Raw genomic sequence first — 60,986 nt, 5'->3', positions numbered from 1 at the left:
GCTCACATTGTAGTTCAGGCCCATATGACTAGCAAGCGATTGCAGGGTTCCCAGTAGAACTTTGCCCAGTTTAAATGTGTCGTGCCACGTAGAAAAGATAAAATTGGCAGAGAATTGCAATGTGAGGCAATTTCTACAGCTGGAGTGGCGAGATCGCATTCGCCACACAGCAGATTCACTGGTTTTGTTTTTAAGAATTGCATTGCTTTGTCATTAAAATGGTGGCTGTGCATGCATTCTTGGGTGTAGTTGCTTTTACATACATGGTTTAGTTTTAATATGCGCATGTTGTGTAGTGGTACAGTAAGTGGGCCCTAAGAAAGGAGCATGCTGCTGAAGTCCAGCTGCAAAAAATCTGGATTTTGTTTGGAGGTTTGTGAATCATCATTTGGTTTAATACTGGATTTCTCTTGAAGTTTGTCTTGCTGTGGTCATAAGATTGAACAGTTTGTGAATGAGCATTTAACATGGCTCCACCCTCTTACTGTTGAGGCCACTTGTTTCTCAAGCATTCTTGTGTATCATATATGTGGGGGGATTGTGTGTGTGGGGGAGAAGAACTGCTTTCTGGTTTTGTCTGGCAGCTATCAAGCACAGTACTGGCAGCTCAATTCCTGTGGGGTGGGTGGATTCAAGTCTGATGTCCACATGGTTGCTCTTTTCAGCAGAAGTGGGTGGCTCCCCCCCTTCTAACCTGGGGAAGTGCAGGATCCTTGCTGCCTTTTGCCATATAGCATTTAAGCATTCCTTACAAGGTCTCAGGATACTGAATTGAGAACTGATTCTCTAGATAGGAAAACTATCCATGTTACACTCATTGATTATTTTGCTGGGCCTAAACATGTGCCGTTTCTTGCAATCTGACCTTCGTGTAACCACTTGTGGTTCTTTATTTTGCATGTTATCTAACGGTTGCTTCATTCAAGGCACTGGTTCCAAAGAATGGAATGTTCAGAAACTTGGGATTCAAGGGCTACTAAAGCGTGTGTAATGAGTTATAGACAAATGTCGGCAGTTTGAGGGATGTACAAAAACTAGCATACATAGTTTAGATGCTGTTTTAAGAGGTACAGTAGAAGTTTTGCTTTGCACTACAAATTGTGATCAACTCTCTCCCTCTGCACTTCCCCACTTCTGGTGTTTTGAGAACTTTTTTTACTTTAAAAGTTACAGTTGCTTTTTTTTGTGACTGTTGTAGATCTTGAATGCATTTATTGGGTTCAACTTTCTTTTGCAGAGGTGCAAAGCTCCTTCCTGCCGGGGGGGTGGTGAGGCGGAGAAGTAAATAAAAAGAACAATTGGCATAGCCATAACTGTTTACAACGGTTGGCCTCTGATCCTCCTCTTGAACTGCAGAATGAAATGTTTCCTTGCTGTGTTCTTAGCTGGTATGTGATGAACTTGCTATCTAACTTTTTTTCTTTCTCTGTTCTCCTACAGCATTGTCCAAGATATAACAGTTGGTACAAAGGTAGGCTTCATTTCTATAAGTTTCATAACTGACCATATTACGTTGCTTCATTTCCAATTGCTCTCAGACTGTACTAACTGGGGTTCACTTCTGTAGATGTACTCTTGCTTCAGTTTTATATCTTACGGGTTTGGTTTTTTAAAAAGGTTCAGTAGGTACACAAGGTTTTAAAAGTGGGAGTGTTGGATTTTTTTTCCTCCACCTCATTGCTGAGTCCAAGTTGAAAGTGAGTAGCTGACATAGCAATCAGCTTCCTGACTTGATCCCTGGTCTAGACTAAATTGTCTGAGTCAGCCAGGCATGAAGTGCGGGCGCTCCAACTCGGCTCATTGTCCAGAGGGAGGAGAAAATTAGCTTTTCATAAAATCAATTTTCACTCCTGATCACACTCATGTTCCCTGGTGGAAGAATGTGTGAGGGCGAGGTAGGGATTGAGTGTGATATCCCTGCACACAACCTGATCCAAGGCCACCTTCTGGGCTAGTAAGCACTTGTGACTGAATCAACATCCAGAGCGTATGAGGAAAAAAATATTTAAGCTTTGGATGGTGTTGGTCATTCTGGTAACTGCTGACACTTCACTTTGTGGCTCTAGGTGAACAGTGACCTGACCAAGTTACAGGTAATGCTTTGGAGGGAGGTAACCACAGCGGTTTGTAGTTTCTTGAATGCTGGGTTCTGAACTAACCAACTAGTTCATCTCGTATGCGTGTTCCACGTGAAACCATTATATTTCAGCTGAAGTGGCTTCACATGCCAACAGATAAGGACCTCTGCTGTTGGTTTTGCAGGCAGTGGAGGGCTGTGTAGATGCTATTCCATTACCATTGGAGTATTAAATATTCATGTCTAGCTACTTCCCTGGGGGCTAGGTGGGTCTTGGCCAATTTGAATTTGGTTCATTTTAAAGGGTTAAAGTTGGGCCAGGTTTACATGTCAATCTGGTAATCTTTTCATAAAGTATAGCCTAGAATATGGCTTTGCAACTCTGACGCAGGTGTAAACTGGTGACTTGATTATAAGAAACCTGTTTGATGAGGCAGCTTCCAAGTTCTAAACCGGTCAGTAACTGTTAAAGCACATTCCTCAGTCTGCTGTTCTATAACTGGTGTAACCTGATCTGTTGATTCTTCCTTTGTTGTGTGAGGCAGGTTGGCACTGCTTTGCAAAGCTGAAATTCTATTGGAGTAAGTACCTGGGCCGAAGACCTATTTGCTGCCCTTCCAAAGTTCACCTTAATACCGATTTTTGTATTGCAGAAATGCTTCTGCAATGCACGGAGTCTGCCATTGCAGCAAGAAGCAGCTTGCTGTAAGGGGTGGCGTGTGGGTTGTTTGTCAGCTTCACTTCTGACTCCTTTGAGCGGTTCAAATTGCTCCCACTCCCTTTTGTCCTAGACTTTGGACTTATTTGGGGTTTGTAATAAACTTGCAACAGACACCTGGGTTAGTCAAAAGAATTCAGATCTTGATTTTGAGACAGGAAAATATACAATACAATAAAACTTATACTCTAAAAGGGTGGGGAACACTCGGAATAAGCGAGGGAGAATTACAATAGACAAAATCTCTTACCCTCCCAACCCCACTACACTAGCTGGGCTGGAATCCAGAGGACCAGGAAATGCTCAACAAAACAACTTTCTTGACAGACTGTAGAGGTTCGCGATTTCGGGGTTCTCTTTAGTTGTGGCGGTTGGGGCCTGCCGTACATCGGACATGGTAGAAGACTGCGTCTTCGTTTGGGTTGGTCCGCTGTTGGATATATCGGGTAAGTACCCAATTTTCTTTGGTTAGGGCTAGTTTTAGGGTCTTTTGTGTCCAAATCTTACCATGGGGTAAGTCAGACTAGCCTGTAGAGTGGAAACAAGTCTTTGGTTTGAGAGCAAAATACTGCAGATGTTGGAAATCCCGAAACCAGTTAAAGGCCAATTAAGTTTAGATGAGCAATCCCCTAAAGTCAAGTTTAGATGGGCCATCCCCGAAGCTTGTTAAAATTTTGAAACACATTAAAAATAACGAGCCCGCCAAATTTAACAAAGAAACCCGAGATTTGGCGGTCAGATAAGCCAGGCCCCAAATTAGTATAATTGAGGCCTGCCTTTTCAGTTCAAGAGACAGTTCAGCTCATCACCAAAGACAGAAGTTCAAGTTCAGCCAACCAGCTCAAGAGAGATCATCATCGGAGGCTGGAAGAAAGATCGCGGCAACCAAAGGCCTACAGAAACCAACAACCGCCAATATTACCACCAACCAGGTAATATTGGGCCACCGCGACCAACAAGAAACTAACCGCTGAAAAACTCTCAAACCAAAGAAATAACAACAGAAAATGATGGAAAAACTCAGCAAGTCAGGCAACATCCGTGGAGAGAAATTTGAGTTGACGTTTCGGGTTTGACCCTTCTTCAAGTTTCTTGTTGGTCGCGGTGGCCCAATATTACCTGGTTGGTGGTAATATTGGCGGTTGTTGGTTTCTGTAGGCCTTTGGTTGCCGCGATCTTTCTTCCAGCCTCCGATGATGATCTCTCTTGAGCTGGTTGGCTGAACTTGAACTTCTGTCTTTGGTGATGAGCTGAACTGTCTCTTGAACTGAAAAGGCAGGCCTCAATTATACTAATTTGGGGCCTGGCTTATCTGACCGCCAAATCTCGGGTTTCTTTGTTAAATTTGGCGGGCTCGTTATTTTTAATGTGTTTCAAAATTTTAACAAGCTTCGGGGATGGCCCATCTAAACTTGACTTTAGGGGATTGCTCATCTAAACTTAATTGGCCTTTAACTGGTTTCGGGATTGCCTTGAAACCAGTTTTAAAAAAATGCAAAATGTTTGTCAATCTCTTTAATTGGTTTTGGACTGTGGTTTGTTTGCTGAATCCTGTAGGGCTAATGTTCCTTCCTTTTGTGTTGCTGGGGACATATCCTGTTTATTCCAGTACCTGGCTCTGCGAATTCTCGGCGGGAAACAGGTTTCATTGTCCTTATGTAAAACTGGGGTGGCCCAGGGCATTCCTAGACAGTCCAATATCCAAACTCCGGGGCCCACCCCACCTCCCCTTTGTCCCAGCCTTTTACAAGCCTGAACATGTCCTTTTAAACCAGCCAAATCTTCCTGGGATTTTTATTTTGAATCTCTGGCCCAATATTCCTTAACAGTCCAAAATCTCTTCCTTAATTTAACTCTTGAAACCCTTCTGCTAGGCCCAACCATACAATTTATCCCTTTTGCAGATTTCTTCTGTAATGTTCCAAAATCCTTTAAAAAAATAATGCTTTCCTTCTGTTCTGGGGTTGTGCAGAAATTTTCGAACCTTACATTTACAAGCACGATTGCCGTTGCTGAAAGTACTGCAGTTATCTTGTGCATGTCTGTACAGGCTGGGAATGCAGGAACAGCAAGGCAAGTTACATAGTTTGTTTACCTTCAGCATGCACTACCTCCGGTAGCTGTTTGCCTCGAGGTGTGACTGGAGTCTACTAGCATTATTATAATGTATAAATGCAGTGCAAGTGTTGGGACTCCCAAGATCTTGGCATTTCCAGTATAGTTCCCGTTTAAAATTCCTTTTGTGGACCAGGTGTGGCTCAAGACTGTCTGCCAAGTGCTAGTTTGAGTTAGAGATCAGGTTCGGTGCTTGCTTGGAGAAGGGCCCAATCTCTGGTGTGAGCAGGCATTTTGTAGAACTGCAGAGAACTCTTGCTATTAGCAGAAATAATTTTCTTGTTTTGCTGTGGTTTCATATCCTTTTAAGATCCTGTGCTTATTACCCATTAATCTATATCCATTAAATTTCCAGGTGGCATGTATGCAGTTCCAGAATCTGGTGCACAGATCATGGTTTGCTGCATGGATGAGAATATCTAGCTCTTTTCCTTCCCCACTTAATTTCCTTTAGCAGGATGTTTGTTTGAACTTTTTTTTCTTGTGATTATACAGCAATTATTGAGTTGATAGTTTCCAATGTTCTAAGTGATCAACACTGGAGATATTGAATGCAAAAAGATTTAAAATCAATTTAGGAAATTTGCACTCTTGAGCCTTTTAGGGAGCCATGAGATTTCAGATTAACATTGCAATACCTTTCTTGATTATGAAATGTAAAATAGAACATCAGGTTGAAAGGCATCTTGTCTTCTGCTGTGGTTTTGCCTGTTTAAATCGAGTTGACACCCTGTTATGCCCCCCCCCCCCTCTGTGTTTAATGTGCTATATATTCTATAGTTAATAACCCTGACTGGTTTTGAGGAATACTGAGCTTGGGTTCGAGTAGTATAATGGACTGTGCACAGTTGTGAAATGATCAAATTTGTAGTCCATCTTTGTCTGTGATGGCACTAGTAGTGGGATAGTACTGTAACTTTTGGAGAGAGTAGAATATGTTCCAAGAACTAAGCCTGGTCCTGAAAGTGGTATTCTGGGAAATGGAGCTGAGCAGTTACCTTTTGGGCTCCCATTAATATTATGCTTCTAGAATCATAACCAGAAGACCAATGTGGAGGTAGGAGTCTGTTCTCTAATTTCAGTCTTAAGTATATTGCAGTCCAATAAGGCACCTGTCAGAGGATACTTGCCAGAATACATGTAGCACCAATGACAAGTCTCTCAAAGCTCAGTCTATTAGGACTGAAGTAGTACATTTTTATACTGTGCAGCACATCTGAACTCTACAGCAGTACTTGTACTGTTGCTGGAGCTCATTCCCATCAGCGCTGGTTGATCCCAAATGGAGGTTTGTGCTTTTGCTGAATTTTAAGTGAGCATTGCGTAGTAATACTACATACTGCTCTTTCCTTAATTCATCTTTTTCACCTTGCCCCCCAAGCATGAGGTGGTTACTGATTTATCCCTGTAGAGGCAGTTTTATGGTACAGTACTTGGTTTACTGGGTCTCCTGATCACTACTGTGTTGGTTCAGTGTGGTAATGTCACATGTACTGTTCCAAGCATTCTGCCTGGGACCAACTCCGATTTCTGGGCAGTGATCAGAAGCTCATGCCGTCATTGAAATGAGGTGATTTGTGCCCCACCTAGCAATTCAACAGTCAGTTACCTTCGGAAAGTTAAAGTTCAGCTGTGTACGTCTATCAAGGGTGTGGTGAGTACTACAGGTCCGTGCACAAGTACTCCAGTGAAAAATACATCCAAGGCAGTTTGCAACTTGTCATGTATTCATGTCTCAGCTATTCTCCTCTACCCCTGGGGGAGTGAAGGAAAAATCAAATCCATCCATCCAGGCAAAGCGCCCATCCACCAAAATCCATCTTTCTGTTGGCTGGTGTCCACCTAGCTTTCTGTTTCTCCTCTCTCCCCGTGCATTCTGCTTAGTTCCCCAACCATTGACTCTTTCAATGGGAGTTTTACCCACCAAGCTTTCTGGCTGCTGCTGATCAATCAACAGTCTGGACTAAATTTTGAGGCAGCCTTCAATGTTGGAATAGATAAATAGCACAGGGATGTGATTTGTAAGTTTAACCAATAGTGCCGGATTATTCACAGCTTTAGGATCAGGAGTAGGCCATTTAGCCCCTCATGCCTGTTCTGCCATTCAGTGGGATTATGGCTGATCTGTGACCTAACTCTCTACCTGACTATGCTGCCTAGTCCTGGACTCTGTCCAGCGAAACATACTTTCTATCTACCCTATCCGTTCCCCTTAATATCTTAAACTTTGATCAAATCACCCCATAACCTTCTAAATGCTAGAGAACACAACCCTAGTTTGTGTAATGTCTCTTAATTTAACCTTTGGTGTTCTGGTATCATTCTGATGAATCTTACACTGCACACCCTCCAAGACACATGTATCCTATGGTGTCCAGAACTGCTCACAGTACTCCAGGTGTGGTCTAACCAGGGTTCTGTATAGTTGTAGCATAACTTCTACACCCTTGTACAGGAAACTTTCGTTTAACCGGAGGTTAAATGTCCGGAAAGCTCTATCTACCGGCAAAATTCAGGAGCCGTTTCCTATAAGTTTTTTTACTTCTCGTTGCTTTTTTTTCCCAGTCAGGCTCTGCAAGGTCTAGCTGAAGCTGTTGCTTAGCTACAGAGATGCTTTTAAGCTGCGGCCGACTGTTTTGAAGCTGTTGAGCAACAGGGTTTGTTGATTCACACGGAGCTCCGTATGTTTTAACATTAGCGCTGGTTTCTACGGTAGTTTTGATGGTACGGCACCAGCTCGGTCCCGTCAGTGCTGGATACCAGAAAGTTTCCTGTATCCTAATCCTCTAGATATAAAGGCCAGCACTCCATTAGCCTTTTTGATTCATTTTCTTTACCTGTCCATGACACTTTAATCTATGAACATGGACCTCTTTGACCACCACTATTCCTAGCTTTTCACCTTTTTAGAAAGTACAGTACTCTGTTCTATCCTTTTTAGTTCCAAAGTGGATGACTTCACACATTTGCCTACATTGAAATCATTTTTTAATATCAGACTCTAGGTGTTTACTATAGACCCCCAAATAGTGAGAAGGTGATAGAGGAGCAAATTAGAGAAATGTAAAAATAATAGCAATAATAATTAACTTAATATAGACTGGAGCGGACAGTGATAAGTACCAGATGGGTGAAGAATTCCTAAAATGTGTACAGGAAAACTTTCTTGATCAGTGTGTTCCTAGCCTAAGTAGGAAGGAAGCAGTTCTGGGGAATGGAATTGGGGCAAGTGGAACGCGTTTCGGTGGGAGAACATTTGGTAATACAGTAAACTTTTTCATATCTGGCACCTACGGGACCAGGATGGTGCCGGTTGATAAATTCCAGATAAGAGGTAGGCAATTTGTAACAAAAAAAATAAAAACCAATGACTAACTCGGCCACCGCAGGGGACTCGGAAAAACAAAAAATGGATGGATTCAGCAAGATTGCCGGTTATTAAAGAATTCCGGATGATTAAGTGCCGTTTAAACAGTTTACTGTAGTGATATAATTAGGTTTAAAGTAGTTATGGCAAGGAACAAAAATATCAGCAGTGAAACTACCCAACTGGAAGGGAGTGCCAACTTCAGTGGGTTTTTTTTGAGAAGGGATCTAGCATGGATGGAGGACTGGAAACAAAGATTGACCAAGAAAATGGTGAAATGAGCAGTAGCAAGGTGAAGATAGTTCAGGTACAAACCAAGCATGTTCCCATAAGGAGGAAGGATGGGGCATCTGAAGCTAGAGCTCCCTGGAAGGCAAAAGAAATCGAGGTTAAAATGAAGCAGATAAAGGCGTATGACGAATGTCGGGTGCAGAATAGCGTGCAGGGGAAATTGAAAAAGGATGCAAGAAGGGCAAAGAGTACTGAAGATTAGCAGGGAACTTGAGACTCTTTTATAAACAAGGGCATGTTTGAGTCATGAAATATTCTGCATCTGTCTTCACGATGAAGTTAATGTGGGAGAAGTTTGTATTGGACAAAATAGATAAAAAGGTGATAAATAGATGGTGTCACTGATTCATCCTGATGTAAATGCATCCTAGGTTGCTGAAGGAAGATCGGATGGAGATGGTGGAAGCTCTGATAATCATCTTTCAATTCTCCTTGGATAGTGGCATGGTGCCAGAGGACTGGAAGATTGCAAAATCCCTGTTCAGTGGGAGAAACCTGATAACTTCCAGTCTAATGTCAGTGGTGGGGAAACTACTAAAGACCATTGTTAAGGACAATTCCATCACACTGAGAAGCATAGGCTAATAAGGGACAGCAAGCACAAATTTGTTAATGACAAATTGTCTGATTGTAACAGGGTTGATGAAGGTAGTGCAGTAGATGTATATGGACTTTAAAGTACCTCATAACTGATTCATTCAGAAAATAGAAGCACATGGTCTTAAAGGGATGGTGGTAACTTGGGTACATAATTGGCTATGGGATAGGAAGCAGAATGTAATGGTGAACTGATGTTTTCCTGACTGGAGAAGTATGCAGTGGGGGTTTGGACCATTGCTTTTGTGTATGTAAATGACCTGGATACTCCCTGTGGGAGTACAGTCTTGAAGGTTGCAGATGATACAAAACTTGGCAACATAGGATAGTAGCAGACTTCAGGAGGACATAGACTAATGAAATGGGCAGACACGTGGCAGGTGCAATTTAATCTGGATAAGTGTGAAGTGATGCACTTTGGAAGTAACAATTTGGAGAGGCAGTATAATCTAAATGGTACTACTGTGGTGGTGTGCAAGAGCAGAGGGACCTGGGGATGCATATTCACTTTTTTTTAAGGTCACAGGGCAAGTTGATGAGGTGGTTAATGCGATACTTGGGACGTTGAATACAAAAACAAGGAAGTCATGTTAAAACTTTACAAATCACTTGTTAGGCCACGGCTGGTATAGTGTCCAATTCTGGGCACCACACTTTAGGAAGGATGTCATGGCATTTTAGAGGGTACAGAGGAGGTTTACCAGGATGAGAGACTTCAGTTATATGGAGAGATTGAAGAAGCTGAGATTGTATTCCTTTGCGCAGAGAGGGTTAAGGGGGGGCTTAATAGTTATTTGATATTGATTGAGCAAGCAGGGAGAACCCATTTCCTCTGGTAAGTGGGTCAAGAGGTCATCGATTTTAAAATAATTGGCACAAGAACTAGAGGGGAAGTGTTTGTTTTCCAGAGGGTTGTTGAGATCTGGAATAATACCTGAAATGGTAGTGAAATCAGGTTCCATAGGAACTTTCAAAAAGCAGTTGCACATACTGGAACTAATTTGCTGGGTTATGGGGGGGATTAAACAGGCATGATTGGCCAAATGGTCTCCTTTGTGCTGTAAGATTCTATAAGCTTGGGTTGCAGTGGGAAGTGACATGAGTGGTACAGCCCCAGAGGAACAGTGTGCTGCTCTGGCTGATTGACAGACTCAATTGTCTGCTACATTTAGTCACAAACAGCCTGCTGTGTGTACAAGTGCATTCACTAAACATTCTCCTGTACAAATGGTTTACTTTCTTCCCCCCCCCCCCCCCCCAACCTCACCCACACACAAGGTTACTTGTATTCATACTGAAGTAGCTATTGGTTATGAAATGAAAATGCTGTTTTTTTTTGTCATGGTGGTATTCCAAAATTGATTGAATCTGGTTTAAATGATTGAAGAAACATGCAATGTTGGCTCTGGTTTAAGTTGCTAAAACAGCCCTCCTTATTATGACAGCAATTACTGATCCCATTTTATGGACATGTGATGTTGTCCATTCCTGGAATCTATACTTGGCTGCATCACGAATTCTGTTTAACTGTACAGATCACACTTTAAAGGCACAAGTCTAGGTGGCAGTCAACAGCACAACATTGCTGCAGACCAGAGACTACCCATGAGCAGTTGGTGATCCACTGAGATTGTAAAAGTACCAAACGGTGAACAGACTCCAGAGAGTTTCTGTTCTGACTTGCCAGGCTTCAGGAGAGATTTACATGACTCAACCACCAGCCACATAAATACTGTGGTGCGAAGTGATTCTGCAGCAAGTGATTCACCACCTGACTTGCCAAAGCTTTCCTACAAGGTACAAGTCAGTGTGATGGCATACTTGCCACTTGCCTGGATGAGTGCAGCTCCAACATCACAAGATCGACACCATCCAGGACAAAGCAACCAGCTTGATTGGCAGGCAGCAGTGCTTTAATGAAAAGGTTACCTTTCTTTGCTGGTCTTGTTAATCTTCCCTATCCATTAGGAAATGAGTGGCAATCAGAAGCAAAGCTGCAGATTACTGTGTATTTTCTCGTTGTGGAGTCTGCTCTGTGGTGTAAAAGCAGTTTCTCCTGCACGGGAACTGTTTGCTGTAGTAGAATTGCTTTTTGAAATGCACATGTGTCAATGGTTCACAGCGTCCCTGGTATTTGAATTGGTACAATTCCTGTTCTGACTTCTCCCCTAGTGTTTCCTGGCAAAAAGGAAGTAACAAAAAATGAAGTTACTGGTCTTGCTGCAGCAGATTTTAATGTCCTTGTACGAGGTCAGCAATGTTACATTTTGTAATGCCTAACATCTGTTTCCTCTTTCAAAATGAGGAATCAACTGCTGTTTGAGCTTTGCCTTCATGTTCCTCTCTTCCCCCTAGGGTTCTGCAGAGCATTTTCTTTAATGCTCAATACATTCAGTCTCCACTCTGGGTGTTGGCTTGTTTCATAATTTTAATTTTTTCTGTTGGGGAAATTAAATTCATTTTTGCTTACAGTTCTGGTCACATGCTTCAGAACTACTTTATTCAGTGGGAAAAGACTCGGCTGTTCTGATATCTGTAGAACCTTGTGCTAATGGCTGGTTCTGGCCAAGCTCCCTGCCAGCTGCAATAACTTCCTACTTTGGTCCCCTTTTTTTCTAGTTTTGTTGCTAACCCCATAGTTATATTCTAGAATAGTGGACAGACAGATCTGGGTTTAAACCTGGGCTGGTAGATTTGGGTTCCTTGCCTTACGGGGGAAATAATGCAGTTTGGGCCTTTTTGTCTGAGTACCAACTTGTGTGGACTGAGGGATAGAAGTGAATGAGATCTGTCATTGGTACGTTCCACATCTGTCTAATGTGATGGAAGTATTTTGTGTTAGGGCTAAAAGGACTGTTGAAATGTTGAGGCTAAATCTGCTAGACAGGGTATATTTAACAGTAAGCTGTGCCATCTGATCTTGAGCAGGCACATGTGCAAAGGGCCAAGCCAGTGAGTTGACGTGGAGATTGTTCTGAAGACTATAGGCTCTATCGATCCCCAGTCCAAGTGTTGATGAATGTGATTTGGGGCAGTGATTTCACATCCTGTTTTTGCAGCAGACTATATGGCCATTCTGTCATTACCAACAGCAGCTTTTCTGCTGGGGGGAAGCGTAAAGCAAAGAACAGGAATGTCTTTCAACTCAAACTGCATTTTTTGTTTCTCTTTCCTTCCCCCACCCCAAAAAAATCTTGGCTTAACAGGCATCAGTTAACTGAAGTGTGTCTACTTTGAAGAGACAACTGCATATTAAACATTTGTGTAGATGAGGTAATGAGTAAACTAGGCAATGGTTTTCCTGCAAATGGACTGAACTAGGAAATTGTATGTCTTAACTTTTTCACCTGACTGGGGTAAAAGTTCTGTTTAATGGGTTCAGATTGAAGCTTACTTAGCTGGGCTAATAGCTTCTGGCCCTGACATGAATGACTCCTTTCTCTTGCTTTTAAAATGGTATCTGTGATAACACTTCAGCAGAAACCTTGTGGATTTGGCACAATTCATTTCTCCAAACCAGGAATCCAAATTGTTTTAATGGAGTGGCTGGGTGGAGATCCTTGTTTATGGTGAGCTTAATCTCATTGAATAGCGCTTCCTGTAATTGGACTCTACTGGAGCTTTAGGGTAAAGTTTCAGTCAACTCAAAAGTCCATTGTCATGGCAACTCCTTGTGCTATTTTATTTGTTGCAGTACCTAGATGAGACTGCTTTAAGGGGTAACTGCCTCTTTTTTTAGAGCATATTCTGGTTTTGATTCTTGGAGTGATTGGTGGCATTGGAGCTCTAATTTTAAATGATTGTTAAAACTGCCCCTACGATGCCTTGGTTTTTGTGCTTTGGAGAAATAGCTACGTGGTAACTTCTACCATCCAAGATCTATACTGTTTTGCAGAGATTGTTGCTACCTGTTTTTCCAAAGTAAATTTGTAGAGCGTGCACCCCTTGTTTCTCGGTGTTGTCCGAGTAAGGAATACGATTAGTTGTAAAAGACCTGCCTGAAGGAATGCAGCTAGTGTATGCACATCCAAGACTGGACTTGCACATAAGCTCAATTCATTAGGGATACATTTTGAGGTGCACAGCTTGACTTTAGACCAGAAATCATGCAGCCACTTTTGCACCCATTAGTGCCTGCAGTTGCATTATTGCAAAACTGGCATAACTTGCTTATAGTGTGTACGCACACTGCTAGAAGCACACTGTAAAATCTGTCTACTGAACTGATATTAAAATCAGTGGGACCTTTTGGTTTGAGCTGTGAATGGAATGTTGCTGTTGAAGAAATTTAAGGGATTTGGCTTCCTTTTGAAGTACCCCAGCACCTTGTTTGTAGAATCACAGAAACCCCACAGTGCAGATAGAGGCCATTTCGGCCCATCGAGCCTGCACCGACACATATCCCACCCGATCCCCGTAACCCCTACACCAACACATATCCCACCCTATCCCCGTAACCCCACGTATTTAATCCCCCTAACACTAAGGGTCAATTTATCATAGCCAATCAACCTAACCTGCACATCTTTGGACTGTGGGAGGAAACCGGAGCACCCGGAGTAAACCCAAGCAAACACGGGGAGAATGTGCAAACTCCACACAGTCGCCCGAGGCCGGATTCGAACCCGGGTCCCTGGCGCTGTGAGGCAACAGTGCTAACCACTATGCCACTGTGCTGCCCTGTCTCAGTACTCTGCCCCAGCTGGGTGTGCCTGTTCTATGTTAAAGGTGCATTGGTTTCTGTTTTCAGCTCTTGTGACTGCATTCCTGTCTGTAAATACAAAGAGTAAGTCACATTTCTGTGGGGTGCAATCACAGCAACAATTTTTGTTGTAACTCTAAAATGAAGCAGCTTTACTGTCGAGGTATTCTGCCCAAATAACGTGGATTTTCCAAAAGCAGTCCTGCTGCTAACTGGCCACCCTTGTAGCTAGAGAAAAAACAAGGGAGATCGCAATTAATCCTTCTGGGTGGCTAAGTGATTGTGCATGCTTGCTAGTGCTGTGGATCCATCTACTTTACACTTATAGGTCAAATTCTACAGCATCACCAGCAAGGCTGTCAACAAACTTGCTTTTCAAGTGGTTGTCATATAAAAAGGGCATTAGTTTACTTGTGTAGATGTGGGGTTGGTGTAGCATTCCATCTGGAAAGCAGTAATAGATCACCAAGCTCTATGCAACCGAGCTTCAGCTGGCATTGAAATTTGGGATGGAGTGATAAACCTGGTTCTCATTTCATGCAGATTAGGTTACACTATCTCTTCCTTTATTCCTGGATTGAATGCTCTATGGGCATACATCACTGATTCTCCCTGTAATCCCAATCATGTTCCAGTGTCACTGCTAATATTTCACCCAGCAGTTGGGAAATGAACATTGACCCATGTTTGGTAGGAGTTGAGCAGTTTAAGAAAGGGTGTGTACAGAATTGCTCATGGCAACAAGTGTCCAAACTAGTTTAGAAATGGATACATGATCCATTCAGAGTTTCAACTGAATTGTGTGGCGGTGGGTCACTTGAGACTGATTCATTCTTTGGACAAGACGAGGTATAGTGTGGTTGATTTTCAGTATCCAGTTGCTATAGAGGCCAGTTTAAATAATAAATGATGAAATTACCATGTTACAAGATCTCACTGGTTATTGTAGTCAACTTTGTGTAGTGTTGCAGTTGATTGATTTTAGTGAAGGCATTGGAAAGGGTTCTGTTTCGCACAGGCAGTGTTTGTATGTTTATGTACAATTAATGACCCAGCTGCACTTGTGCCATATTTTCTGTAGGATTCCATGCAAATTTTTCTCCAGTAGGAAAACTCTGACTGCCTTCAATAACATGCTCCCACAGAACATTGGTTCAATTAAAAACTGCCCCTCTTTCTGTAATGAGTGACTTCCACTGACCACATTTCACACTGAGGACAACTTTGTAGTTGCCCTGTATCTGAAGATTTTGGCCTCTGTCCTAGACCTAGTCTAGTCGCTCAAATTACCATCAAGTTGGATCAGCCAACTCTGCTCAGACTGGTGCCGGTTCTAGCTGGCTGAATCATTGGGATTTGGTTACTGGGCTATATAATGGAGTCAGCAATGGCACTCTGTCATCCTCTTCATGGTCAAGTGGCTCCGTTGGAAATTGTCACTTGTTTTTACTGTCCAGATGAAAAATGGAAATAGTGCTGGCAAGTAGGATATTGAAAAATACTTACTCCCCTTCCTGCCTGGCCCTGCTTTAACTTTGAGACTACATTTTACCTCCTGAATGTGAATTCAAGGCAATTTACTAGCTGGATTTCCAATTGTTGAGGTTACCAACTCTTAAGCCATTTTTAGCTGCACTTTTTAAAAATCTCCTGTGGACTGAAGGGGAGGAGGCTGAGATGTTGGGTCCATGGTGTGAATTGATATCAGTTGACTGCACCCACTGCTCCCTGCGGTGTAACTTAAATGTTTATCTTGAGCTGGGTCACTTCCTTGAGGGCAGGCACACTGGCCAATCCCTGTGCAACTCTGCTTATACAAAGGAATCCATGCATTCCACTGCAGTAAGACTGTTGTGTGACTAGGTGTATTAATCCTCATTTCTTGGTGCACTTGTCTGTTTCCACTTAATCTTTCCTGTCACAGTTGGAAAAGCCAACGGCTGTGGTTCTGCCTGCTACATCTAACATGGACCATGTACAAACGGGGTGGGAGATCCATCTGAACTGCATTGCCAGATGTCTTTCAAACCACATGTAACTGGAACATGTTGGTGGACTTGTATTATATGTAAAAGTCTAAACTAGACTTGTATTCCCTGGAATATGGGGTGATTTGATGTTAGGATTTTTAAAGGAATTGATGGGGTAGATAGAAACTTTCTGCTGATGGTGGTGTCTTGGACAAGGGGATATAACTGTACAATCTGAGCCAGGCCATTCGGGAGGGCAGTTAGGATACACTTTTACATGCAAAGAGAACTCTCTTCCATAAAGTGTTAGATGCTAGCTCAATTAATACATTAAAATATAAGATCACTAGACTTTTGCTAGCCAAGGGTATTGAGGATATGGAGCCAAGGCAAGGTGCAGATCATCTAATGGAATGGAGCAAGCTTGGGGCTGAATGGCCTCCTCTTCCTATGTTCAATGTTTCTCATCACGCAGCAGTGACTTGTTGCTCACTTGCACATTCTATGGCACTTGTAACTAGGAGCTCTGTATAGTTGGGAATTGCAGGCCTTCAGCATAGGAGATGGGATTTTGGTGCAATGGTGTAGTCTTGATAGTTAGCAGCTGGTACATGGAGTACAATGTCTCTTCCCCATCTCTCCTTGCTTAACAGTTCCATGTCTCATTACCTCCTACAGGCATCAGTGCAGGGAGAATTTCACCACACTGCTCGGTGTTACTGAACTTGATTTATAGTGACTAGGGGAGGAGTAGCACACTTGAGCTCCATTTGCATGGAACTGAACCCATGATGGTTGCAGCAGTGTACAGCTATTAATGTGATCAACCATGTGTAGTGTTGGGTGTTATCTAAAATGGGCTTAATGACAGTTTCTGTGCCATCTCAGTGGAGGGGTGCTATAGTGTGCACATGCTAGAAACACTCAATAGGCTGTACAGCATATAGAGAGAAACAAGGTTCTAGAGAAAGGTAATTGACCTGAAACATTAACCCCCATGTTTCCTTCTCCACAGATGCTGCCTGACCTGAGCATTTCTAGCACTTTTTTTTTGTATAAAACACTTGTAGTTGAGCAGATTGAAAATTTACTGTGTTTTTCCTTCTCTGTAGCGGGGGTCTGACGAGCTTCTATCTGCTTGTGCTACTAACGGTCCCTTTATCATGAGCAACTCTACCCCCTCTGCTGGTGAATACAGTAAGTATCTCCATTTTGTATACTGTACTTTCTGTTCCATGATCTATTACACTGACCAGGAATAATTGGGGAAGTGGGATGAGCTGTGAATGCTGAAATTCTCTAATGCTGGAAATGCACATCAGCTGAATTATTTGTGGGACTGGAAGCTGCTGCAGTTCCATATTATAAACAAGTTAACTTTTTTTGGACTAGCTGAAAACTTTTATTCTTACCTGCTGTGTACATAGTACAAGCTGTTCATTTAAATAGTGTGTATATTCATTGTCATGTTTGGAGAATGCTGGTGCCCTCACATTGTGTTAAACTTTTCTAGCCAATGGCAACGACAGCAAAAAGTTCAAAGGCGAGAACAGAACTTCAGGAATAGTACCTTCCAGAGTCATTCACATCCGCAAACTTCCCAACGACATCACCGAAGCAGAGGTCATCTCCCTGGGCTTGCCTTTCGGCAAAGTAACAAATCTTCTCATGTTAAAAGGCAAAAACCAGGTGTGTGACTCTGGACACCTCTTCCCCCAAATAAGTTTTTGGTATTTGTCTGGTTCCATCAATCAGTGTTCAAATTGAGGAGTGACTCCCTTCCTGTAAATGGCTGCATGGGTAATTTTAATATGGACTATTGTCACTAACCTTTCCTGCATTTATTGAGCCAGCAGACTCATGCAGCGAATGGCTGGTAAACCTGCTTTCAAACTCTTGCGCTCAGCAGTGTGTTTTTACAGGCAGTGATGTGATGCAAGGCCACCTGTGTATGATGCCCTGTTGTGGGCATGTCACTGTCATGCCACAAGTACTTCAGTATGTGCTCTGGCTAAATTGGCACAACCTCTGCAAAATACAGTAGTGAAACACTTGGTACAGCTGGTTTATAGGATTAGGTATATTGTCTAATGCAAGTGTGATGCTGTTGAGGGAACTCCCAAGACCTCCTGCAACATAAAAGCAACTGGTCTTGCTGTTGCAATTTACTATACCCGCTCCAGTCTCTGACCTGTGGGCAGGGTCCTGATTTCACTTTACCTTAAACCATGCTTTTGATATAAATTGAGTATTTGCTTACTCTGTTGTGAGCATGATTTCAATTATCAGTGTGTACATCTCCAAATCTGCAGGCTTTTATAGAAATGAATACTGAAGAAGCTGCTAACACGATGGTGAGCTACTATAGTTCTGTCACTCCATACCTGAGGAACCATCCTATCTACATCCAGTATTCCAACCACAAGGAGCTGAAAACTGACAACTCTCCCAATCAGGCTGTGAGTACTTTGTTACTTTTTGTGCATCTAAGTGTGTACCTGGATTATTACTAACTTGGAAAGAGGCTCCATCTGTTCTGTTAACTTCATTTGAAGTTTGGATTTGGACTGGAGCTGATTCAATCCTTTTTCGAGACAATTTGCTTTTTACTGGTGATCAGTAAGTAGGAGTAGCAGCTCCAACCTGGGCAGTGCATGGGTTCAGGTCCTGAGTGCCATTCTTCTGTAGAATTGAATGGAGAAGTGTTGTACTACCAGTGCTGCTTTTTGCTTGCCCCACAAACCGGTTTTTGCCTCTGCATCTCCTGCTCTGTTATGGGTAGGGAGATGCAGAGCACCAAAACTCCTGAGGACAGGAGTTTGTGATTGAAGTCTGGTCAGTTGGGAGGGCCCACTGCCCTCCATGACTGAGTAGTGAAGACTTTTTTTTGTATATACCTAGTAAAGATATTGTACCCTGGGCAGCAGTGTGCGTGCTATATTGTGGCTTGATTCCTTTACAGAGAGCACAAGCGGCTCTTCAGGCAGTAAATGCAGTGCAGACTGCGAACATGGCTATTGCTGGCACCGGTGTTCCAGATACTGCGGTCAGCCTTGCTGGCCAGAGCCCTGTTCTTCGCATCATTGTGGAAAACCTCTTCTATCCTGTTACTCTAGATGTGTTGCACCAGGTGAGTTAACTTTCAAGTTGATGCTGGTAATTGTTCACTTGGGAGGGGTGGGGAGTCACATTTGGGAATTGGAACACTGGGAGGGCTGTGAAAATGGGGGTGGGGGAGCCGGATAGAGCATGCAGGGATCCTGGGCTGTTAGAGGCATTGTAGGAGCTGGGGTGGTGGCCCAAATCCAGTGGAAATACTGGGGCATGAGTTGGGACCATCTGGATCGAGTGGATTGAGTTGGAGAGTCTGTTGGTTTCCATTTTGGAACTACAAAACATCCAATGTAACTAATAACAGGAGGAAGAGCCTGCTGATTCCTCCCTATATCTTCCATATAAAGGATTGGGGTACAACAGGAAGTTTAAATGTTCACCCTCCAGATCCAGGCACATCGATCATATTGCCATTTACACTTACACGTTCTGTGGGCCTGGAGGTTTGGGAAGAGCTATTATTGCTGTTGCTGCATTGGTGGATAAGTCTTAAATCGGAGCATCAAGATCTGTTGATATCAGTAATTTGAGCTTCGTGTGGTTTGAGGCTCCATGGTACAGTGTAGCCCACAAACGAGCTTGGCAGCCCTGCTTTATAAGACCATTGTGAAGCAAGAACAATTCCTAGATCTCGGCACCAAGCCCATGGCGAGAAGTAGGCTGTGCTGGGCGGAGAGAAGTAGGCTGCGCTGGGCGGAGAGAAGTAGGCTGTGCTGGGCGGAGAGAAGTCGGCTGGGCTGGGCTGAGAGATATCAAATGTAATTGGCCACACCAACCCTTCCCTGTAGTGAGAACAGGACATGTTTGAATCCATGTAATGTAGTCATTTAGTGCCTTCCAGTTGGTGTAAGAATTGTTGTGCAGCAAACTAAATTTTCATATTTCCATTGTTCATGGGTTGCAGATTTTCTCCAAGTTTGGCACTGTGCTGAAGATCATTACTTTCACAAAGAATAACCAGTTCCAGGCCTTGCTCCAATATGCTGATGGCTCCAGTGCACAACATGCTAAACTGGTACGTGGAGGTGTACTCTAATGAATGAGTGGCTGTAATGTCCTCCTCCATGCTTACTGGCTTTATGTACTTCAGTGAGCTTGTAATGGGAATATCTTTGATCTTCAGACCCCACCTATTGTGTAATGAAAGTGCCAGTTAAATATTGTGAAACATGCACTTTTATCAATTCACACCAAACAAGCTCTTGGTTCCCTCTCTGCCTTTTCTTCCCCCTCCCCCACTCCTGGAGTTGGACTACTGGTGCACAGTTCTGCAGGTGCTGGCAGCTCCTAGTCAGTGCTATTCAATCACAAAGCATCAGCTAAGCCTGTTTCTGTCCTCGCATGACACCCACACATGTATCCCCCAGCTACTGAAGTCTGTTTACAGTTTTAGCAGTGAAAAGTAACCATGTCTTCTCGCCAAAAAAAGCAGTGGGCAATGAAGCTCTGGCTGCAATCACCTAACTCCATCCAGGCCAGGGATCAATCCTGGTGTCTGGTCTGTGTTGCTGAGTAATGAGCTGTCATAATTGCTCACTCATTGAAGGTGCACTAATATTTGTCCTTTCAAACTCTCCACTAACTATTGCTAACTTGGGTACTTGGAGTGAATGTAACATCTGTATCTCTCTTTCTAGTCCCTGGATGGACAGAACATCTATAATGCCTGCTGCACTCTGCGTATTGACTTCTCCAAGCTGACTAGCCTTAATGTTAAGTACAATAATGACAAAAGTAGAGACTACACCCGCCCTGACCTGCCATCTGGTGACAACCAGCCAACCTTAGACCAAACCATGGCGGCTGCTTTTGGTAAGGAAGCCTCCCTACTAGGTAAATACACCTTCTCCTGTGAGTTTTACCTATTGTGTGTGTGTGGGTTAACATTACAACAATAGGTTAAAATGAAGTGAGCAACTTTTGCAGTGCCATTTTAAAGGTAGTAGGATCCCCAATCCAGCTAATGGAAATTGAATGTGCCATTCTTTATGCAGCAGGAGCTCTGCATGTCTTGGGGTGGGAGAAGTAAATTAACCAGGAATTGGGTGCAAGAGCTGTAATGTTGATGGGTCCTGGGCAATAGAAGTGTTATGGGGGCAGAGGGCAAGGTAGGGGCATTTGGCTGCTTTCTTGATGCTGTCTGAAAAAGAACCTGAGGATCTGGCTGAGATGACTTCAGTCCACTGTACTGGATCATCCTCTGGCTGTGGTGAAGGAAGTGTATGCCCTAAACCTCCCAAGAGCTGGCAGTCTATTTTGATGGCTCTTGTATCCTTTGACTTGGTTATATAACTCTTAAAGCAGTCATCTAATTCCTGGAAGCTATTGTCTGTGAGCTGCTATTTTCCACTGTCTGCAGCAAGCCATCTGACTGACTTGCTGAGTTTTTTTTTACCTTGCAGTTGAACTCTGTTGGCTTATGCCCCAGAACACAGTAACAATTGAGATTTGACATTTGGAACGGAGTCTGATTCCTGACCTGGGGCCATCAGGGGTGTTCCTGTATAGCTAGCAGAAACTTTGGCATATTTTTTCTCCCTTCCCTCTCATGGAGTCCCGTTATGGCATTGTACTATTGCCCTAAGTGTGCATCATGCGATTGGCTAACTGCACAGACCTGTAGGTAAGCTTGCCTCAGTGGTTAGCCATGACGTATGCTTGATTTTTGATTATTTTTCAGTGCAGTCTCCCAAATCGTGTTCTTGCAAAGAGCAAGTTAAGAGATGACTGGATAATGCTGTTCCCAGTTCCAGTGGAAATTTCTTGAAGTTATTGTATTTAATGTCCACATGAAAGGATTGTCCTGCTTTGGCAGGCGTTCAGCTAGCTCCCAACGGTGGTGGTCTGTGATGAGCTGGGTGCATTGATTAATCTGTGTTTGACTGCAAAGCCAATCCTGGGAGGATAGCCCATATTTGACCTGTGCCAAAGTAAAGATGCAGTAATTCAATTGGTATTACCTCGAGTAGTCATGTGACTGCACTTGTAAACATTTAACCTGATTGGTTAAATATCTTTCTGTTGGTCCCTCTGCAGGTTGAAGCTTTCCCAGCTTATAGCTTTTATTGGTCTGGATTTTGAGGTGGTAATGACAGCAAAACTGTCAGCATCTGCTGTCATTACCCCTCTGAAACTGAAGTTTGATATTTCAGCTTCTACCTTGTGTACGTCCCAATCTTTATTCTGCTCTCTGCATAAAATAAAATTTTAAAAGTAAATGATAACATCTGCTTTTTATTGCCTGGTTTGCTGTCTGAGAATTCTTTAATGTGATTGGCTGCTTAACCAGCTTGACATCACTGATGCTGGATGCTGGAGATCCCCTTATAGACTGCGCTGGATGCTGGAGATCCCCTTATAAGACAGCACTACAGCCAAATTAATGTCAGGTCGATCTTTGTGCAGCTTTCCTTGTGGTCAGCGGCGATTGCTGCCGCTTTGTCACTGACCGCAAATTCCTCGACAGCATGTTTAAAATTTGGCCCAGTGTTACATAAATTCCACATGAGTTTACTATGACTTGTGTGCTCATAATTGTGGCTGTGTAAGCTCGGCAATGGAGATTTGGACTGTGACCAAAATCCAGTATTGAATAGTGGTTTGCCCAACAGACTGAGTGTAATTTTACACACCTGTGAATCTGACTACTGGGTGAGTGGCATTCTGCCCTGTGCTGTGAAAAGCCAAAACCTGCCAACATGTACTTAACCAGAATTCCACTGTACCATGGAACATATTGTACATTAAATATCCTTGCAGGAGTGATTTGGGAATGCTTGTTTCACACCCTCTGCCACAGCCACTGAAATGTTAGCCAGCAGCTAAGATTTATCAATGGAATCCTATAGCATTCTTGAAGCTTTATTGATTTTGTTCAGCAGGAGGTAGTGCAGGCAGAGATATGGATTGTAAAGGGCTATTTGTGAAAGCGCTCACTGACAGACTTATTCTCTTGTTAGGCGCACCAGGTATCATCTCCTCGCCTTACGGAGGGGCAGCTGGCTTCCCTCCTGGTATTGCCTTCCAGCAAGCTGGTGAGTCGCTAATGCAGCAATTATATCTTTAAACTGTCTTGTGTATTGAAAGTCTTTATTTAGGCATAATCATGAATAGTCTGAAGTGGAACTGGAGAACTATGAATAACCATGGAAGTCTTGGGTTCAATATTCTGGAGATAAATCTCTTGGAACCCAGGGAGTGTTTTAACTGCTTGTCAAAGTAATTTGCTTCTGTCCTTATCCATAATAAGTGGCTTGTTGCATCCACCTGTAATGTGTTTGAGCAAGTGGAGAGCTAAATCTAGCCTCGAAAGCTGCACATTCAGACTGTTTACATTTGCCCAGTGCCCTATATTTTGCACTGTTAACTCAGGAAGCTGATTTTTTTTAAAGTATAAACTTCAACAGCCATGGCCTCTATCCTGTAATTTGAAGTTGCTTATTTTTTTAAAACTTGTGTCTCTACAGACTTCCTCCAACATCCATCAGATTACTGTATGTACACTGCTCATAGACTCAGATTACTGTATGTACACTGCTCATAGACTCAGATTACTGTATGTACACTGCTCATAGACTCTAAGCCTTATTACCAATGTGCCCTTCTGCCATGGCATACTGTAACTTGATGGGAACATTCTATACTAACAGTTTTGTTTACCGTGGCATCTCTGTATGCTGCTCAGGTTTGGACTAACATAAATTTGCAAGTGTTTATAGTTGCAAGTATTTAAAGGAAAAATAAATGTGGATCAGAGTTTGGGTTCAAAGTGCATATTTTTTGGTGTGGCATTTAAGGGCAAGGTGTGGAGTAACAGTGCAGTGAAGGGTGATATTTTTACTGTGCTAGTGGGTGGTTTGGTTTGTTCACTCCTATCTAATAGGAATGGCACTGTTTGGATGTGACCGAATCGTCTCCCTATGATTTCTGTTTCATGCAGCTTGCTGCAGAGAGTAGCCTTGTGTAAAGGCTTTGCTGTGCCCGTTCCCACTTGCAGTGGGCAGGATTACACTGGCTCTGCTGTTGTCATCCTTCCCTCCCTCTTTGCTAGTGGGCTGGGTTGCTTGGGCTGTGGCAGTCAGGCTTCAGTCTACCTGCTATTGATGTTTTTAATCTTAAGTGGGTAGATTTGGGCAATGTCTATTCTGTTCAATGTGGCAAGTGCATTACTGAGCCTGGGCACTCCACACCGTGCTATCTAGTTACAGTGTGCATACAGCTAAACTATTGCATTTAAATTTGTTAACCAATGGGATGTTTAAGTGTATTTTGTCTAATGACTTTAGTCTCTCGTCTGTAGGTCTGTCCGTTCCAGGGGTTCATGGAGCCTTGGCTCCACTCGGCATGCCGTCGGCAGCCGCGGCAGCTGCAGCAGCAGCGAGTCGTATGGGTATTCCGGGGTTCGCCTCTGCAGCCAACGCTGTCCTGCTGATTAGCAATCTGAATCCTGAGGTTAGTGTGGTGTGTCCTAGTTGTGTGCTACAAGTCTCCGAGCACAGCTCCCTTTCCTAAAGCTATTGACTGAAACTACACTCGTTCTCATTTTTGAGAGCTTCCGAGGTGAAAATTTAACTTTCCGAAGAGCCATTTATTACTTTGGCTATCTCGCTTCAATATAAATTACTATGAAATATATCCCCCCCCCCCCCCCAGTGTTTTTGCCAAAGTTACCCCTACTCTCCCAGGTTCAGCTTTACCTAGAACTATTTTCAACTTCATGTACATGGGTTTTTTAATAAGGAAATGTGCATTCTGACTATCACTAATTCCTCCCCTGCCAAAAAAAACCCTGTTGCCTTACCAGAGGTGTGCTGAGTTGCTATTTAGTTGAAATTTGATTTACTTATTTTGCTTTAACCTTTCTAGCACTGCAAAAGATTGTGTACTCCAGGTTTCCAATGTTTTTGTGGTTTGCAGGTACAAGTGCATCTGTGCTCCCTCCTGCCCAGTCCTGAAATGTGGTGTAATCTCCCCACTGGCTGTTGACATTACAGTAATGTGGTCCTGGAGTCTTAGTCACTATTCCTAGTGTAAACAAGACAGTAGGTAGCTCTTCAGCTAGGCACTTTGATGGAGTGACTTTGCATGCCATCATTTCTAACTCGGTGTTCTTGCTTTCAGAAGAAACTGTAGTAGGAGTGTAACAGACTGTAACAAAGCTATGGTTTGAGTTTTTAGTTTGTGTACTTTTTTAATAAGTGAACGATGTTGAATCTAATTGCTACTCTTCACACCATGTTGCATGTATTAATGTAACTTTCCACTGAGATTTGCCCTTTTTTCCCTGCCCAATGCTTGGCTGGTCTTCAGTAAACTTCCTAACCTGTCACAGACCCAGCCCTTCTAATTTAGAGTGGATGCAGGGCCTGCTGTGGGATCTAGAAGTTGTCCGGAGACGGTTCTGCACGTGAGCCTTGTAAATCTCACGTGCCAGTGCAGCAGACCTCAACACACCAAACGAGCACAATTTTTGTCTTGCACATTCTCATTTTCTTTGCTAAACAGTCTATTGGGGATTCTGTGCCTAACTAGTGTCCATCATTACCAACCCGAGCAGCCAGTAAAGGTGCCCCTACTGTTGTGGTTTTTAGCTAACTCAGTGCAGCTGCCAAGTGGCCTGTTGTCTTACAATTTGGATCAAGTCTGCTTGTATTTAAACTGCCCATGTGGCCCTAGAGCCCTGGGAAGTTTCTAGGTTTTAAGCAGAATCCGATCTCATTCTGTGCTGACTTAGTTTTCTTTTCAAGGTTCCTGAAGGTTTTCTTGTTTCATCTCTCCCCTTTTGTCCTAGAGTTTAAATCTAGTTGTTTTATCAATTCTGCTGACTTGTAACCATCACCATTTTGCCATACAGTGTGTTCTTTTGGACAACATGAACTGTTTCTGGCTGCAGAAGCATCCTCCTTCTCCCCCCCCCCCCCTTTTTTTTTGTAGCTGGCTTCTCCTTGAACCTGTGTTTTAATTCATTTGGTAGTGGGTGTTTTTAAATTGGCTTTTTCTAAACTGGTTGTAATGCAGTAGAATTACTCTGCTTTATCCTGTTAATTCCCTCAACTCAGTTGAACTCACTCCTAAACTTTAAATTTGTCCTTAACTACCTGGTTTTGATGTGTTAAATGAACTGTTTCAAAATAAATTGAAATTTGCTTGGCCCTAGAAGATGCAGATGAGATTAAATTGAGCATGTAAAACTCAGCCAGTTTCATCAGTAGGTGGAGCAGTGGCAACTTCAGGTCAGAATAAGGTTTTGGGGGTGGGGGATAGTATGTCTTCAAGGCTAGTTGCTATTGACCACTTGGTAACCCCATAATGTGCAATAGCTATCTTGTGCCCTTCAATGTGGGACAACAGTCTGAGCATTGCATTTTCACATTGAAGTAAATTAATGTCCTATTCCTGTGATTTTGATTCCCCCCACTGCCCCCTCTTGCTGTTTTGCAGTACTGTTGTGCTTCAACTATCCCATCCAGCTTATCTTTGGGCTAGAGATGAGTTATTTGTAGGAGTGCTGTGGACTAACTGACTTGGATACACTATTACTTGTGCATGCCTGTGTGATAGTCTCCCGTTTCATGTTTATCGTGTATTTGAGACTTGCATCAATTGGCAACTCCAAGGTTTTTTTCTCTTAAGCTGTTCAACTATAATCTGCAATATGTCACTTGTATGCTCAGGGAAGCGTTAACTTGCTAATTAACATTTGCTGAGTGGGAGGATGACATTTTGGGATGAGGTGGTAATGCCTGTGGGGCTTGAGGTTAAATTGGGTTCCAGAATGATGAGTCTGGCTGAATCCAGCATGGATAGTGGATCATCTTGATTGTCATGAGTTTAGGAGCATCTATGTTGTAATATAAAATTGTTAGTGTAAAGACAAAGGGATTTTGAGGTTTCATCTGAATCCAGTGTTATGCTGGTAACACTTAAAACTACCATGGCTTTATATAAAGTAGTAATTATCCTTGCTGATCTTAAATGTGGGAGGGGGTAAGATGTGATTTGGCAAAAGGTGCTGAATGTTGTGTGCACTTTAGATTTTATTTGAGATGGCTTTAAACTGCAGCCTTTGAGGAGTAAAAGGATACAGTCTCTTTAATCTTTACTTTTTATTTTAATCCCTTTTCCTTTAGCATGTGTTCCTCTAGGTGAAGTCATACAGCTTTTTATTTTGTGAAGTAATGGAAGAGAATGCATTGATCAACCAGATGGAACACTACATATTTCTCATGTGTACTGACTTGTTTTATGCTACTTTTTTTCTTCCCCATCCCGTTCTCCCTCCCTTTCTCCCTTCCCCAAACTTGATGCGGATTCCTTTGTGAACTGACTGCACGGTCCCCATGCTTCCTGTGCTTCAACAATGCTCTTCGGACCAACCTGCCCCTCAATTAACCATCTTGAACCATGATCCATGAACCAATTCACCATTCTGTGGGAACCACTCTTCGTTGTGGATGATTCGTTCCATCTGCGTTCTCCCTCGATTCCTTTCCTCTTCCTGTCTTCCGCTGCCTTGCTCTGCTGTCCTTCTAAAGAGAGTTACGCCCCAATGCCTCTTTATTCTTTTCGGTATGTTATCGTTAGCACTTTATTATGTTATTTCTTGTTTAAAACTTTATATTTGAAGTTTGCAGTTTGCTATTTCAATGCATAATTTCAGTTCAACTATAATTTGGCATTAGTTTGATTCTTTGATTTGCATACATTGCTCAGTAATGCATGTTTGGGTGCTTTGCATGCCTTTGTAAATCTTTAAACTTGTGTAGATGACCTCAAAATAGTAATTTCTTTGGCATTTAATTTAGTCTGACACTGAATTTCATTCTCCTGAGTGCTATGGTTTTCATAGCAATCCTAATTCTGAATTTGCTAACTAGGAGAAAATGGATACACTGATTTTTTGAAACTTTGGTTGTGATTGGGTTGCATATTGGTTAATGGGATAGATAGGCAGCGCCCGTTAACATCCCATGTGTCTTCTGTTGGTTAAGGGGTGTATGGTGATGTGCAGCGTGTGAAGATACTCTTCAACAAGAAAGAAAATGCCTTGGTTCAAATGTTTGACTGTACCCAAGCTCAACTGGGTAAGTCTCAATCAGATCAGTCTCCAAGAAAGCTCTGGCACTTGATCTTTGCGTTAAAAGGTGCTTTATATTAAAATTGTTAACTGCATTGTCTTTCAGTATTTGTGTTGTATTTAAAATTAACTGGTTAAAAAGAGGCTATGTAACCAATCTATTTGTGCCTAACCATTATCCAAAACTCAAGTTTTCTGTTTCATCCCTTCCCCAAATGTTGAAAAGGTGCTTGGAATATGCTTCCTGGAGAGTTGAGTCTATGCCTTTCCCTGAGACTAGAGTTGTCAGCAATCTACAAGTCCAGTTAACCTACATCTGTCCCTGTGCACTTCAGTGGCTGTCACTGGATACTTGTAGCTAGTGGGAGAGGAAGAACCTTTTACTGTGGCCGTTCTTTCCCAGACCTTTTTTTTTATATAACCCACCCTCAATCTCTCATGTGAGCTTGATGCTTTCTGATGTTTGAGCACAACCGGACCATCCTAGCACACCAGTCTGAGCGCCATGCTTTGTTCTAATGTTCCCCTCTCCCCTAGAACCAGTGATTAGTATGGGTCAGAACCACACATCCCAGCAGTCCACCACAATTTGTGGAGGTATATTAAAGTACAATCTTGTCTTCAAGGGCCTTTAGTCTTTGTCCTCTGTAACCTAGATGTGTTGATGTCAATTGTGCCCATGTTACCTTGGAGATTGACTCTTCTGTTCTTTCCCTAGCTATGAGCCACCTGAATGGCCAGAGGCTTCATGGGAAGGCAATGCGTGTGACCATGTCAAAGCACCAGACTGTGCAGCTTCCCCGTGAGGGCCAGGAGGACCAGGGCCTGACCAAGGACTACAGCAGCTCACCACTGCATCGCTTCAAGAAACCTGGATCAAAAAACTTCCAGAACATCTTCCCTCCTTCTGCCACCCTCCATCTCTCCAATATTCCGTAAGTGTGACCATTTTACTAGTTGGTACGAAATACTGGCATGTTGCTTAGATTCACCTTGGAAAGCATCAGCTCCAGTTATTTGCAGTATTCAGTTGAGTCACTCATTTTACAACCATATTAAGCAAACTGGAAGTTACCAGAATGCTTGCCTATGTGGATTGTTGCAGATAATTGGGGCTGGGATCAGTTTGAGCCATGGCATATTCTCCTTGGGTGCATTGAATCACTTTAAACAAAATGCAGTGCTTGAAAGGCTTAGCACATTGCTGTCTTGAGCACATGGGCCACACTTGAGTTTCAGTCGCTCGGAACTGATGGGATCGCAATAGAAATGTGGGATGTTGATGTTTCCAGGTGCTAATGGATCTAAGCCTTTCAGCATGTTTTGAAATTTAATTTCAGATTTCCAGCAATTGTGGATTTATTTTCTCTGCCACTTGAAATGGGTTGCATGGACTGAACTTTATACCCAAGCTAAGGTCACCAGCTGTAATACCATGGCCTCAATCAGCCAGACATTTACCTTCTAAATCACATTACCTGCAAAAGCCATATGAGGTTATTTGAAGGAAAAAAGAACACATTTGCATTTATATAGCGCTTTTCATATCCTGTGTTTCAAAGTGCTTTACAGCCAATGAAGTACTTTGCAAGTGTAGTCGCTATTGCAAAGTAGGAAAAGCGCAGCAAGGTCTCACAAACACCGAGATAATGACTAGATAATCTGTTTAGGTATTTGAGGGATAAATATTGGCCGGGAGTACTCTGCTCCTTGAATAGTGCCTTGGAATCTTTTACTTCCACCTGAAGGGAAGACTGTTTAACATCTCACTCAAAAGACAGTTGACTGTTTCGGCTCTCCTTGTTAAAATATTTGGCTATCTAACTTTTTTTAAGCTACACTGGTGCCCTGCAGTTTTTGACTTGTTTCGGAAGGGAAGCTGCAGTGCACAAGTTTGGGTAGTAATATGCAAGCACATCACATTGAAAGGACTGAGTATTGAACTGATCTTTTGGGCCAGCTGCAAGGATTTATGGTTGCCTATTTTATTCCAGACCTTCTGTTGCTGAAGAGGATCTGAAGATGCTGTTCTCAAGCACAAGTGGCATGGTGAAAGCTTTCAAGTTCTTTCAGTAAGTTGCATTTTCCAATCCGATTCCTGACTAATGCTTGCGTTTCTGGGATGAGGGGGTTAGCTCTGTCTTTATATTGAAATCTGTTTACTTGTAACTTTAGGAAGGATCGCAAGATGGCTCTCATCCAGATGAGTTCAGTGGAAGAAGCAATCCAGGCTCTCATTGATCTTCATAATCACGACCTTGGAGAAAACCATCACCTCAGAGTTTCCTTCTCCAAGTCAACCATTTAAAGCTCTGACATGGACTTCCAGCCGTTCTCTGGAGTCCCGCTTAGCCTATGGGCACAATGATTGATTCTCTTATTCCAGAGACACCACTAGACCTCAAAGCAGCTACATAGCTGAAAAATTACCCAAAAGTGACCACAGTTTTTTTTTAAACAAACTTTTTGAAGTTTACTGCAATGACATCCTGTTTTATGGCAGCAATGCTGCCTGTCTCAATCAGTTTCTCACAGATTGGCTTGTGCTAGTGTTGCTCTTAATTCAGCGTTTGAAATTCTTCTAAAAGTTTACAGGTTGCAAATATTTCTCTTGGATCACCCAAGACTGCACCTAATATCAGGTTGCATAATAAGCCTTTTAAGTCTTTCCCCCCCCCCTTGGGTATCCATACCACTATAATACAGAAGTGTGGATAATTTAAGCATATGCTCTACTTTCATTTAAATGATTATCCTGTGCCTTATGTCTTTATAATGAAACGAGGGCCATTTTATAATTGTCTGTTTCTGGTTATATGCTTTATGGTTTGTTTTGAGCAATGTTTTGCTGCTTGTTTGCTCTCATGTTGCTGGTTACCCAAATTGCAGGAGGTGTATTGGGGGGGGGGGGGAGAAATGGAAGGGAATTGGCCTGTAGTAGCCTTAAATTCACCATTTATCCACAAGTTACTGGTTTGCAGCTCTATTCATCCACCCTCTGGTTTTGGATAGATTGGCCATTTCACCACTGCTCTCGGGCAGCAAGCTTTCTGGACCAGTGTTTGGTGTTTTTTCTCATCCCATTCCTTTTGCTTGTTTTTTCACCCTTCTTTCTCCTCTTCCTCCCCCCAATCTCATTTGGGGGTGGGTGGATAACTATTTACTGTCAACTGCCTGGTGGCCTTGCCATTAATCTAACTTTTTTGTCCAGTGCAGAACTATGCTGTTAAGCATTCATTTAACCAATTGAAGCAGTGTAGATGTGAAGGTTGCTGCAGCCTATGGGCTGGTGTAGTATTTGTAATGCAGTGTTTAATTTCAGCTGGCTAGCTGTTACTTTAATAGGATTGTACTCTTAGTAATTTTTTTTTTAAAGGATATCTGTTTGCCAGTTATGTTGGATGTCACTGAATCAAACTTTAGATTAAGGCACACAGCCAACTAATTTTGCATGAATATAAATGTGACATTTTATAGGAATGGAGTTATTTTGTCCACCCCACATGCACCTCCAGGCCCAGTCTAGAAGTCACTTGTAATGAAACATGAACGTGTTCAGCCTCAGTCCAGAAGGGCTGTGGTCAGCCCAGTAGTCCTAGTTAGTGACTTGGTCTTCTCCCCAGGAGGAAGCTACTACATTATCCTGCCTTAGTTGTCCAGTAACCAGGAACAGTCCCAATTTTGAATGGCCTAGGCTTGTTGCCTTCTATATTCAATATCTTGTATGTATTTTATAGTCGGTGTGTTTTATTATCTTACTGAGTCTGTAGAATGTGTATTTTCTACCTTGTATTTTGTTTAGTATGATTTTTTGATTTTAATCAATTTTTGAGCTGAAATTTCTGCTCTGTACACCTGCATTGTGAGCAAGCCTGCGTGATGTCAGTGTGTGCTCTGGCACCTCTTGCTGATTCATTTAGTGGATCAGCTGAAATTCTGGCATGGTGTGCAGTTATGTTTTTTATGCTGTCTTTGGTAAATTGCTTTCATTTTATTTTTGATTTTGTATATTCGTTCTGGGGTTCAAAGAATGGATTTGTCCTGTCAATCTGTCTTTTTTGCCACCCAGTATTTCATTCCATTTTTACCCTGCCTTGTTCCCTTGTGCACGAGTACAGCATTGACAGAGGTTCCTACAATATTAAGTGCTCACTACAGTACTTGATCCTTCTGCCCATGCACAAGGTGGCTATGATTTGGCCCATGTACAAGTACTGTATTGATTCACTTAACATAGTAATGGCATTAGTTATTGAGTACAATCAAACTCTTAACCTGTAACCCAGAGTTTAATTTGAGAATGATTCAGCAGATTAACAAACTAGCAGAAGCGCAGTGGGGGAAATGCTGCTTTTCCTGAATGGTAGAAGTCTGCACGGTGATGTGGGGTAGGTAGAATATTCCATTTGCTGACTAAATACTTGGGTAGTCGTGTGGTCTCCAATGAGTTCTCCAGCTACCTGTAAGACGACTGATTTTACTTTTGTGGAGAAAGTTATTTTTATTTACAGATGTGGCTTTCAGTCTGATCTGTGGGGTTGCGGGCCTGTACGAGCGCCTGTGGGGTTGAGTGTGTAGACCTTGCCACAGCGTACTACAACATTGAGGTAGTCACCTTGCTGCAGTTTTCTTACTATTTGGACAGATAAGGACACCTGCTTTAGTTGTGTAGCTCAGCAAATTGGCATGGGGAGAATGGATTTTGTAGCTTTTTCAAGCCCTTCTGGAATGTACCGAGTCCTGACACCTTTTTTGAAACTGTCTAATACATTTGAGTCATCCGCTACTGTAAACGGGTTCCTCAGTTGGCACTTGGATAAAAATGAATCCTTTTTGCTAACAATTCATGGTTTCCCTATTGTCCAAAGTAACCCATCCCCTTTTCCTTCTGATTAGTGAAAAGAAAATACTTCAAATCCACTTCCCAAACATTCCATAGTATGGGCTAAATGCTGGAGTCATAACAATGAACATTTGTATGCTTTGGACTGATCCTGTGTATGAGTGCTCATTAATGACAATGTTGATGATCTTGTGCCTATCCTAATGAACAATAGTTTACTTTAAGAGCAGAATGTTCAGAGTGTCTCATGTCAACTGACTAATGGATTTTAAAGTTTTTTTCAGGGTTTCATGGACCAAAGTTGTTGTGCCTTCTGAAGTCTTAGTTCTTCACATTTTACTATTCCTCTTCTAGCCCTCAAATGTGATTGTAATGCATTGTGCACCTAGAGTGAGTGGTTGTTGTATGTTTAGGGGATTCAGTGCTGGATTCAATCTGTGTTCCTTTAAAACTGTTGAGGTGCTGCCTACTTAAAATGTATGTGGCTTTAGACCAGAATACAACTCCACCTCTATTTTTGTCCTTGGTTTCTTTAAAGAAATATTCCCTCTTTTCAGCTGTAAAGAATGTTTGAAAAAAAAAGGTGTAAATATTCCTAACTTTTTTACCTAGAGAGGCTATGGGGAACAATACCGGTTTTTATATGGAAGCATTGTCTTGTATATTTTGATTAAAAAAAACAGCTGTCAGGTTTCATATGTAAAAGGGTTTTTCAGAAAACAATTCCTCTTCTATTGAGAAGAATGTTTGTAATGCAAAGAGAAAAGATTAAAATAATTTTCTAATGAATTTGTAGCTGTATGAATACATTCACCCGTGTACCACCATTTCCGATTATGCAATTTTATTTTACAACCATTAACAGCTCTGGCCAATGTAGTACTTGCACCTTCAATAAACTGCTTCATTCTTTATTTTTCTGACCTCTCCTTTTTTTGTGTCTGATTACTGTTTCTTTTATATCTAAATATTTCAGCTTGTCTACTGTGTTTTATAACTCATCACAGCTACTAAGGGCTTATTTTAACTGCCCCTGATGGAACAAAATGCATTGCTGTTTCTGTTTAAGTGGTTTTCTGTTTTCACTTGATTGCTATTCTTTTTACATTTTAATTCCAGTCCTACTTGACCTAAAGCAGTAATGTTCTTTAAAATGAAACACTGACCATCTTCTCTCTCCTCTCCTTGCTCCCCTGGCATCACATGCACACTGCACCATTACCCCATACCCTACATATGCACACTTCTGGCCAGCTAGTTTAAGGCCTGTTCAGTGTAAACTTTCTGGTTACTAAGTGACATCAGCCAGTGACCCAGCCTAACTACAAAATACATGCAGGTGGGACAGAAGAGGTGCTTACTGGAGTGTCAGACCAGTCTTTGGCCTCACTCTGCTGTTCATTAGATAGCAAACTTTGCATTGCCCACTAGACTTTGGTGACTAGCTTGAAATTTAGGTTGCAAGGTGACTTTGGGCCAGAGCACAGACTAGGCTCTCCTTTCTGCCCCTTCTTCCTCTCCCTGCCCCCTTTTTGCTCCAACTCTCAAAACAAGCCAAGGCGGTTAATGCAGTGAGCAGCATTGTTGATGCCCCATTACTGAGGAGTGAGCAACTGGTTGGATGTAATTGAGTAATGAATAAACTTCCAAGCAGCTGCATTGTTCCTAGCTGTAAAACAGTAATCCACCTCATTGACCATTGCATCTCAATTCTATCTGCACTGCTTCTAAAGACAGTATCTGCATTAACTCATCAACTTGTTAATGTGGGTTCTTAATTTTGGTCATTTCTGTACTAAACTTGTGTTCTAATCATGGTGGTCAAGTAATTGGGCTTATGCTGGTAACTAGGTCACCCACTCAAACACAGCAATACATTTTTTAAACGTTAATTCTAGCTGCTTTGGTTTACTTTCCCCAAACTAAATGTGGAACATGAGCATTGTAAATGCTTGTCACTGAGCTTAATTATGTAATGGTTAAACACCACACAGTGCCATAGAGACCATGAAGGTCCTAAACTGACCAGTGCTGGAAAGCATAGATGAGGGCAGGGTTGAGCTGGCTTGGCCTGCCCACTATCTGTGCTTGCACATGAAGCCTGAGTTGCCCACGCTTGTGGAAATGATCCCCAGCAGGAGTTCTGGTCCTCCCTGGGGGGGGGGGGGGGGAATAGCAATTAATGTCCCATTTTAGCTCTAATTTGGATAATTGTTAATGAGCACAGCACTGGCACTCTGATACTGTCCTCGCAACTGCCTGGAATTGCCCTGTTCTGACTCCTGCACATATATCAAAATTAATTAACCACTCCAATCTGGGTTAAGCAAAGCCCTCTGCGCTGTCTTAAGTTGCCCTTTTATTCATTTCTGGAGAACAGAAACAACAAATTGTTTGTTTAAACTCGTGCTGAAATTGGGGATGTAGAACTGGCCTAGTAACCCATGTTTGTAGAGATTGTACTGTACTCGTTGCACCCATTTAAGCCCTGGAGAGAGGCTGATTGACCCCTGCCCCAATGAAACGCCAGGGCCTCCAACTGTCTGCTCTGGTGCTTACAAAACCCATCACCATGTCAAATGAAACTTAACAGCTGTTTTCGGCATCCAGAAAAACGGCGTCATTTCCACAAGATACCAGACAACCAACCGCCCGTTAGACATCTTGCTGAAACGAACCCATTCAGTAGGCTAGCTGTTTCAAAGGTTTACATTTGGTAATTGTCAAAATTCTTGACTTTAATTGTTTTAGAACCCCACTGCCTTTGGTAAAACTGAACTCCAGTTTGAGAATTTCCAACTGAGCCATAGCTGTTTAAGCACATTCGTGCATAGATGTTTAGCCCACTGTCCGCCAGATCTTTGCTAAAAGAATCCAAGCCCAAATATTTACCATGTTAGATATGTTTGCTGCATTCCATGCTCCCAACAATCCTGTGTAAGAAACTTATTTACCAGTGAATGGGATAGTGATTTGGTATTGTGCTGTTGGACCACCTGTTCTTTTAATGCCTTCCTCCAACTGAGGGGGCTGATTGTCCTGATGCCACCCTTTTTGCTCCAATTAAGTCCTCTGCTCCACTGGAAATAGTCCCAGTATCTCTGGTTCCGGGTTCCAGCCCTGGTCTACCTGAACTCAGTGGGCAGAGTGCTACAGCTGCTGGGGTTGGGAGGGGACCATCTGCTTGGCGTCTTCCCACTCCTGATTGCTGATCAAAGCCTATTAGAATTGTGAGGGCCCGATTGGACTTGGTTGTGCTGTTTTCCATGATGGCATAGCTTGCCAGCACTTGGTCAAGGCTTGAGAAATTGCCACGTGGCTAATGTCTGATTAGTGCTCAGGGACATAGCGGGTAAGGGCCAGAGAGAAAATGAAGATGCACTGCAGTCATCCATGTCTTGCCTCTGACACCAGTTACCAGCACTACACTTGGCCACGGAACCCCAGAGCTTGGCAGGAGTAAATCAGCCAGCATTGCTCCTGATTTACTGTCGAGTGATGTGCTGGTACATGTTTCTTTGCCATCAGGTGTTAACAGGCTGTTTCCTTCCAGTCACCGTCTCTGTTCCCACCAGTGGATCCCTTTCGCAGGGCTGTTGGGTTTCCCACAAACCACCCACGAGTGAATTGGGTTTACGCTTGTTACTAAACCAAAGTCGAATTGTAATATGATTACAGCAGAGGAGCAAAAGACATTTGGGGTATTCTGCATGTACCACCACTTTGCTATCCATTTTGTCCCTCTGCTATTTCTCCATGCATTTGTTCTATCATACCTGTACTGGCTCTTTGGTAGAGCTATCCAATTAAAGTCTTGTCTCCCAGTTTTATCCACTTGTATTTTCAAAATCTATTCTGCTTCCACCTTTGTTTCTGGTTGGGCATTCCCTTCAAATAATACATCTCTCTGACTCCAATTGACACCTGTGTTACCAGCTCACTGAACAGTGCCAATTGTTTTTCTCTAATTTAGCAAAACTCATAATTTTAAACACATCTCAAAGATTTCTTAAACTTTAAAGAGCCCAAGTTTATCTTTTGTAATTTAATGCCCCTCTCCCCCAGTACCATCTCTTCTGTACCCTCGCTGGCCTTTATATTTCTTCCTAAAATGGGGCACTGGAAGCTGCACACCATATTGTAACAATGATTTGTCGGCTCAGCTTTTGTGGGTAATGTCATGATCCAGGATCTGAAAAGTCTCGCAAACTGAAATGGTCTGCAGCTGCCCTGACAGGTGGGATTAAGTCAGCCCTCTTTCCCTGACCCCCACCCTACCTTCTGGCTGAGTCAGACCACCAGAATGTGCAGCCAATACATGAGGGCTCTGGCTCCTGGTCAATAAACCCCAGACCCACAGTTTCTTATTCAGAAATTATTTACAGTGTGCAATGATCATCAAATTTTCCAGGAATCTAAATGCAAGGAAGGAGTATCCACTAATAAGTCACCCTCCGGGAGAATGTCTGGCTGTCAAACCTGCCGCCTCAGTTTGTGCTAGTGGCTTAGTTGCCACCTTAAAACATCACTTGCATTAGGTCTGTGCTGTTTAAATATCTGAATCAGATCCCCTCTAAACCGCCAAGCACAAACAGGCCATTTTCTGGTTGGCAGGTTGTAACTAGTGGGGTGCTGCAAGGATCAGTGCTTGGGCTTCAGCTATTTACAATCTATTAATGACTTTGATGAGGGGACAGTGTGTAATGTATCCAAGTTGCTGACAGTCAAAAGCTAGGTGAGAAAGTGTAAGGCAGAACCGAGGATGACTTGCTTCCACATTAAAAATGAGTTCTCAGGTGACTGATTAGTCCAATGCAGGACCTACAGTCTGTCACAGGTGGGGCAGATGGTGGTTGAAGGGGTGGGTGGGTGGGGTGCTTGGGTTGACGTGCGCACCTTCCGCTGTTTGTGCTTGGCTTCCGCTTGTTCCTGGCGAAGGGACTTGGTGTTCAGCACCTTCCCGGATGCTTCTCCTCCACTTTGTGCGGTTATGGGCCAGGGATTCCCAGGTGTCGGTGGGGATGTTGCACTTTTTCACGGAGGCTTTAAGGGTGTCCTTGAAGCGTTCTCTGCCTACCTGCGGCTCTCTTGCCGTGTTGGAGCTCCGGGTAGAGCGCTTGTTTTGGGAGTCTTATCGGACATGCGGACGATGTGGCCCATCCATCGGAGCTGATCAAGCGTGGTCAAAGTTTCGATGTTGACCTGAGCGAGAACACTGACGTTGGTGCGCCTATCCTGCCAATGGATTTGCAGGATCTTGCGGAGGCAGCGTTGGTGGTACCTCTCCAGTGCTTTGAGGTGCCTGCTGTACATGGTCCATGTCTGAGGCATACAGCAGGGTGGGTATCACTACAGCTCTGTAGACCATGAGCTTGGTGCTGGGTTTGAGGTCCTGGTCTTCAAATACTCTTCCTCAGGCGACCAAAGGCTGCACTGGCACACTGAAGGTGGTGTTGGACTTCATCAGTGTCTGCCCTTGTTGACAGGTGGGAAAGTAAGCTGAGGAGGATGCAGAGCTTGCCAAGGAATATAGACAGGTTTGTGAGTAGGCCAGAAGGTGGCAGATAGAGTATAATGTGGGGAAATGTGAAATTATCCACTTTGGTGTGAAGAATAGAAAAGCAGAATAATAGTGACACTAGTAAATGTTGGTATAGGAATCTGGGGGTCCTTGTACATGAATCACAAAGTTAACATGCAGATGCAGCAAGCAATTAGGAAAGCAAATAGCATGTTTATTGCAAGAGGGTTGTAGTACAAGAGTAAGGAAGTCTTGCTGCAATTATGCAGGGCTTTGGTAAGACCACACCTGGACTGGAGTACTGTGGGTAGGGGGTGCAACAAAGGTTGACTGTGTAAGGGGTTTTCCTTGAGAGATTTCCCTGAGGTTTCTCTCTGGAGGCCTCTTGTACAGTAAAACCTTGAGTGGTTCGACCCACTCGCCCCTTAGATTCTATACTCTGGACTTAGGTGCAGGAACTGCAATGTAGAGAAAACTCTTGTAGACCAAGTTTGATGAAACAAAATGAAATTTTATTGCGTAAGGAAAAATATCAAATCAAATGCAAGCAGATAAGAGAGTACATGGGAGGGAAAAACACACAAACAAATCATAATGACACAGTACTAACTAAAGCAAATACAGGCATCCCCTCCCCTCCCCTTTCAGCATTCCGCAGGGACCGCTCCCTCCGAGACACCCTAGTCCACTCTATCACCCCAAACAGCCCTTCCTCTTCGCCTGGCACCTTCCCGTGCAAGCGGAGGAGATGTAACACCTGCCCCTATACCTTCCCACTGTCCAGGGCCCCAAACACCCCTTCCAGGTGAAACAGCGATTTACTTGTACTTCTCGCAATCTAGTATACTGTATTCGCTGCTCACGATGCGGTCTCCTCTACATTGGGGAGACCAAACGCAGATTGGGTGACCGCTTTGCGGAACACCTCCGTTCAGTCCGTAAGGGTGACCCCGGGCTTCCGGTCGCCTGTCATTTTAATTCACCGCTCCATTCCCACTCGGACCTCACCGTCCTTGGCCTCTTGTATTGTTCCACGGAAGCTCAACGTAAACTCGAGGAACAGCACCTCATCTTCCGATTAGGCAGTCTGCAGCCTTCCGGACTCAATATCGAGTTCACCAATTTCAGATCATAAGCTCGGCCCCCATTTCATTTTCTCTTGTAATTGTTCCACTCCTTCCCCCCCCCCCCCCCCCCCCCCTTTCCTTTTGTTTCTCTCTCACACCTGGCAGCTATCTTTTGCCCTGCCAGTACACTTTACACCTAATCCCAGCCTATTACCATCTCGTCTAGCTTCTAATCTCTTTTACTTCTTTTGTTTCTTTTATTCTTTTGTCCGATCGCAGCCCTGCCTCCGATCTAGTTTCTTTTCTTTCCAGTTTTGAAGAAGGGTCCAACCCGAAACGTCAACTCAAATTTCTCTCCACGGATGTTGCCTGACCTGCTGAGTTTTTCCAGCATTTTCTGTTGTTATACAGGCATCTTATACTCTACAAAGATCATCATGAAATAAGGAAACACACGGAACATCGAGGGACAACAACTCATGTTAATTGTACCCTTAAATCCACCCCCTTATTAAACCTATCTAGATCTGATTGTGAAGGGCCAGAAACATGCTCACCAATCCCACTAGGAAGTGCAAGGTTTGGTCCTTTCAGACGTCTCGTCTCCACGTGGAGCTCCTGCGAGCTGCGCCACACCTCTCTCCTGAGGTGGGGGTTGGGGGCGGCTGGACACCGGCGGGCCTGGATGTCGGGGGTCGTCGGCTCGACCCTGGTTAGAGGAGCCTTGGGCTGGCTCCCATCGCTTCTTCGGGTTCCTTTCCTCTCCTGAGCCGGGGTGGCTGGAAGGTTTCTTCGCTTGGGACCTTTATTTTTTTGTTTCTTCTCCCAAGTTAGGTCGATGGCCTCTCGTTCCGGCAACGGCCCGGGGCTGGTCGATGACCTCCCGATGTGCTTCCCCGGGGCAGAACGCCGGTTTCGAGACGGCCTTCTCGATGTTGGCCTTCTTCCTCCTGCGATTGACTGCTCCTTCTTCTGGGTGTCCGGATTCAAGCTGCGTGTTTCCAGCTCTCCAACCCGGCGTGTCTGCCTGTGTGCCTGCATGTCCTCCAGCTGCCAGCTTGCTGTACCTCTCCCAGCTCGCTTCAACTGCTGAAAAGTCTCTCCAGATATACCTTTCTTCCAGAGGCTTCACTTCCCGCCCAAAATCAGGTTAGTCTTTGTTTTATTCTTGGCGGGCTGCGAGCACAGTGGGGTAGCCATTATATTTTAAAATGTCTTAAACGTCTAGAATTACCTTCATTGTTTTTAATGGCCTGCTGATCTCGTTATCTAGTCCTGGGTGCTGTTCTCATGAATATGAAATTGTCCCCTTTTGTCTGGGGCAACATTTTGATGGCCTCTGTCTCCAGGCCGATCTTGACGAGATCTGCATCTAATCCATATGCATATGTGTGGGTCTGGTTTCGTTCTTTCAGAAACGGCTTCCAGAACTTACTGTGGGTTGAATCCACAAAGCTGTCTGAGGTTGCGCAGGAACCATTTTAAAGTGTCCCAATAAGCTGGTCACATGGTATGATGGCCATTTTGTATGCCCCTTTTTCTGGGCTTCTTTTAAAATAGTCTTTAAAATCATAGCCTCTTCTGCCATTTGACCCATATTAATACAAAGTCCAATTTTGCGAATCCTACAACTGGATTGATTCCTGGGATGAGAGATGTCTTATGGGGAGAGATGGGCCTATATTTTCTGGAGTTTAAAAGAATGCGGTGATCTCATTGAAACAAATACATTTCTTAGAGGGCTTGACGGGGTAGATGCTGGGAGGTTGTTTCCCCTGGCTGGAGAGTCTAGAACTAGGGGTCATAGACTCAGGATAAGGGTTGGCCACTTGGGATCGGGTAGGAAAGTGGAGATGTGGTAGAAGATCAGCCATGATCTTATGGAATGGCGGAGTGGGCTCGAGGGACCGTATGCCCTACTCCTTGTGTTCTTCTGAGTCTCTGGTGGGGAATCGTCCGAGTCACATGTCCCTCCTGAGGTGGAAGGACCAAAGCTGGACGCTACTCCAAAATGAGTTGGTGCACAATTAAATCCTTGTATACGCCTATTGTAGTAAGGGGAAGTTTTATCAGTGTATACTTCTCTATTCTTCCTCCTGAGATGCATCACCCTCTCGTTTCTCCACATTACATTTTATCTGCTATCAGCCTAATCTATTAATCTGTCTGTGCTCCCTATTTCTTTCTCCTGTTATTTTGATAGTGCTCCTCGATAGCCGAGCCCAGCTCTCTCACAAAGACCACTCTTGACCACCCAGACCTGGCTTACAACACTGTTCCTGGCATTCCCTTCTCACAATCTGATGATTCTCCTGTGGCCTGAGTCTCTGCTCACTAAAGTTGATAGAGCGAAACACTGCAGATAGAAACCGAAGTGCATGAGTGTGGAATGGTTCGGGTGAATTTACAGGCTGCAAGGCAGTTTGCATTATACACTCACTCTGAAATCTGGTAGTAGCTCTTCATAAGCCATGGCCTACTTTCTGGCTGTATTGTAAGATTCTGACCCATTGCTCCAAAAGGTAGGTTCCCTGTTTCTAGGGATTTGTCCAGAGTTTACAACACAGGAACAGGTCTGGGCTGAGCCTCCTCCCACCCCTCTTCATCTCACCCCATCAACATAACCGATTCCCTTCTCCCTCATGTGCTTATCTAGCTTCCCCTTGAATGCATCTGTACCATTTGCTTCAACCGTGACAGCGAGTTCCACATTCTAAATACTCTCTGGGTAAAGAAGTTTCTCCTGAATTCCCGATTGGATTTATTTATTAGTGACGATCTCACACTTAAAAGGGAAGAAAGCGAGAATCCAGGAATGAAGATGGATCAAAATAACACACCAACTCGCAAAGCTCAGGAAACCAATAAATAGCGTCAAAAAATCGAACACAGCCCCTCCCAAAAAGCTGCAAAGTCAGCCAGTGGGAGGGGTGAGCTGTGGTGGTGTGAACTGTCTCCCGGAGTGTGTGGGTGCATGCTGCTACCAAATTTTGATTTGTGCTACTTTTTGGTGCATTATGGAGAGATTCAGCATTTGAAAGTTGGAATACAATGTTCAATATGTAAATATTACAATGTGAGTCGTTGGAAGTTGCCGCTGACTCTGGAGTTTTGCACCGTCAGAAGGTGATAGATTCTCAAGTTTACCAAACCATTCACAAACGAAATACGCCAGCTTTCTTACTTAGGTTCCAAAGTCAGATTGGGACACATGAATATAGGTGAGCGCTATATTACAGAAAAAAGGGTTTGTTTATTGTTTCAAATGCTAAAATAAAGCCAACCCGCGAAGAAGTGATCGTGGAAGCGTGGGCCTTAAACAGACAAGCACACCAGGTCAATGACACAGGCTGCAATGAGCTCCGATCATTCTCCAAAAAAAGGCGCACAAGAATCCCTCCCATTTTCCCAGTGGAATCCACTACTTCAGTTAACTGTTTACCTCTCCCAAACTGTTGTTCAAAATGTTGTTTTAGCGAAAAGCTGCTTGCTGTTCCCGAAGAGTTTGCTGATTTGTGTCCATTGAATCAGAAACACACAGTGCCATTTCATTAAGCAGGCTGGGCAATAGATTTTGTAAATGAAATATTACTGGTGTTTCTCGTTGACAAATAGGTCTGCATTGCTCGCGTGTGACATTCTCTTTAAAGTGTTTATCTGACGTCAATTTGCCAGATGTATTTATGTAAGGCTGTGTCAGCCCAAGTTTGATGCAATTAAGGCAGGAAGGCCAGACAAGTGGAAGGGAAATCTGCGTTTCATTAGAAGTGTACAACTCCTTGTGTGTTTTTTCCTGTGGAACATTCAGTTACCGGAAAGCAATTGGAATGTGGATGTAACTGTACGACGACGAATTCACAGATTTCTATCACCTTATTCAATCTGTCACAGTGCACGATGCAGAATATTAATTAGTGGCATAAGAAGAGAATTTTAATACATTATTCATTTAACAAAAGTGGCGAGGGGGAGCAGTGCCTTTTTAACTAAAGGCGTGAGGTTCTGTAAAGCAGAGTCTGGTCACAGCAGAGATGTCTGGTGGAACAGGGAAGGCGTCCTTTGTTCAAGGCGAGATGGGGTCATAGGGAGTGCAGAGTGATAAAACGTAGGAAATGGCACAGAGTAAGAAGGAATGCAGAATATGCAACATACAGTAGAGAGAGTAATGAGCAGAGGGTGGTGAAATGATGGGTAGCATTACATGAGATGGTGTAGATACAAGGTAAATGTTAGAAGATCAGTCGATTGTGGAGGATGGTGGGGTGGAAGGCGAGGACAAGGTGTACAAGGGGTGAGAGCAGAAGTGCAGGAAATGGGAAGGACTCGGCCGAGGATCCTGTCAACCACAGTGGAGGTGAATCCTGGACTGAGGATAAAGGAGGACATGTTGGAAGCTCTGGTATGGAAGGTGGCCGTGTCGGAACCAACGTTCCCGCTAAGAAGCGCGGACGCGCAATAATCTGCAAGGCCCCGCGCAGGCCACTCACTGGTTTTCTTTACATTGTCAATACCACGCACGCTCAGAAATTTAAAGGGACCGTGCGTTAAAATAAACAAAGTGCAGCTTACAGGGAACATGGGTCAGAACAGATGCGATGGATCATCTTCCACCACCTCTGGCAGGATCCCACCACCAAGCAGATCTTTCCCCTCCACTTTCCAAAGAGACCGTTCCCTTCGCGACGTCCTGGCCCACTCTTCCATCACCCCCACCTCCTGCTCACCATCCCAAGCAAGTGTAGGAGATACGACATCTGTCCTCCCCCTCCTCCCACACTACCGAGCCTTTCCAACGCTGGTTGGAGACATTCCTGGAGGTTTAATCACGTGACGTCTGATCACTTGACATCTGCAAATGTTATTGCATTTACCTTGTAGTACCGCTGTAGTTGAATATCTTTGCTCATGGTTTTGAGCCAGCAGCTGTTGTGTGTCAAGTTCCCAGAACCAGGAGGCCTCCCGAGAGCCGGCGAAGAGGGGAAACTGAGGAGAGGGAAACTACAGCCAGAATCCTCCTGCACGGAAACCAGGAAATAATAAACCTGTTAGTCTAACTTCTGTTGTGGGGAAAATATTGGAATCTATAATTAAGGACAGAGTGACTGAACACTTGGAGAAATTTGAGCTGATTAGAGAGAGCCAACATGGATTTGTAAAGGGAACCGAATTGAATTTTTTGAGGAAGCAACTTAAGTAGTAGATAGGGGAATGTACTTTGTATGTAGGGGATGCAGTTTATATGGACGTCCAGAGGCATTCGATAAGGTTTCACATAAGAGACTGTTAGCCAAATTTAAAGCTCATGGAACTGAAGGCAAATTATTGACCTGGTTAGGAGATTGGTTAGGCAGCAGAAGACAGAGAGTAGGGATAATGGGTGATACATCTCTTTCCCATCTCCCTGGACCTCAGTCAGAGCTGATCTGTACTTGGATTTCACACGTCAAAACCAGCCAGTACAGACCGACCTGAACCAAACTGAGAGACCGCACAGAGGGCAGTGGGCTCGATGTTTGGGGCACTTCTCACAGGGCACATCGTCCTAAACTCAGCTCAGCACCAACATTTCTAAACCAGTCCCTGAGCTCGGACTTGATAAAGGGAAGTTTTCATAGAATGAAAGATATGGCAGCACAGGAGGAGGGCATTCAGCTGGTGCTCGCTCCTGTAAACCCCATTCCCCAGTTCCTTTCATATTCCTCCTTTTCAAATATTTTTCCCATTCCCTTTTAAATGACTTGTCTAGTCTTTGGCAATAGCCACTTGTGGTGAAGCATCCCATAGTCTAATAGTTCAAAACCCTCCCTTTTCCCTTCCCCCTTGGTTCTTCCAGTGGGAATCCTCGGTCTCCGTCCATACAGTAAGGTCTCTGGGTTTCACTCGCCCCTTTACTGGCTGCTCCTCTCTCAGTGCCGCTCACACTCACCACCTTGCTGCTGCTCCCGGCTCTGCAGAAAATATTGATCCCCACGTCCAACCCATTCCCCAGTCTCCATCTCCCCAATCCCCTAGTCTCTCTCTCTCCCTCTTTGTCTCTCCCTCTCTCTCCTTGACTCCCAGTCTCTCGCTCATTTTCTTTCTCTCTCTCTCTCTCTCCCTCTCTGTCTCACTCTCTTTCCCTGACCCCCAGACTCTCTCTCCTCTCTCTCTCTTCCTGACCCCAGTCTCTCTCTCTGCCTGACCCAGTCTCTCTCTCTCTCCCTGACCCAGTCTCTCTCTCCTCCCTGACCCCCAGACTCTCTCTCCCTGACCCCAGCCTCTCTCTCCCTGACCCCCAGTCTCTCTCTCCCTGACCCCCAGTCTCTCTCTCCCTGACCCGTCTCTCTCTCCCTGACCCCAGTCTCTCTCTCCCTGACCCCAGTCTCTCTCTCCCTGACCCCAGTCTCTCTCTCCCTGACCCCCAGACTCCCTCTCCCTGACCCCAGTCTCTCTCTCCCTGACCCCCAGTCTCTCTCTCCCTGACCCCCAGTCTCTCTCTCCCTGACCCCCAGTCTCTCTCTCCCTGACCCCCAGTCTCTCTCTCCCTGACCCCCAGTCTCTCTCTCCCTGACCCCCAGTCTCTCTCTCCCTGACCCCCAGTCTCTCTCTCGCTGACCCCAGACTCTCTCTCCCTGACCCCAGTCTCTCTCTCCCTGACCCCAGCCTCTCTCTCCCTGACCCCCAGTCTCTCTCTCCCTGACCCCAGACTCTCTCTCCCTGACCCCAGCCTCTCTCTCCCTGACCCCCAGTCTCTCTCTCCCTGACCCCCAGTCTCTCTCTCGCTGACCCCAGACTCTCTCTCCCTGACCCCAGTCTCTCTCTCCCTGACCCCAGCCTCTCTCTCCCTGACCCCCAGTCTCGCTCTCCCGGACCCCCAGTCTCTCTCTCGCTGACCCCAGACTCTCTCTCCCTGACCCCAGTCTCTCTCTCCCTGACCCCAGCCTCTCTCTCCCTGACCCCCAGTCTCACTCTCCCTGACCCCAGTCTCTCTCTCCCTGACCCCCAGCATCTCTCTCCCTGACCTCCAGACTCTCTCTCCCTGACCCCAGTCTCTCTCTCCCTGACCCCAGTCTCTCTCTCCCTGACCCCCAGTCTCTCTCTCCCTGACCCCCAGTCTCTCTCTCCCTGACCCCCAGTCTCTCTCTCCCTGACCCCCAGTCTCTCTCTCCCTGACCCCAGACTCTCTCTCCCTGACCCCAGCCTCTCTCTCCCTGACCCCCAGTCTCTCTCTCCCTGACCCCCAGTCTCTCTCTCGCTGACCCCAGACTCTCTCTCCCTGACCCCAGTCTCTCTCTCCCTGACCCCAGTCTCTCTCTCCCTGACCCCAGACTCTCTCCCCCTGACCCCCAGCATCTCTCTCCCTGACCCCCAGACTCTCTCTCCCTGACCCCAGTCTCTCTCTCCCTGACCCCAGTCTCTCTCTCCCTGACCCCAGACTCTCTCTCCCTGACCCCAGTTTCTCTCTCCCTGACCCCCAGTCTCTCTCTCCCTGACCCCCAGTCTCTCTCTCCCTGACCCCCAGACTCTCTCTCCCTGACCCCCAGTCTCTCTCTCCCTGACCCCCAGACTCTCTCTCCCTGACCCCAGTCTCTCCCTCCCTGACCCCAGTCTCTCCCTCCCTGACCCCAGTCTCTCTCTCCCTGACCCCAGACTCTCTCCCCCTGACCCCAGTTTCTCTCTCCCTGACCCCCAGTCTCTCTCCCTGACCCCCAGACTCTCTCTCCCTGACCCCCAGTCTCTCTCTCCCTGACCCCCAGTCTCTCTCTCCCTGACCCCCAGACTCTCTCTCCCTGACCCCAGTCTCTCCCTCCCTGACCCCAGTCTCTCCCTCCCTGACCCCAGTCTCTCTCTCCCTGACCCCAGTCTCTCTCTCCCTGACCCGTCTCTCTCTCCCTGACCCCAGACTCTCTCTCCCTGACCCCAGTCTCTCTCTCCCTGACCCCAGTCTCTCTCTCCCTGACCCCAGTCTCTCCCTCCCTGACCCCAGTCTCTCTCTCCCTGACCCCAGTCTCTCTCTCCCTGACCCGTCTCTCTCTCCCTGACCCCATTCTCTCTCTCCCTGACCCCAGTCTCTCTCTCCCTGACCCCAGTCTCTCTCTCCCTGACCCCCAGGCTCCCTCTCCCTGACCCCAGACTCTCTCTCCCTGACCCCAGCCTCTCTCTCCCTGACCCCCAGTCTCTCTCTCCCTGACCCCAGACTCTCTCTCCCTGACCCCCAGTCTCTCTCTCGCTGACCCCAGACTCTCTCTCCATGACCCCCAGTCTCTCCCTGACCCCCAGTCTCTCTCTCCCTGACCCCCAGTCTCTCTCTCCCTGACCCCCAGTCTCTCTCTCCCTGACCCCCAGTCTCTCTCTCCCTGACCCCCAGTCTCTCTCTCCCTGACCCCCAGTCTCTCTCTCCCTGACCCCCAGTCTCTCTCTCCCTGACCCCCAGTCTCTCTCTCCCTGACCCCCAGTCTCTCTCTCCCTGACCCCCAGACTCTCTCTCTCCCTGACCTCAGTCTCTCTCACTCCCTGACCCCCAGACTCTCTCTCTCTCCCTGACCCCAGTCTCTCTCTCTCCCTGACCCCCAGACTCTCTCTCTCCCTGACCCCAGTCTCTCTCGCCCTGACCCCCAGCATCTCTCTCCCTGACCCCCAGCATCTCTCTCCCTGACCCCCAGTCTCTCTCTCCCTGACCCCCAGACACTCTCTCCTCTCTCTCTCTTCCTGACCCCCAGCCTCTCTCTCTCTCTTTCTCCCTGCCCCCAGACTCTCTCTCTCTCTCTCTCTCTCCCTGACCCCCCGGTCTCTCTCTCTCTCTCCCTGACCCCCCAGTCTCACCCTTGCACACTTGGCTCACACACTTGACACACCCAAACAGCCATTTCAATGCTCTCCTGCCTGGCATCTCATCTTCCACTCTCCATAAACTTGAGGTCATCAAAAACTCTGCTGCCCGCGTCCAAACTTGTACCAAGTCCCGTTCACTCATCACGCCTGTGCTTGCTGAACTACATTGGCTCCCGGTCCCTCAACAGCTCAGATTTAAAATTCTCATTCTCGTGTTCAATTCCCTTCATGGCCTTGTCTGTACCTATCTCTGTAACCTCCTTCTCCTGAAATGTGTTCAGGAGAACTTTCTTGATCAGTACGTTTCCGGCCCAATGAGGGAGGAGGCATTGCTGGATCTGGTGTAGGCGGTTTTTACACTCCTTTAACCCAGATCCTTTAACCCAGATCCTGCCGCTGGTCACCAAGAGATGTAAACGGTTTTTGATCCTAGCCCAGTTGCTAGACGGACGGTTCGAATCGACCCCGCCTTACGAAAGTTCTATACCTGGGAATTATTATTCAGAGTGTAAATGAAATAAGTCACGGACAGGAATGCTTCGGTGAAAAAACAAACTTGTATTTATTTGGTCTAACATACACTGGCTAAAACATGCACTACTAAACAAAATCACTGTCCCTGTGGAGAATAAAATCCAGATTACAATCAACATACATACAGTACAAAACTGGAGTCTATAACAAGCAGTAATTCTCTTATTGCTATGGTCGACGCTGATTCCACCCCACCAACGAATTACCCAGTTGCGTAAATCCCTTTCGCCTGGCTAAACCAAACGAAGCTCCCCCCTCGGAATAGCCCAAAAACTTCACTTCTGAGTGACTATGCTTACCCCGGTTTCGATCGCTCTGCTCGTCGGCTTTCTCTGGTACTTCTTGTCTTGTTGGTGCAGGGAGTGAGAGAGAGAGACTGGTGGAAAAGAATTTGTCTTTATAGATAGTCTGCCTGTCTTTTCCCACCAATCTTAAAAATCCATTTGCTTCTAAGCTAAATCAGTGATGGGTCATCGTCGGACCCATGCGTATTGGGTTAATGGCCCTAAGTCTGGAACATATCTTTTGGTCTTTGCTGGGTGAGCTAGTGGGTTCATTGTTCTGCATCTCTTCTGAGATGGAGGTGAGAAGTGTTTTTGCATTTTAGAATGGTTTTTCTAATCAAGTTCAATGGCCCACTTCCTTTTTCCAGGACTGTCAGGTGAACCCATGCATACTGGATGAGTTCTTTTGTCACAGCCAACTGCCATGTGTTCTCTGGAGTTTTAACAAAACCAGTCTTTCACGTATCTGCACATAACAGGGAAAATACCCTCAGGAAAATCCCATAAAGTCCACAAAAAAGTATTCCTGACTGAATCCATTCTTCAGAGACTTTGCGAACTCTTCAGTCCCCCGTTTGATGCTTTTCTTTCCACAAAGCATCACTCGATGAGAGAGCAAAGGCCAAAGTCTCCCACAAGTGAAGCTGTTTCCCTGATTTTACATTTTAAAACCCCGGAACTGTACCCCTTACTGCGTGTCATAGTTCCCTTTTACTGGGTCAAAACATCAGCGAAACGGCTTCTTACAAAATACAGAACATTAATAAGATCCACAGGACGTTACCAAAAAGTCACCGCGCATATCACACAGTACAGCATTGACAGGTGGTAACACATTACAAAAAACAACAGCGCACATTGCGCAATACAGAGTGCAAAACTATAACCAGAATACAATACACTTGCTTACAGAACTTCGGTACATTACAAGTCTTGCAGGGAGAAACCATCATCAACACAAATCGAATTACACCTTTCCGGATCGATCTAACACCCCATGTGTATGAGATGAGCTCTGTGGCGTTGATGGTGTTCGGGGGTTTTGAGATTACACAGGAGTCCACACTCCGATCCCACCTCCGGCGTCCTGCCATCGCCTGCTAAACGCGATCGACACACCCGCTGGGCAGATCTTTTCTGACCCCCACATTGTAGGGGGTGGCGTGTGGTGGTGTTGTTTGGCGCGTACGTACGCCCAGTCAGTTATGCCCCTGACTGTTTTGTGAGCAGTTCGAATCGCTCCCACGCACCTGGGTTCTGGACACCGGACTTAGGTACAAGGCGGCGGTACAGAGAAGACTCGAGTAGACAGGTGGTTGGATGTAAACAAAAACCAAGATTTTATTGAAGAGGAAAACTTGATACAATCTTATGGAAAAATTACTAGTGTACACTTCTACACGCAAAATTACAAAAGAATAACTATGCTTATGCAGGGAATGGGGAACACATGGCACATCGAGGGAAAACAACTACCTTGACAATCCCCTTATCCTTATCCCAACCCCTATACCTAACTAGATTAAGCTATGAGGGGTCAGAATTTCATGCTCACCAATCAAAAGGTTTGTTAGACTCGAAACAGCGGTTGGGTTCGGGGTTCGCTCTTGGTGCTCTCTGGAGCCTGCCATCATCACGTGGTCTCCAGGCGCTGCAAGTGCGTTGTCCAGGTTCAAGTACCCCAAAGTTAAAGTCTCTGTTTGGGTACATTACCTTGCAGGGATGATTCTTCGTCGACAGCTGCCAGATTGAGTTGGTGTGCAGTTACTCGAAGGTCGGCTGAGGCTGAAGGCCCAATAATTCGAAGCCTCCCCTCAGTTCATCTCCTCAGTTGGTCTTCTTCAGCCGGTCTTCCCTCCGGTGGTCTTCCCTCCTCCCCTCGTCGCATCCCGCCTCGCCTGGCCTGAATTGTCCGTGTCCGCCTGACCCGGTGCCGGGGCTAGTTCCAGATGGAGTGGGAAAGGGCACGGGCAAAGGCCAGGGGGTAAGCGCGGGACGGGGAAAGAGCGGGAGCCACAAGGGTGAGGGGCCAAAGAGCAGCACCAGCACACCAACCAACAAGAACACTGAACACGAACACCCCTTGCTACCCGAGGGGGCCTTCAATTATACCTTCATCGAAAACCCTTATCTGCACGCCAAATCAGGTTAGTTCTTTGTTTTAATCAGGCTATTTTAAATAATGGTAGCAAGCCATACTAACTGGTTTTAGATGGCTGGTAATCGCATCTACCGGCCTGATAATCGACTTGTATTGTCCTGAAAGTTCCTTGATGGGTCTGTCCGGTCTCGATGGCCCTGTTAATCTGTTTCCGATAATATATGTAGACTGCTTGATGGCCTTAACTATAGGCCTAAACTGAATTTAGATTTGCCTCCAATTCGGTCTAATGCACAATTTAGAGTACTGTCAGGTTCCAAAATACAAAATCTCTCTTCACAGAAGCCTGCAGCTTGGTTTCGATTTCTCCAAGCTGTCTGCGTTGCAGAGTCCATTTTAAAATCTCACAGGCTTGCTGCCACGAGGCACGGACACCATCATGGGTACCCTTCTTGATTTAAAAAGTCCACGCAGGGTCCCGTTTATTAATAACAGCCTTTGGGGAAATGCAGAAATTTTGCAAATCTTACAGTCCCCCCTGTGATACTAAAACTTGCTTGAAGTATCATACATTTAAAGTGAGCAAAATTTTTCTGACCCTCCATAGTCAACCTTCCCCTGTAATTACCTGTCTAATATACCCATGACACATGCACTTCCCATTCCGCGAAAATGTAGTGTACATCAGCATACAGAGAGTAAAATTACAGACTTTATACACACATCCAAGCATGGAGGGGGTCCAACACCCCTGCACCACTTGGTAGACATATCTTTATTAAACTGTGTCGTAAAAAAACAACAAAAGAAAAAAATCTTTAATAAAAATAACAAACACAAAAGAAACGACAATCCTTTAATCAAAATACAGGGAAAAGACTTAAGCCGGCGTATCTTCCTCCACCTTTACATAATGTTCCTTCCAAATCCTCTGGTTTCGGAACTCTGACCACCGACCTTTTCCCTTACACTGAGTACAAACTAAATACAACACTATCCCTAACTGGCAAACCATGAGAATGTGGGAAGCCAGTCGGATCCACGAAGGGACCTCTATATTATTGAAAATGTTCCACCAGGGTGGAGTCACAATATCCAATATCTTATGTCCCTATCTCTACTGTTTTCTGTTCGAGTGTATAAAAATGTTTCTGTGAAACTATAATGGCTTTGAGTATTTTGGTCAGATGTTCAGGGAGAGGGGGAATTTCATAGCCAAAGTGCGCTACGTACTTTTGCAAATCTGTAAAATTCTCCTTCACAGTGAGGTGAACAGTGGAGGGTTCAGGAATGGGGACAATTCGCTCCTGGGCCACTTGAACTTCTGCCTCGGGTTTGGGATGCGCCGGTGGTGACACAATGGGCTAGAAATTCGGTTGCTAGCGCCACCGATTAACGCCTAAAGAGGCCAAAAAATGGGGCACTAGCCAATTTCCGGGCGGGCGCAGGGTGCCTAGCGCCTCGCCCCATATTGAGCATGGTTTTAGCGCCGGCGCTAACTCTTAGCGCCCACTCATGGGCGCAGGCTGATTATGACGTCATTTGAGTGTGCAACGCCTTTTGGGTGCCCCAGACTGGAAATTCAGTGGCGCCCCCCTCTGTAGCGCCTGGCGCTATTAGTGACAGCTTACCTGGAACCTTACCAAGTCGCTCTCGGGCTGGAGTGGCGTTATTTAAAGGGGACTGGTGTGGTTTAAAAGCGGCAGCCATTTTTGGAGCACAACTTCCGCAAGAGCTACAAAGAGTTGCTGAGCTGCACACTGAGAGCCATTTGACCACTGAACCAGCGCAGGCAGATGAACTTCAGCCTTCTGACCATCACCTTGCTGTTGGTGAGCCTTAACAATGGGCACTTATTATGGGGGCTGCATTGGAGGGGAACGTCCTGCTGCTGACTCATCTGGAAAGGGCACAGAGATGCAGGGAGAGAGGGGCAGGCATGGCCCAACGGAGGAGGGCCAACAGACATCGCCACACCAGACCTTACGCTGGCAGGGTTTTCCGACAGCAGTTGTCCTACATGAACATGTCGGAGGAGCAGTGTATCAGAAGGCTGCGATTTAAAAAGGAGGTGGTGACTGAGCTGTGCCACCTGCTTCGGACAGATCTGCAGCCTCAGATAAGGTGCAGGACATCTCTGTCGGTGGCTGTGAAGATGACTGTTGCCCTGAACTTCTACGCGAGCGGCTCTTTTCAGGCTGCATCTGGGGACATAGCCAGCATCTCGCAGTTTGCGGTGCATTGATGCATCCGTCAAGTGACTGATGCCCTGTTTAAAAGGAGGCGGCAGTACATCTTCGCAATGACCCCAGACAAGCAGTGGGAGCGCGCAGAGGGCTTCGCAGCAATAGTGGACTTCCCCATGGTGCAGGGTGCCATTGACTGCACGCACGTCGCTTTGCGGGCAGCTGCATTCAATCCGGAGGAGTTCCGCAGCCGCAAAGGGTTCCATTCCTTGAATGTGCAGCTGGTCTGTGACCACTGACAGCTGATCCTCGCAGTGAATGCGCAGTTCCCAGGCAGCAGCCACGACGCCTTCATCCTGCGCCAGACTTCTGCAGCAGACCTTTTCGAGGCCCTGACACCCAGGAGGTTGGCTTCTCGGGGACAAGGGCTATCCTCTGTGCCAGTGGCTAATTGAGCTGCCCCTTTAAGAGCTGTCCGGCGCCAGTGTTTCTCGGAGAAAGTGATTATTGACAGCACCTGCACTGCGCCCCACCGCCGCAAAATTGGGTTGCACCGCCGGGTTAGCGCCTTAGGAGCCTCGTGCAGCGCCTGATTTAGCGCCGCAATCACCCTCAGGGGCACAACAACCCAATATCGCGCCAGGTGGTGCTAAATTGCGCCTGGCGCTAAACTTTGTGCATCGCCAGGACTAGCGCCCCAAACGTGGCTATACCGAATTTCTATCATGTCCCACCCCCTATATATGGTACCTGCAGGGGAACATGGCCTTGTGCCATTGCCTCCATGGTACAATTTATAGGCTTCGCGTCAGAAGCTCTGAACCCACACTACGGTTTTGAATAGGCATTCAAGTGCTGGGGACACAGGATTATGTGTGCTCCCCAGCTCCGGCACCCTGAGAGGTCAGTACCTGCCATAGCGTGCTCCCACTTAATGACGTAAGGCGGGACCGCTGTGAAACGAATGTGCGCACCCCCTTGAATGACTTCAATGTTCTCAACCCTGTATACCGGTGCGGGTCGGGCTGTCCTACCCATGGCCGGCATCATAACTACTACTCCCATGATTGTGTGGTTGGACCGCCCACAATCCATGGGGACTGGGGAGGCTTCAGAGGCTAGCCGGAGTTGGCATGGGCTCAATGCATTCTCAAAAGGGTGGAGGGCTGCAAGGAGCTTGATGCTAATCCAGGATGGGACCAAACCTTGTTTTAAATCCTCCAGATTACTGCAGCCCTCGCCCAGTAACCACGCCCCGTATAACACGCACACCTCATTCTGCGCAGCCTGGTCAGAAGCATTTCTGTCCTCCCTTATGAGAGCATTTACCGTCTTTGCGTGTTTTTCCAACTCGGCTATGATCTCCTTTAAATGGACCGCCATGGCCTGGTCCTCATGCAACTCCGAGCCCACTACCTTGTTCTCATCCAGTAATATCCTTTTTAACTGTGTTTTTAAACCGTTTATCTGGGTCTGCAGCTCTATGTCATCCAAGCTGTTGATGAGAGAGGACCCAGTAAAAACATAATTCCATACGCCCCTTCTTTGCCTCCCTGCATTACCCAAAAACTCTCGGTGTGTGGTGTAGAGTTTGGTCTTGTCCACGTGGGCGAAATCGAACTCGTAAAACTTCTTGAACATGTCCTTTAATAGGGCCTGGTATAACTGCTCTGTTTCTTTGGGGCACCACTCTGGTAAATGTACCTCTGTGAGATTTAAAATCACGGAGGCTACCGCATAGTGTACCCCCTGGTACAGCATCTGATTGGTGGGGACTAGTACCAACCCATTCCCTGGTCCCTTGGTGGTGGTGGGACAACCTTCCCTGGATAACCTCGCTGCCTGCGCCATGGGCAGGGGCTTATGGGGGCGGGTTACCAGCTCAGTGGCATTGACTGGGATCTGGGAATATGGGACCGCACACACCTTCCGGCTGGCATCCCACCTTATCCCCTTCCCGGTGTTGTGCCACTGCCGGTGGAACATAATGGATATGCCTGCGGGGCAGACCATCTCTGACCCCCACAATAGATGTAAATCCCTTGATCCAGTTCCCACCACTTATCCCAACACACGCTTAGTCCTCCATGAGTCCCGGTAATCGTCCGATGGGTGTTGTTTCCCAACTGTTCCCAGTCGACTTCAGGGTTCCTCATGTGCTTGCTCAACTTCCTGAGCCACCACCAGCTATCCAGTGGAATATGTCCTTTACACGTCAAACATATTCGCTTTCCAACGGTGACGCTGACCCTCGTGGTAACGACTCGTACCCTGGGGCACAGGAGGGAGGCTTCCCCGTACGTGAATCCGGTTTGGCTGGAGTACTGAGACGAATTGGACCCCAGCCATCCTGGCCACCTTCCCTCGTGGAAGTAAACGGCAGTCTCCTCCGCATCCTGTTCACCGCTCCCATCGATCGCCAGGGGCGCTCTGTCTCCCGAACACCCGTAGATGTGGGAGTCTTGGACGTCACCCCTCCTTTGCACACTCATCCCGATCAGGGCGAATAGGATCACGATCCATTCCATTCCGAAAATCTTTCTGCAAAAGATGTAAAAGAACATGCAGCCAGGTCCCCAAGAGATTCTCTGGCTTGGTGAAGCATTGTCGGGCCCTGCAACCTCGACACAAAGATACACACTTAACAGACTACTTACATAAAACTACCCATCACCTTATTTAACTTAAATTATAAACACACAAACTCAAGCTAAATAATTGCTCAACAATAAACACAAACTTAAACTAAAACTATATACATCCGCCGCCCGTCTCCGGGCGGCCAGGCTAATCCTTGGTCGGACTGCGGCTCACCGCTACCCCCGGCGTGACTGCACCGTCCTTGACTGTTGGTCCCTCGCAGCCCGTGGCTGCTGGCTGAGGGCCTGCGTCCTTGGAACTCTCCCTGACTCGAGGGGCGTCCCTTGGTAACTGGAGGGCTGGTGACCGTGGCTTTCTCGGCTGGGGCATCCGTGGGGACCTTCTAGGGGCTTTGACGGGTGGGGCTTTCTTGGCCGATGGGCCTTTCACCCGAACCGCTGCTCCCCCAGGCTTGACCCCTCCCGAACCTGGGCTGGGGGCAGGTAATCTTTCGCAACCTGCTGCCACGAGCTGAGAGTCTCCGCCCCCAGGTCCCATGGCTGGGTCCGGGGCGGGGTTTTCGACCTCAGGTTCCTCCCTCACTACACCTGGGTTAGGGGCGGGGTTTTTGCCCTCAGGTCCCTCCCCCTCGTCTGGATCCCAGAAGAGTAGGGGAGTGTCCCAACCGATGGGCGGGATGGTCCCTCCCTTCAGGCAAGCCACAGCGCCTGCCTGTGCAGTCTGTGCACTCGCTCCTGCTGCCGGCTGAGGATCTATATCCTCAGACCCTTTTCCAACTGGCTGCTTTCCCCTTTCGGGTGTAAACAGCTTACACTGGTTGATGTAACCAGCGGCCTGTTTTAAAACCTGTGTTGAAGGCTCGTCCGCTGCCCCGAACGGACCTTCTAGGGGCTCCCCTTTCTCTTTCCTCACCGGGACAGTCTTACAGACCTGCTTTAGGTCCGGGGCCAAAACTACCCCCCGTGTGCCTCCCTTGTCCCGGACTGCGGCTTCCGGACCTGCCCGATGGGGGTCTCGGGACTCTCCTTCCCCAGCCTTATCCATGGCCCTTTCTCCAGCGCGCACAGTCAGACTGAGGAATTTCACCTGCTGTTGGCTGATCTGCGCTTTCTTGGGATTTACCTTGAAACCCTTCTGTCCTAACAGCTCCAGCAGTTCGGCCAATAGCGGACCATGCTCCTCTTTCGAACCAGTGAACAGGAGCAGGTCATCCACATATTGAACCAACCGTCTGGGCTGGCTAAAATCCTTCAAACTGTCGGCCATGCACTGATGGAAAATGCTAGGGCTGTTGTGAAAGCCCCGTGGCAAACAGTTCCACGTGTACTGTTGCTCTTTAAACGTAAAGGCAAACTTGTACTGATCCTCCCTCCTTACAGGGATGGACCAAAACCCATTTGAAATATCCAGCACCGTGAAAGTGGTTGCGGATGCTGGAATACTCCCGATGAGGTCGGCAACTGCTGCTACTGTGGGTGTGCAGGCTGGGATGTTACTGTTGAGCACCCGATAGTCCACCGTGGCCCTCCAGGAATTGTCCGGCTTTCTGACCGGCCATAACGGAGAATTCACGTGGGTAGCTATCGGTCTCAGAACTCCCTGCTGCACTAACGAGGACATGGCAGCTTCCATGTCCGGTTCTGCTTCCCTGGGGAAGTTATACTGTTTCTGTGGTCAGGCCATGGGGTCCCCGTCTACGCTGACCTCAAACCCTGTGACCCTCCCACAGTCGTGTTTGTGAGTGGCAAATGTGGCCAGGTGGGCCTGCACAAATGCCTGGAACTCTGTTGGGGTGTTGCTGACCATGAGCCCAAGGTTATAATCCTCTTTGGGCTTCATGGTGCAGAGGGTCCCCTTCCCTTCCTTACCCGGGATTACTACGATCTCACCGTTCTTTACTTTTCCTGCCCCCCAAAGGCAGTGATTCCTCAAATCCACTAGGATCCCATGGCCCACAATAAAGTCGGCTCCCAGGACCCCTCTTCCATCCTCCACGTTCCATTTCATCAGGACACACGTGCACTTGGAGTGGAGCGATCCTATCCGAATGGCGAGTGGGATGGAAACCGAGCCGGCCTGTTCCCTACCCGTGAACCCCAATAGACTATGGGACCCCGCTGGAGAGAGGTGAAGTGATGGGGTTAGCTGAGTAGATCACGGTGCGCGAAGCCCCCGTGTCCAACAGATAGGTCCTCGTCACCTTTTCCACCTCCATCTCCAAAAGGGGTCTCCTCCATTCATCATATCGGAGAGAGCACAGATACACAGGCTGCGCTGGCTCTAGTCACGGCTGTGGGTTGGATGGGGCTGACGGAGTGAGAGCACCGGTGGCGGCTGCTACTCTCCCCTGGCCAGTCAGTAAGGACCTCATGGCGTCCAAAAGTGACTCGACCTCTGCGGAAGGGGTCCCTACCCCCGCCTTTTGGGCTGGGGCTGTGGGATGCTTTCCCTTGTTATCCTTCCAAGGGTTTTTGCACTCCTTCTGCCAGTGACCATCCTTTCCACACCCGTAACAATTGGTCTTTGTGTTGGGGGGGTTACTCCCTCCCTTTCTACTCTGCACTCCTGGTTTTATCTCATGCACCTTCCCCTTGGGTGGGTGTGCATCAACCGATGCCGTTTTTGTAGGCTAGGGTTAGCTGCCTTTATTACCGTGAGTTCTGTGGTCTGGGGATCTTTGGGGTCGAACCAGGCTTCTGCCTTGGCCCGGACCTGTGGCAAGCTGTTCGCCACCAGGCAACGGAGCCAATGCATCAGGGAATCCCCGTTCAGGAACGTCTGGCCCGGCGTCCCCGGGCAAGCCTTCCGGTCTGCAAAAGCCTGCGGGGTTTCCCCAGAAAGCTGGATCGTCTTCTCCACGCGGGAGAAGGGACCTCCCTCATCCATCCCCATGGCCTCTAGAACCGCATCTCTAAGCTCCTCGTACCCGCACTGCCCCCTTTTACACTCGTCAGAGAGGGATTGGAGGAGATTACTCTCCAGGGAGAATAGCAGCATTTTGGCCTTCTCAGCGTCATCGCAGTCGTTGACGTTGTCGGTCTGCTGTATTTCCCTGAAGTGGATCGAGGGGTCTCCCTTGGCGGAAAGCTTTGGGATATGGTTGACCATAACCCTGAGCTGTTGGGTGTCGAAGAGTAATACGAACTGGTTTTGGAGGGGTCCCTCATTGTCGCCGTTGGCGGGTGGGCCGATCCTCCGATGCTGCGCTGGGCACATCAGTCCCGGCTCCGGCCTCTCGGGCGCGGTTTGCTCTACCTCCGCCTCCACCTCTGGCTCCGCTTCGGGTTCCACCCCCCCTTGCTGCCAAACCTCGCTGAAACTTGGCGCTACGGGTGGTGGCCGTGAGGTCTCCTCTCTCTCAACCGGCTCATCCCTAGGCACTACCGGTGACGTTGGAACTGTCCTCCCCTCGTTCCCCATAAAATCTGCCTGGCCTGCCTTTGGGCTTATGAGGCATACCATGCCTTTTGCCCTCCGGAGGGCCCGACTCAGATTTTCTATCCTCTCTTTACAGGGGCCGTGGTCTGCCTCCTCAAACCCTTGTTCATTTGCTAGCTTGTAAGCGGCTTTTACCTCCTGTACTTTCGCTTCCTGTTCCCTGATCTGCCTTGCCAAGCGGGCGTTTTTCTCCCGCAACCTGAACTCATTTCCCTTGGCCTCGGTGACTTGGCACCGTAGGTATTCCAACTGGGCCTTGTATTCGCCTACTAAATGTACTCTCTCTTGGTTCAAAGCCTGCAAAGCTACTAATAACTTCTCCCCTGCGAGAGCCTTATTCTGGATCTCCAGGGCTGACTCCCTTAACTCGACTGCCTGTGCTGCAACGAGCCCATCCAAGAGCTGGACCTACTTTTTAAAGCACATCAGCCAAACTGCCTTCTCTAAGGACTTCTTGTGTTCCTTTCCCTCTGTCCACTTAGCTGCTGCGTCTATCGGACGCCCAGCCTTTAACAGAGTGGTGATCCGCTTCTTAGTGATATTCACCTTGCTAAACACATAATCAGAAATCTTTTCCTCCATCACAGTTCGCTCATCCGAACCACTGTCTACTGTATCGCAACCTTGTTGCCGGTGTCCTGCCATGGTCGCCATTTCTGTAGGGGGTGGCGTGTGCTGGTGTTGTTTGGCGCGTACGTACGCCCAGTCAGTTATGCCCCTGACTGTTTTGTGAGCAGTTCGAATCGCTCCCACGCCCCTGGGTTCTAGACACCGGACTTGGGTACAAGGCGGCGGCGGTACAGAGACGACTCGAGTAGGCAGGTGGTTGGATGTAAACAAAAACCAAGATTTTATTGAAGAGGAAAACTTGATACAATCTTATGGAAAAATTACTAGTGTACACTTCTACATGCAAAATTACAAAAGAATAACTATACTTATGCAGGGAATGGGGAACACACGGCACATTGAGGGAAAACAACTATCTTATCAATCCCCTTATCCTTATCCTGTATTGATTTCTTTGTGGGTTCAATGTGAGACATTTATGAAAGAGAATGTCTTTTAATCTAAAGCCTGTTCAACTCTTTATACAGCATTACAGGAGACATCATGTTAGAAATCCATCTAAAACGAAAGTAAAACTAAACTGCTTGTCTCTGTCACATGCCCTCTGCTGGTCAGGCATAAGTAATCAATCAGACAAATATGCTGGTAAGGCATCATAATCAAACAGGCAAACACCATCACTATTTACTGATATCATTACATCTCCCTTTCTTAAAACAAAAGTATTTTACTTTTAACTAACAACATGTTTTCTTTGTATTAATCTGCATTTTAACTGTAACACTTAATGAACTTACATTATCATTATCATGATCAAGGTTTTTTAACCTTGTTTTGTGTGTTCACATGAAATATGTAAATACACTAGAACTTGAAGAAAGAATAAGATAACATTACTTCCTTCTATAACAATAGTCCTTAAATTTGCTCAATGAGTCTCTCAGGAGGCTTCACGTGTCTTGAGGATTTTCTGATTGATTGTCCTTGAATCTGAGTTGTTGCC

The 60,986-nt window shown here is 45.9% G+C and overlaps 1 protein-coding gene across 4 annotated transcripts; it reads left to right on the top strand.

Moving 5' to 3' along the window:
• Positions 1-1,378: 1,378 nt before the first annotated feature.
• On the top strand, positions 1,379-33,784 carry LOC147108435 (polypyrimidine tract-binding protein 1-like). 4 transcript variants are annotated; one of them, XM_086005072.1, is made up of 15 exons: positions 1,379-1,471; positions 16,950-17,034; positions 17,351-17,526; positions 18,150-18,296; positions 18,800-18,967; positions 19,856-19,966; positions 20,589-20,763; positions 22,911-22,985; positions 23,418-23,444; positions 24,251-24,402; positions 27,486-27,519; positions 27,942-28,034; positions 28,746-28,962; positions 30,022-30,099; positions 30,203-33,784. In XM_086005072.1, the coding sequence occupies exons 2-15, from the start codon at positions 17,001-17,003 to the stop codon at positions 30,333-30,335; spliced, it is 1,620 nt and encodes a 539-aa protein (XP_085861198.1). In that variant the 5' UTR covers positions 1,379-1,471; positions 16,950-17,000; the 3' UTR covers positions 30,336-33,784. The 4 variants fall into 4 exon arrangements, with proteins under 4 accessions (XP_085861198.1, XP_085861197.1, XP_085861200.1 ...); XM_086005071.1 differs by having other exon boundaries at positions 20,589-20,784; XM_086005074.1 differs by lacking the exon at positions 23,418-23,444.
• Positions 33,785-60,986: the final 27,202 nt, after the last annotated feature.

The sequence above is a fragment of the Somniosus microcephalus genome, chromosome 13 (genome assembly GCF_052327205.1).
Source record: "Somniosus microcephalus isolate GS21.2 chromosome 13, FLI_Smic_1.0, whole genome shotgun sequence".
In the NCBI taxonomy this organism is placed as follows: domain Eukaryota; kingdom Metazoa; phylum Chordata; class Chondrichthyes; order Squaliformes; family Somniosidae; genus Somniosus; species Somniosus microcephalus.
This window is presented reverse-complemented; position numbering and strand designations above follow the sequence as displayed.

Bases quoted from the DNA above. Each gene is read 5' to 3' on its own strand.
- LOC147108435 (XM_086005071.1), top strand. From the start codon at position 17,001: ATGAGCAACTCTACCCCCTCTGCTGGTGAATACA. The intron at 17,035-17,350 runs GTAAGTATCTCC...AAACTTTTCTAG, and splicing joins CCCCTCTGCTGGTGAATACA to CCAATGGCAACGACAGCAAA. The intron at 20,785-22,910 runs GTAAATACACCT...TTCTCTTGTTAG, and splicing joins TAAGGAAGCCTCCCTACTAG to GCGCACCAGGTATCATCTCC.